At 37.1% G+C, this 72089-nt stretch overlaps 1 long non-coding RNA gene across 1 annotated transcript; it reads right to left on the bottom strand.

Annotated features, from left to right (window-relative positions):
• Positions 1-16186: 16186 nt before the first annotated feature.
• On the bottom strand, positions 16187-60722 carry LOC110804647 (uncharacterized). The gene is made up of 6 exons (XR_002537790.2): positions 60554-60722; positions 18279-18338; positions 18026-18111; positions 17014-17136; positions 16788-16897; positions 16187-16512 (listed from the first exon to the last, which is right to left on the bottom strand). It is a non-coding gene; the product is annotated as an uncharacterized lncRNA (long non-coding RNA).
• Between the last annotated feature and the right edge of the window lie 11367 nt (positions 60723-72089).

The following is a 72089-nucleotide window of genomic DNA, read 5'->3' as shown; positions in this document are numbered from 1 at the left end:
ATGGAGCCGGGTCAGTTCCGAGTAGCACCGCCAGTTGGGCTTGCTGGATCTAAGTTGACTCGGCATCCATGGCTGGTGATATCTAGGGTTTAATCGGAGGCGGAAATGGAAATGGAGATGCCATTGGTTTTTTTGATGCTGGTTGTGTAGGAAGCATGGCTTAACAAACTGAGAACCTTAGGCTTTGATGGGCAAAGGTTGCGCTTTTCAGAACCGGAAAGAGATTTTAATTTTTTTTAATTTTTTCTTAATTTTTTTTTTCTCAAAGGTGGCTCTTGTGTGATAAGGGCAACCTTTGATAAGCCACCTATAAGGATTTTCCCTCTAGTGTGTACTCAGCTTTCGCTGATTACGTGCTTGTGTTTGGTCATGGCCTGTGCCTTAATGACCCTATGATGATCAATCAATTTCATTGGCATTGTTGGGGTGTAGAAATTTGATAAGCAGGTTTGTAGAAATGACTTGCGAGAGAAGTTATCTTTCATGGGATGGGTTGAGCGAGTTTATGTTTCTCTTGCACCTTTCAAACTCTATTTATTTTCAGTAACCTAAACTATATTGTTTTATTTAGTTAATTGATTTAGTTTTACGGTATTTGGTTTGGGCCGTGATGGTTCCAACTTGTATGGAAGCCATTAACTATCTTTTATTGTTTTTAAAGTTACTTATTCCGCTGCGTAATTCTGGTAAATATCCTTAACCGTTAATACGGTGGAGGTAATACTTTAGTAGTTCCTTATTAATAAGTTGGAAGTTGGGTTTATGTTAGTAAGGAATTATTAGGGTGTTACATATTTAATTAAATGGCATGGTTTTGAGTAATTCATGAAAATAAGTGGTTGGTTTTCAAAGTAAACTATTTTCACAGCTGGCTGGAGCAATGCTTCCGACCAGTGAGTTCTAATCTATATTAGGCTCACAACTTACTCTTGACTGAACCTATAAGGTCACACCATTGGCATGTAACAGGTCACCGGATTAAATGAATCGGGAATTCATTTAATAGCTTTTTGAGAATATAGTTCTGAAAAATATAAATATACGATATGATGTTGGATCGGAATTGTATATCGTATTGTGTATATTCGTAAGCTAGGCAAAATGAATAATCGTATTGTACGACGGTTGATTGTCAAGTACTATACGATAAATAATCGCCGTAACGCATTGGATGCAAATACGAGAAGGCAACGCTGCCGGCCCGACGAGCCAAGCGCGCAAGGCCCATCAGGCGCAGCAGCGCGCCAGCGCCACAAGCAAGGCCCAAGCCCTCAGCTGGGCGCGCACGGATCACTAGCAGCAGCAGCGCACACAGCGCGGCCCAATGCCCAGCGCTCGTGTGGCTGTGCGCGTATGGGCTAGCGAGGAGAGCTGGCCGGTGGGCCTTGTGCCTTGGACGGTTGGTGTTATAACCGAAAGGTTATAACACTAATCCACAACTTATGTTTTTCCACAACTTTAACCTAATCCGTTTCTAACCTAAGTACAAAGAAAACCTAAAATCTCTTTGTGCCTCCGTTAGAAGTGTTCTTCCCAAAAAGCAAACAATCTTGAGTGACTTCTAAGCCATCGATCTCAAGATGGATCTGAACATGTCGGTGAACCAAGTAGAGGAACAACATCTGGAGTTCTTGTTCGTGTTCGTGATTCAATGAACTAGGGAAAACACGCTACAAACGTAAGTATTGCTTAATCTGTACTTTATACATGCTTTTTGGCTTTGGGGTTATTCCGCTATCATGTTATGTATTTAACTGCAAACCACTACAGTGGTATCATGAGCTACATGTTTTCAAAGTACTTATTAGCATGTTTTATATGTTTTTAATTATTGTCGAATTTTTCTGAATATTTCGTGAATTTTACGAATTTTTCTGGATTATTGGATAAGTCGTAGAAATTAATTCTGAATTTGTAATATGTCGGAAATTCGATTTTTATGACCCTAATTTGATTGGAAATGGCGTTTTAAGATCAACTCATGATAACAGAATCTCAAAAACAGGCTTCGAAGTTCGAATTTTTGGGCGTTTTTGTTAATTAATGAATTAAATCGTTAAATTTGGAAACGTTTTCAATTAATTGCTCGACCTAATGAACTCTGAATTAAATGAAATTTGTTCCTACTGTTCTTGGGTATATTATGGACTTATGGTAATTTTTTCGTCCATGAATATTATGTATGAACCCTAATTTTATTGTTACCTAATTTAATGAATTTTAGATTGGAAATTATTTTTAATAATTGGTTAGATCTGAAAATTTAATTAGGTGAGAATGGTAACATGATTTCATGTTTAAATGGCAAATTTAAAAATTCATGCATTAAAATTTTGGATGGATTTTAATTTTAAATATCACCTAAACCAAATTTGATAAAAATCTAATTTTTAAATGTTTATAACGATTTAAAGTCTTGGATTTGATTATCAAAATCATTCAAATTTTTGTTGATGTTCAATGTACGTTAAATTTGAATAATTGTTAGCCATGATTTATTAATTTCTCAAATTGGATTGTTTGAAATTTAATAAAATCACTTAAAACGTTATTTTTCGTATTTAAAACAATTAATTTTGTTAAATTTTTGAAAAATAATGTCATGCAAATAATGTTTCGTGAAATTAATTATTATTTTTTTTGATGGTTGGCTCGTATTGCACGAGCCAAAGGCACGGAACAAAGGGGGTGTGCGGCATGTGCGACTGAGCGTAGCCCGTGCATGCTGCACTCCGTAGCTTGGCGCAACGAGGCAAGGCCCTAGCGAGAGAGCTGGGCGTGCCAGCGCGCGCTGGCCGTGGCAAGCAAGCAAGGCAACAGCAGCATCTCATGCTGCGCGGCTGTGCGTTCTGCTGTGCGAGGAGAGGGGCGCTGCTCCTCGTCTTCGTGTGGCACACAATGCACAAGGCAGCGATGGGATGGGCGCAAGCCTAGCCCATGTTGCACAATTTTGCTATTTTTCTTCGTTTTTCAGTCAAGGCCTAATTTTAGGCATTGGACTTAATTTTGCATGAAGGAGCTAACGGTGGAGTTTTTGTTTATTTTGTTTTATTTAACTTGGGCTGGGCCGTTGTGAGGGGGTCGAAAAACACGACGGGGCGCCTCTAGGAAGAGTATGCGGACCGCACGACCTTTCCCCTTTGGATGTGGCAAGCATATTAAGTAAAAAGGAACTAACTGTGGGCGTTAGCCTGTTTTTACTAGTCTGTAGGAGTCGCCATTCAGTTTAAGAAAAATGACAAAATCCGGTTATCGTGATATGCCTGGAGTGCAAACATATTTGACTCACAACGGCCATAGGTTCCCTAGTGATCCTTGGTATTGAGATCCCTCAACGTACATCCAGCGGAGCAGAGATTGAGAGTTCGGGGGACGTTTACTAATACGGGGAATGCCCGATATTAGCCCACCCGAAGCGGTCCTTACTAGTTCAATTGTGAGGATGATGTGACATGCGTTGTTCTACATTACTACTTTTGATTTATTTTAATGCACGAATATTAACTAAACAATGTCAAAAGAGTGATTTAGATTGATTCAAGGTGCTTAGCAATAAACTGTTTTGTCCGAGTATTATCGATTTAGGCGTGAGCAATATAACAGATTAAAGTTAGCAGTTTTATATGGCGAGGAAAGAAATAAAATATAGATTGACGTTACAGCAAAGCGTAGGCTTTACTGCGGTTCTCGGGAACACCTACCACTTTTCGTTTGGCTTTAGAACTTTCCGATGACTGACTGACTGCGGGACGAGATTCTTCCGGAGTTTTGAGTATTCTAGGCTTAGGGATTGTGCTTAGGTTTCAGCAGCACTTCGACAGTATTTGGACTAATGCGGATGATCATGCGGGCATGGTCTTCTTAACAGAGTGTTAAATGCGATAGACACACGAATTCGAGACAGAGAAAAGCTTCGGTCAATACTCAAGCTTAGGGTTTAGGGATAGATTGCTTGTTATTTTCCGGTTTTCAGATGCCCTATTTATAGTAAAATAGGCCGGAATAAGATAAATCTTAGAAATGGGAATTTTCCAACTGAGATCTGTGCAGCACTAGAATATTCCAGCGCTTGGATCAGGAGCGCTGGATATTTCTAACGCTTTCACTTTGAGCCCCAGATTTGTTCTGGTGATAGTTGGATCAATTCTATCTTTTGTGTGATTGTGTAAGAGACAAACTGTAGCGCTGGATAACATTGAGCGCTGGAAAATAGTGACGCTTGGAATGTCAGCGCTGGTGTTTTAGTTCACTTTTCCAGCCTTATCGGTTCTTTGCGGAGTCTTACTCACATTTTCTATCTTTAGGAATATGAATTGGGATGCAACTCTTAGCCCTTATCCAACGATAAATCGTAATGTAACTTAAACACTTAGATATTTTATCTTATACGGTTACTATTCTGGGTAGCGCCACAAGAAAGGCCCAAGCCCTCGGCTGGGCACGCGAGGATCAGCAGCAGCAGCAGCAGTGCACACAGCGCGGACCAAGGCCTAGCGCCTGTGTGGCTGAGCGCGTATGGGTTTGCGAGGAGAGCTGGCTGGTCTTGGCCTTGTGCCTTGGCCGGTTGGTGTTATAACCGAAAGGTTATAACACTAATCCACAACTTATGTTTTTCCACAACTTTAACTTAATCAGTTTCTAACCTAAGTACAGAGAAAACCTAAAATCTCTTTGTGCCTCCGTTTGAAGTGTTCTTCCCAAAAAGCAAACAATCTTGAGTGACTTATAAGCTATCGATCTCAAGACAAATCTGAACGTGTAGATGAACCAAGTAGAGGAGCGGCATCTGGAGTTCTTGTTCGTCTTCGTGGTTCGTTGAACTAGGGAAAACACGCTACAAACGTAAGTATTGCTTAATCTGTACTTTATACACGCTTCCTGACTTTGGGGTTATTCCGCTATCATGTTATGTATTTAACTGTAAACCCCTACATTGTGGGGGTTAATATAGCTACGAGGTTGCATTTGATGGGTTCACTAAAGTGAACACATTCTAACCCTATTGACTAAGTTCTATTTTGAGAAGCACTTGAGGATTCACCTACGTGGTTGTAAAGACTCGCCATCTTCTATGGAAAATTGGGCGGTTTCCTAGATCTTTCATGAGAACTAAGGTAAATGCATGGCTTAAAACACGTACACTTTACGGAGCTCACATGATCTTTGTAGTAAGGTATGTGTTGTGGGGGCGGCATGGCATAAATCTTAGAGTTTCAAGGTTAGTCCACTATTTGATCAAGATCTTTAGGGTTTCAAGGTTCATCCACCCTTGGGTTTGTAAGTCATAGTTCCACTTCACTAAGAATTTTGTTTTAATTTACTTTATGTAACACCAAATGTTATGTATTAAGCTCCTCTTATGCCTAATAAATTATCTTCCTTTTCCATTGTTTCTTTTCCTATTCTCTAGTGGGGGATTGTTAGAAGTAAAGCTTGGAAAAGAGCTTCGCCCGGTAGTACCAGGCGATGTGGCCTTACCTCGCGCGAGTTCAAATTAAATGAGGTAGGTTAAATTGTCCAACCGGGCGAATATACCTGTTGTTTTGTTGTTGCACAAGCTCCCGACCGGACGGAGGCCAACGGTTGGTTTTCCTTGTCATTGTTTGCTTCCTCAAGATTCTTTTGTACCAACGTATTTATTGATCTTAATTAGCATTAATCCTTTTGTCTTTTGATGATTATGATCATAGTAAATCCCTTTTATGGATAGGGGGTTACATTCCTTTCATGTTCTTGAGTTAAAAATCTTATTACACTCTCTTAATGACATGGGTTTTTTATGGCTTATCATCTTTGGTTGTTACAAAGTGATGCTTCCCCTTCTTCTTCTTTTCTGATTTTATGATGTAATTGATGGTTATTATCCTTGTTTAAGGATATAACATAAATCTTCATTATTCATGCATTGATTCTCTTGATTAAATTGGTTATTGATCTCTTTAGATCTTTGGACATCTTTTTGGTGGTTGGTTTTTCCCAAAATCTTTTATACATACTTTCATTTTGAAAACCAACAAGAGAGGTTGATATACACTTTATTTGATTTCATGAGAGGTATCAAATTTGTCTTTGATACAAGACGATCCATACTTTTCTCTAAACCATTTTCCATTCCTTATTATTTTGGACATAAATTTATGTGGCTCCATCTCATCACCCAAAAGTGTCTTTGTGTTTTGAGAGTTGTGTAAAGCTTAAGAAATAAACCGGTGAATACAACTGTGCACCCTGGTTGCACCGAATCTCGTTTTCAAGGCAGTGGTTTAGTTACCACAGCGCAACGATTTCCTAAACACGTTCTTATTCTTATTCTAGTATTTTACCTTAAAAACCCAATAATTACAACAGGTCGGACCTTGATGTTGCGACTCACACTATCACACATCTATTACATTATACTAAAAGAGACACCAGGAATGACACATGTCATTTCCTGGTGCAAAATTTTCCCGCCAAAATCTCATTTCCTATTAAAAATATATCTACTTTATTTATTATTTAATTTTTCCTCCTTTTGTATAAACTGCTATCTATGTAAAAGAAAAATATAAGATTATAGAATATTACAATATTAGACGATTTTGGTAATATTTTAGCCAAATCGACACATAAATTATAGAAAACATATTTACTCAATATTTTAGTTAAATGAACATATTAAGCATATCAAATATTTTGGTCAAATTATCATATTCAACATAAAAAATATATAACATGTAGCAGCAAGAGAATTTCATATTAGATGAGTACGTTCAAGATTTATTAATTATTACGTTTAAGGGATAAATATTTCAGTTAAATATTTTATGAAAATGATGGTCAAAAAATAATTTTTAAATATCCTTGCGTGCACATGACTTAATCTAGTTACTCCATAAAAGAGTTGTCTGTTCTCGTATGTGACCAAACAGAGTACCAGACTGGACGATCTTATCATAAATTTTCCTAACTCGACCAAAAATTAGTACTCCATACAATATGGCCCTGTTATTTTGGACTTTTTTGCAGTTCCATTCAGTTCAGTTCAGTTCAGTTCAGCTCCATTAAGTTCAGTTCAGTTCAGTTCAGTTCAGCTCCATTAAGTTCAGTTCAGTTCAGTTCAGTTCAGCTCCATTAAGTTCAGTTCAGTTCAGTTCAGCTCCATTAAGTTCAGTTCAATTCAGTTCAAAAGAACAGATTCATCTTTCTTTGTAATTATTTTTATTCTTGATATTCCAATTAAAATTAAAATTTATTACTTATAATATATATATATATATATATATATATATATATATATATATATATATATATATATATATATATATATATATATATATACATATATATATATATATAATCATTATTATCGTTATTATTACTTAAATATTACTATTATTATATTAATATTATATGTAATTATGGTTATTAATAAATAATTATGATTATTGTAGTTATTATTTATTATTATGAGTATTGTTATAAATATTAACATTATATTTATGATTTGGTATTAATTATTAATAATTAATTATTAATTATTAGCTATTAGTTATTAGTTATTAATTATTATTACTAATAATTAATTATTAATTATTGTTTTATTATTTTATTATTTTATTATTTATTATTATTATTATTTATTATTTATTATTATTATTTATTATTTATTATTTATTATTTATTATTTATTATTTATTATTTATTATTATTATTTATTATTATTATTTATTATTTATTATTTATTATTTATTATTTATTATTTATTATTTATTATTTATTATTTATTATTTATTATTTATTATTATTATTATTATTTATTATTTATTATTTATTATTTATTATTTATTATTTATTATTTATTATTTATTATTTATTATTTATTATTTATTATTTATTATTTATTATTTATTATTTATTATTTATTATTTATTAGTTATTATTTATTATTTATTATTTATTATTTATTATTTATTATTTATTATTTATTATTTATTATTTATTATTTATTATTTATTATATTATTATTATTATTTATTATTTATTATTTATTATTTATTATTTATTATTTATTATTTATTATTTATTATTTATTATTTATTATTTATTATTTATTATTTATTATTTATTATTTATTATTTATTATTTATTATTTATTATTTATTATTTATTATTTATTATTTATTATTTATTATTATTATTTATTATTTATTATTTATTATTTATTATTTATTATTTATTATTTATTATTTATTATTTATTATTTATTATTTATTATTTATTATTTATTATTTATTATTTATTATTTATTATTTATTATTATTTATTATTTATTATTTATTATTTATTATTTATTATTTATTATTTATTATTTATTATTTATTATTTATTATTTATTATTTATTATTTATTATTTATTATTTATTATTTATTATTTATTATTTATTATTTATTATTTATTATTTATTATTTATTATTTATTATTTATTTATTATTTATTATTTATTATTTATTATTTATTATTTATTATTTATTATTTATTATTTATTATTATTATTTATTATTTATTATTTATTATTTATTATTTATTATTTATTATTTATTATTTATTATTTATTATTTATTATTTATTATTTATTATTTATTATTTATTATTTATTATTTATTATTTATTATTTATTATTTATTATTTATTATTTATTATTTATTATTTATTATTTATTATTATTATTATTATTTATTATTTATTATTTATTATTTATTATTTATTATTTATTATTTATTATTTATTATTTATTATTTATTATTTATTATTTATTCAGTTCAGTTTTGTTCAGTTCAGTTTAGTTTAGTTCAGTTCAGCTCCTTTAAGTTCAGTTCAGTTCAGTTCAGCTCCATTAAGTTCAGTCCAGTTCAGTCCAGTTCAGTTCAGCTCCATTAAGTTCAGTTCAGTTCAATTTAGTTCAATTCAGTTCAGTTCAATTCAGTTCAGCCAAATAAAGTTCAGAAGAACAGGGCCTATGACTAAAATTGATATGCTTTTCATAATAAAATATTTAGAAATAGACTTCAAACTAACCTGATTTAACTATACGAAATTAAATAACTCGATAATCAAATTATGGCTTGAACCAAACCTGGCCCAATGCGGTCCGAAGAAGTCATTACCACTTGTTGTAAAGATGAAATAGATTCCCACCAACCCCCACAAAATCACCAATCTTGTGTGATATAGAGAGGGTAGGATAACCGATAACATGAGCAACATCCGATATGGGCAATTAGATTTGATCACCGACGAAAAAGCTAATCTAGTCAAATGAGTGGTAGGAGAGGCGCGTATCTGATATGTGTAACAACACACATTCATTTACAACTGGATAAATTAGGGGAAAAAACAAGAAAAAAAGACAGAACACTAAATGACAAAACACAAAAATCAGAACAAAAAAATAAGCTAGAGAACGAGAAAAAAAAGTAGAGAGAGAATTAAAATAAATGAAGAAAGAGAGAAGGAGACGAAGGTAGAAAGGAAAAGTACCCTTTTTTTTTAAGTACCATTTTTCAAAAGTACGAGTACCATTTCTTTTAAACCAATGCCCTCAACAAAAAATATCATTTCTTTTAAAAACAACTACTATTTCTTTTAAAACAAATACCATATCTTTAAAAAAATGTACAATTTCTTCATTTTTTCGTATTCATAATCAATCTAAAAAAAATCAAAAAATTGCCAGGAAATTTTTATTGTCTTTTCCTATTTTGTTTTTTGCTCTGATATGTGTGTTGCCACACATATCAGATACTTCCTCCGTTCATTTTTATTCGCAACGTTGTCACTTTCACGCATGCCAATGCACAACTTTGATCATTAATATCTTTAATTCTCTTTAAGCAAAAATTGTAAAAGGTTAATATTTTAAAAATACACATTAAGACGAATCTAACAACATCTCAAATGACTATGTTTTATCTTATGTATGAATCACCAATAATTGTCAAAATATAATATGTGAATAGTGTAAAAATCACAAACTTTGCGAGTATTAAAAATCGGAAGAAGTATGTATTTAGACTTCTCAGTCAAATGGTACAAATTAGACTAGTACTTCCCTACTTTGTATGGGCAATTGGGCATAGAGGTAGGAGAGGCGCATATATGACATGTATGGAAACACACATGTCATGAACAACAGGACAAATTAGGGAAAAGGGTAAGAGTAATGGACAAAACACAAAAATGAAAACAAAAAAATAAGAGAGAAAAAGAGAAAAAAAAATAGAGAGAGAAGAAGACGACAGTAGAGAGAGAACGAGGCAAATCAGAGAGAGAAAATACATTCTTTTTAAAGTATCATTTCTTTAGGGAAAAAAAGTATTATTTTTTTTTAAACAACAACCATTTTTTTTAAAACAAAGTATCATTTATTTATAAAATTATAATATCTTCACTTTTACGTATTCATAATCAATCTCTAAAAAAAGCTGTTAGTACTTTTCAAATTGTTAGCAATTTTTTTGGTCATTTTGATATTTTGTCTTTTGCTCTGATATGTGGGTTACCACAGATATCAAATATGTATTTAAACTTCCTCATTGAGTAATTGTTACGGAGAAATACCAACGAGGTCTTACTATAGTCTATAAGTCTTACTATAGTGAGTAAGACTCGGTGTTATATTGGGTCGTAAATTTGAATCCGCGTTCCTCATTTACATGTTTTATTTATTTTTATGATTCATTCGCGGCAAAGAAAAAAAAAATTCTCATATAGAAAGTGCATCATTGGGGACGATACTAATGCCGCTCATCAAAGTGAAGCAAGGACGTGTTATAATTTCACAACAAAAGAAAAACTCACTTTCTAAACAACTTTTGGTTACTTTAATAAAGCTTATATTGGAAATTAAATTGTAATGTAGAAAACGAAATGCCATGATAGTGTTGGAGTATCCAATGTTCCCAAAGTTCTTTAAATAATTTTTTTTTTCTTGGCAAATACTTCATAATAAATTACTTTAAATACCAAAGAGACTAAGTTCTATAAATATTTTATTCAGCCTTTTGTTCATGACATGTTTCGAGTGTACAAGCAACAATTCTATCAAAGTTATGCATATAGCTACATAAATACTACTCCCTCCATTCCAAAATACTCAAAACGCTTTGATCGACACAGAATTTAATGCATTATAGAAATAATTGGATAAATAGAAATAATTGGATAAATTCACCTTTATGTTACATATTTGACCAACGTGACAACGTTGATTCTATATATTCTTAGGGTGGGACCATGTGCAACAACCTCGACCGCTTAGAGATGATGTTGTTTTATGATATAAGCTTCAATTTTCGCTTCGTCTTCTTTTATAGTAATTTTGTAGTACTGTTTTTTCCCGCAAATTTTTGGCTATACCCGGGTACAGCCAAAGCTGGTTGTACCCCCATCCAAAACGATGTCGTTTTGTGTTGTTTAAAATGAACATTAATATACTGGTACAAAAATGAACATTTAATATTTCGAAAATGAACATTTATTTATTTATTTGGAATGAACATTTACTATTTTGGAAATGAACATTTATTTATTTATTTGGAAATAAACTACAAAAATGAACATTTACTATTTCGGAAATGAACATTTATTTATTTATTTGGAATGAACATGTACTATTTTGGAAATGAACATTTATTTATTTATTGGGAAATAAACAATATAGGCGCTTGTAAAAACATAAAAGACCAATGAAGTGAACAATTTCATTATGAACATTAACCATATATTTATTATGAACAAACCAATAAACAAGAAAGAACAAATAATTCAACAAAAAAGAACAAACAATATAAAAAAGAACATAAAATTCCAGAAAAAAGAACAGCCAATACTAAAATTATGAACAATTTTATGATGAATTTTAAAGCCAACATGAAAGAACAAACAATATAACAAGAAAGAAAAAATACTGGTACAAAAATGAACATTTACTATTTCGGAAATGAACATTTATTTATTTATTTGGAATGAACATTTACTATTTTGGAAATGAACATTTATTTATTTATTTGGAAATAAACTACAAAAATGAACATTTACTATTTCGGAAATGAACATTTACTATTTCGGAATTGAACATTTATTTATTTATTTGGAATGAACATTTACAATTTTGAAAATGAACATTTATTTATTTATTTGGAAATAAACTACAAAAATGAACATTTACTATTTCGGAAATGAACATTTACTATTTCGGAATTGAACATTTATTTATTTATTTGGAATGAACATTTACTATTTTGAAAATGAACATTTATTTATTTATTTGGAAATAAACAATATAGGCGCTTGTAAAAACATAAAAGACCAATGAAGTGAAAAATTTCATTATGAACATTAACCATATATTTATTGTGAACAAACAAATAAACAAGAAAGAACAAATAATTCAACAAAAAAGAACAAACAATATAAAAAAGAACATAAAGTTCCAGAAAAAAGAACAAACAATACAACAATTATGAACAATTTTATGATGAATTTTAAAGCCAACATGAAAGAACAAACAATACAACAATAAGTTTGATGAATGAATTTAAAAAACAACAAGAAAGAACAAACAGTACAACAAGAAAGAACAAACAATACAAGAAGAAAGAGTAAAAGATTAATGAAGAGTTTAATTATGAACATTAACGTACCATATGATTATTATAAACAAACAAATAAACAAGAAAGAACAAACAATATAAAAAAGAACATAAAATTCAAAGAACAAACAATACAAAAAGAAAGAATAAAAGATTAATGAAGAGTTTAATTATGAACATTAACCATATGATTATTATAAACAAACAAATAAACAAGAAAGTACAAACAATATAAAAAAGAACATAAAATTCCAGAAGAAAGAACAAAATATACAACAATTATGAAAATTTGATGATGAATTTAAAAAACAACATGAAAGAACAAACAGTACAACAAGAAAGAACAAACAGTACAATAAGAATGAACAAACAGTACAATAAAAAAGAACAAACAGTCGACAAGAATGAACAAACAGTATGAGCGTGTCGTTTTTGGGGGGTACAGCCAGAGCTGGCTGTACCCGGGTACAGCAGTTAGCGATTGGTTTTTTCCCCCTCCTTGTACTTTTCCCTAATGTCCAATAAAATGATACGAAGCCTATATGTTCCTTAGAGTGAGTTTATCCCTAGTATTGAAGGGAGTCTCGAGGTGAGTCTCAAGCATAAATCTTGGAATAATGTGATAAAAGACTACACCAAGTCTTGAAGTGAGTTTGAAAATCCAAGACTCACTCAAGACTCACTTAAGACTCCACTTTTTTATTCCTCCAATCAAATCATGCCACATCATCAAACTTAATTTATCTTATTTCACCCAACTAAATTATTGATGGTTTATGTATTATTTTTTTACATTTGCCTTTAAATTTATGTTCTAGATCTTTTGAATTTAATATGTTATATTATTGTTTCTAATTTGTACGGAATATATGTCAATTTCGAAATTAACATTTTCTGTTTTTTTTCATTTTTTTTCTCGAATTATAAATTACTTTGTTTTAGAGCCGATCAACATGGGTCCGACCCGCTGGCCCGGCCTGACCCGGTCCAAAAATTACCGTTTTTGGGCAGAAGGCCCGGCCCCGCCCGATTTTTTAATAAAATTTACAGGATTTGGACAACGCAAAACAACAATTTTAGTTACAAATTTGGCCATACCCAAAATTGGCCCGAAAAGCCCGCTATTTTTAGCCCGAAATAGCGGGTTATGGGCATACAAAATTGGCCCACCCCGCCCCGACATAATGGACAAATTTTTATGTACTCGGCCCGACCCGACCCGCCTTTTGATCAGGTCTACTCTGTTTGCATATAAGAAAACATAGTTTCAATATTATTTAGAAAATGTACCAAAAAAAATATATATACACAAAATATTACTTCATCTGTTCATAAATAATCGCAACGTTTGTCACTTTCACCCATGCCAATGCACAATTTAGATCGTCAATATCTTAAATTCTCTTCAAATAAAAATTATTAAAAAGTGATATTTTGAAAATACGTATTGAGACGAATCTAACAAGATCTCACATGACTATGTTTTATTTGACATATAAATCACTAACCATCGTCAAAGTTGAACATGTGAATAGTATAAAAATATCAAACGTTGCGAATATTTATGAGAAGTATTTTAAGAGTTAGGTGAGTCTGAGGTGAGTCTCGTAATAATGTGTAAAAATATGGTGAGTTTTGTGTGAGTCTGGATAATGAAAAAGTTAGTGGAAAGCTGATGTGGCAGAGTCTGAAGATTGGAGGTGAGTCTGGGGATAAACTCACCCTTAGATTGAGAATAATTACTTGGTGTTTAAATACATTCTCCCTCCGTGCTTGTTTATTAGTCCTCTTTTCGTATTGGAATGCTTATTATATTAGTCCCTTTTAGAATCTTTCCTTATTTGTTTAACAATTATTCTCACTTTACCCTTATATTACAATTGTAAATCTCTTTTCATCTCAATTAAATGTGCAAATGGTCCCCTTATTTTCTAATTTAACAACACTAAACACTCCACCTACCTATATTTTCTTAATTTTTTCTCTCTCCTACCCACATGGATGACATTATTTAGTGACTAGCATTTTATGCACGCGATGCGTGCGGTGCGTGCAGAATTTTACAATTATTAAGCACTAAATATCTTTCGCAAAGTTCATATTTTACGATAGGGAGGTCATACCATACTCGTTGCCTTATATGACGAAAAACTTAAAATAGAAGGAAGCGATACGTGCGGGATTATATAAAAAGTTCAAATTGTATTACAACCACTAAATATAAAATTAGATAAAAATATGTTCACAAAGTTCATATCAAAAAATTAAGGTTATCAGATTGGAGGTATTGGAACTGTGCCTGTAGGACGTGTTGAGACTGGTGTGTTGAAGCCTGGTATGCTTGTTACCTTCGGTCCTACTGGACTGACTACTTTGGAAGAAGTTTCAGGAACTTTCTGGATTTCTTCTGCATTAGTTACTTCTTCCTTCTGCTGCACACTTGCACAGGCTTGAAGATAGTTCATGGGGGTGACATGGCAACTTCTTTATAGGAAATTGCCTTTGAAGCCATTGATGCAGTAAGAGTTTTCTTCGATTGAACTTGAGTTCTTGATTTCTTGGGTGGAGAAGACTCCTTCAAGCTCAAGGTAAGATTTCTTGAGTTCTTCCTTTTGCTGCCGCTGCTTCTATCCGTTTGAAATCATCCTCATTCAAGCTCATTTCTCCATAAAATGCATCATAAAAGAATCCATGTCCAGTAAGTTGTAAATGTAAGAAAGGGTGGTAGACAGATAGACAAAGGCTTGGAGATGTACATAACAAAGAAACTAAACAATATAGCATTATGGAAATACACAGGTGATAAACTCGATTGTTTATGTGCAAAATAAAATTGAAAGGGGGAGTAATATTCTAACTACACGAATATCGCATAGTGCATTTAAGAACTATGTGAAGTCAGTCTACAGACGCATAAGAAATTATAATGCACAAATCTAATCGGAAAGAGTAAGTTAAGATACTCGACGTAGTTATAACGACATAATAGATACCTTTGAACACCTATGTTTCTTCTGAGCATCTCCGCCCTAAGGATCATGATCAGGACTAATAAAATCAAGGAGATCCGATACATTGTCAAATGGACCAGGTTGAAATTAGTCATTACCTTAATAACAGACACACTGGTTTATAGATTATCAGATTATCAGACACACTGGTTTATAGATGAATCTTATTCATCAGTTGCATCAATGTAAATCTGTTGTTGGAGAAACAAAGTAGTCTCAGCCTAAGTGCAAACTCATAATTCTAGTTTACAAACTTTTAATAAACTTCGCCCGTATTACATTGGAGTTGTAAGCTCCTACAACAGTTGAAGCAATAGAAACTCACCGAAAGACACCTTAAAACATTCTTCATGATAGCCATAGTACAACCTACGCAACCTGCTCTCTGTTTCATTAGAATAAACAACTTCCCAACTGATCATCACAAACCTCAGGACACTTGCAAGTTTCATTAATAATAAAACAACCATAGCAAGCAGGCATATATACACTTCCCAACTGATCATCACAAAGACTACCAACCAGAAACAACCAAAAATAAAGGTTATCCAACATCCAAGTTAGATATGGTTACATATGAAGCACCCATAATAACCAAGGTTATCATACGTCTTCCTGACAGTCACAATATATAAAAGGAAAGATATGCCAATACAATCAAAGGGCCCAGGAAATTCATTGTGAATGAAAAAAAGAGAGCAAGCTCTAGATAATTAGTGGATGCAAGATTCCAATTTAATTTATGCAAGAAAAATACAGAACTGTAAAAATCAAAAAAAGAAAAGAAAATGAATGCTGGACCTTGCGAAAGGCATTGTTCACGGCGAGCATCAAGCTTACACTGGTTCAATTTCTCCGGCATATTCGCCTGTTACATAAAAAAACTCCATTGTCAGACCAAAATCAAACAAATTACAATATGAAATAAAAATAAAAATTTGAACCGAGAAAAAAAAAGCCGAGAAATTAAAATTGAAGCACACTAAATTATGAATTTACAGCGTTCGTGCGACACTAAGCCACAAATCTGTCCCAACATTAAAAGGAAAAAAACACCAAAGCAGCCAAAGGTTATTCCTAAGCTAAACATGACCTAGTAAAAAAAAGCAATAAAGTATAAGAAACCTGAAAATTATTCCTCACCAGATATTTGGAAAAGTTGATGCATGCATTTCTTTTATAGCCATTGGTGAGTCAGATCAAGTCAGGTATAAAATAGCTGCTTCATCTACTAATATTGTGTAATCGCTCACCTGAATTGATTTGAGAAAGGAGAGGATATGATAGTATTTTAATACAGGTTGAAGGAGAGGATTTGAGGAAGAAAAACAGGAGGGAGGAGAGAGAAGTTCAGATGTCAGAAACACACCAGAGGCAGCCGTCTCCACGATGTCAGAAACATCACCAACACCAAAGAAGTCCAGAGAGCTGTGAAGGCCCAAGGTAGCAGTTGTTTGGGCAAGGAGCCGCTGGCTCTCATTCAAGGTTCGACCTATAAATGACCAACAATCAATTTTGCATGTTCAATCAATTTGTAATAACTGACACTTCAAAATCACAGCACAAAAGAAATTAAGATCCTTATCAACCACATCGAAATCATTATTTTTTGAAAAATCGAAAATAAAAAGAAAATTATCCTTAATAAAACGTTTGGTAGACGGCCATCAATTACTACTGTCACCATACATTACGACCTACCAAACAGGCGGTTAAAGTCAGTTCAATGCCGAATAGTAAGAGTATTTCGATATTCATATCCAATCTCCCTCGGGAAGCAATCACCTACATAAAAACCAAAGCTCTCTCCATACCCTTGGACAATGATTTCAACTAATTAGACTATCACACAGATTAAACAAACTACAAATATTAGGTGTACTTTGGACCAAATCAATCAAATTTAAACCGACAAATCTTAAATTTGGAGGAAATAGACAGAAATGCTAACTCAAAATCAAATTTAAGTAAAAAAATTGAATTTATGTCTTGCTAATTAATGTAATTTAATCCAAAATCAATTGAAATCGATCAATTGAAGTATTATATGAAAATTTCAAAATCAGATTAACAAAAAAATGCATAAATTCATCTCTTAAAAGATGTATAAGGATTAAGGAGTCTCTGAAGTCAGATCCAGACAACTTTTAATACATGACAATCAGAATCAGAATCACAATCTTACACATTTTAATCAAATTCTAAAAACAACTAAGATCCCAGTTTTGAATAATAACTTGGAATCCTTAGTAAAACAACGAAAATTCAGCAATTCACATTATGAACAAACAATCACAATTCACAGAAATGCCCTGAAAATTACATCTTATCAAATATACAATATTAAACCTGAAAAAGGTAGTAGTGAAAAGGAGCAAAACCTGGGAAAGAACTTGAAAAAAAGCGACGGCTTCGACACCAGTAATCCGACCATCATGATCCAAATCAACCCAGATTACCGAAATTTCTTCATTCAATACAATACAAACTCCATCAAAATCAAACAAATTACCAAAAAGAAGAACCAACAAAACACCCAATTAAATGAGTAATTCAAATACAACAAATAGTTTTCAGTATCATAATTTTAAAAAATAAAAATAAAACAATTCAAATCAGAGGAGAGAGACCAACCTGGTAACGCAACGGCTTGGAACGCGATTTAGTGAGGGACGACGGCGAGGAAATGTAACCCTAGAAATGGGGACGCGAAGAGTGAGAAAAGTGAGAGGGTGGAGCGTCTGATATGTGATGAGAGGGAAAAGAGAGAGGGGGCTCAGTGAGCTGCCGAGCAGCGTTAATGAACAAAATTCAAGGGTGTTTTGGTCATTTAGTTTGGGGACACGAAAAGTTAATTTACCAAAAAAACCCTCAGGAGCTGGCTTATATAATAGAGATTCACATGCAATGTGTCGTTTTGGTAGATTGTTCAATATTTCATAAGGAACTAACAAACAAGAATAGAGGGAATAGAAACAGTATGCGAAAACACATTTTATTTGCAACTTTCAAAACAAACAAAAAGTGCGATTATAAATTTTTTTTAAAAAATTCGGATGAATAATATAGTATATACAGATATACTTGTATCAGTGTCACTAATTCATCATTTCATTGGGCATAGTTTGAACAAGTACTTTATCCGTCCCAGATTACTTGTTACACTTTCCTTTTTCGCCCGTCTCAGATTAGTTATTACTTTTCTAAATTAGGAATGACCCCACAATTATTATATTGTCTATATTTTTCCACTATTTTTTTTGTCTCCACATGCTACCTCAATTCAATTAAATAAATACCCCTCTAACTCCTATCACATCTAGTTTTTCTAAAATAACAATTAATAATCAAATAACCACTTATCACCTAAAACTTTGTATAAATGTAAGTGTAACAAATAATTTGGAACAAGGTCTATTATTTATAGACAAAATAGGAGAAAATAATGGTAGTGAATGGCCCATGACTACTAATTATAGAGGGTATGGATATCTTATGCAAAACTGTCTTTCATATAATTGGATTGGCTTAAACTAGACTTTCTCTAATCATTCTGCCTCTGTGACAACTACTTCCAAGTTCCAAGTTCCAAGTGTCAACATACTTTTTTTTATCTTTTTTATTTACTATGGAGTAATTAGTTTCGAATCAATAAATTGTACGGAGGACGTGTGTCAAACCAACCGCGCGCCTATCTCCTATCTCTTTTTTACGGAGTATAAATGAAGATTGAGAGCATTTTACTAATCACGTTTTTGGTGTTCCTATCTAAAAGATTAAAATACCATTCCTCACAATTTAATGTAATGAACAATTAAGAATGCAAAATTCAAATTAAACATAAATATATTCTAATTTCCTACAAGAAAGCAAAACCCGTAAATGACAATAACAAAAAAGTCAAACTAATATGCTTACTATGTCGTGTAATCTTTAAGAGGGAATTAATCACATATAAAATTTACAATCTTTCCTAAGATTATGCAATTTCTCAAATTAAAATAAAAAAAGTCAACAAAATACCCCAATCAAATTTTTCTGTCATTGCAAAAATAAAACAGTCATATAATTTTGGAAATTTGATTAGTTGCCAAAATCTTGAAGTGTTAAATAAGGAAAATTATAATTACGCAACTTTTTTTTTCCAAAAAACATTCGTACTATGAGTTAACAAAAAAAAAAAAACTAAATCAAACAAACAAAAATACTACGTTGTCCTCAAAAACTCTACCACATTTTTAATAGTGTTGATCTCGCACCAATACACATAAGTATTTTATTTGTCATTGATACTAAATACTTCTTCTAAATCCATGCACAAATAATCAAATTAAATATATAACGATATGATATTTCAATTAACTAAGCAATGAAACCAATTAGTGAAGTACTGGAACCAATTAGTTATGGACTGAAACTAATTAGTTAAGCACTGGAATTAATTAGTCATGCAACATAACCAATTAGTTAAACAATGAAATCAATTAATTAAGCAATTAATCCAATTAGTTAAGCACTGTAACCAATTAGTAAAATAATTTAACCAATAATTTAAGCAATGAAATCAATTAGTTAAGTGTGAAATTAAATTAGTTAAGCAACGAAACCAATTAATTAAGCAACAAAACCAATTAGTTAAGTAACAGAACAAATTAGTTAAGGAACAAAACCAAGTAGTTACACAATGGACATTTATTTGAAAAAAGTTCTCTCTCCCTCTCCCTCTTCTCCCTCTCTCAAACCCTAGCATCCATTAGTGAATTTCCAAGGGGCTTCCATCGATTTTATCGGTGGAAAGCCCCGATCTTTTTATTTTGTTGTTCTTTTTCTAATTTTGTTTGATTTTTAGGGTTTTAATAATACTTCCTCCTTGTGTGAGGAATTGTTTGAAGGAAATAATGCCCTTAGTCCAAGTATGCATTCAATGTTAAGTCTAATAAATGCGGTTCAATATTAATTAATTATGCAAGTTAATAATTCAGTGAGATCAAGTGAACTGTATGCCTAGCTAGAGGCCGCTTCACTTCAAGTGGAATTAATAATACTAATCCACAGCTTACTCTTGACTGTACCCGTAGGGTCACAAAAATAGTACGTGAACGAATCAAGTATTTAAGTGAATTAAATACTCCATTTATGGATATTCGGAATCGACGAATCTAGGTTCCAGTGGGAGCTGAAATCGTCAAAAGGCAAATTATGAATACTCTGGAAACGATGAAATTGCCGGAAACGGAAATATGGATCGTATCGGAAATATAAATATTATCCAAGTCGTAGATGTTGCCGGAAACGGAAACATGATATGTATCGGAAAATATTATCGAAAATGGAAATATTGCCGGAGTTGGACATATTGCCGGAATCGGAAATATTATCGGAATCGGAAATAAATTCCGGAAACGGAAATATTAAATATTTGTTCGAAACGGAAATTAATTCCGGAATCGAAAATATTAAATATTGTTCGAATCGGAAATGAATTCCGGAATCGAAAAACGAATCGGAAGCGCGACGTACGAAATAAACATCGGACGAGCTTGCTAGACGTAAGGCCCATCACGAAGCTAGGCCCGCGCAGCAGCGAGCAACAAAGCAGCAGCCCGCGCCGAGAAAAGCAGGCCCAACCAAGCGCAAGGCAAGGCCAGGCCCAGCCAAGGCAAGGTAGCAGGCTGGCAGCGTCCTCACATGGGCCGCGTGCCAACGCTGCTGGGCCGAGCCACACGCGCGCGCACATCACCCCTCGTGGGCTGCTCGTGTGTGTGTGTGTGTTGTGTTCGTGCATGCCTCGAATCCTTAGACGCTTAGGATTTTTCCGGTTAGATCGTTTTCCTAAATCCACTAGATTTAGTCGTTTAATTAAACACTAAAAACAAAGGATTAATTTAAGTTGAATTCTAATTGAATTAGTAAATGGAATCCTAGTGGATATCTAAGTCCGATAATTCCTCCATATAAATAGGGATGAATAATTACAATTTATACAACGTATTCTGAAGTATTCATATAGTTTTAAGATTAAACTAAGCTTAATAATTTGCCAAATAATTAAGTTCGAATAACATAAAACCTTAGACTATATTCTAGTTAATTGAAACTAAGGCGGATCTGTAGACACCTACTTTTGTCCCCATTCCCGAAAGGGAAGGTTCGATGATGAGAACATAAATCTCCACTTGGCAACGCATCTCCTATAAAATAACGAATCTCAATCACCCTTTTCATTTCACCCGAAATCTGCTATTTATAGAAACCTGCTATTTATGGAAACCCGCTAAAAATAGTAATTGCCGTAATGGGTAGTTGTTAAAAGTGGCAAGTCATAAAAGATAGAAACCTGTCAGAATTAGGTGTTGCACTCCAACATAAAACCTAAATGAGATAGAAATTGCAAGAGGAATCCTATTCCTAATATGATAAGAGTTACGTATTAATTAAAATCCTAACGAGCCTAGAGTTCTTAACGGGCCCAGACGCATTCCGTCATAAAGTTAATACGCACAAAAAGACTTGGATAAGTCTCAAACACTCCGGATTCTAAGAGTCCAAATCTAACAAAGAACTTGGCCCAAACATCATTTTCAACGCCTAGCCCTGGGCGCTGAAATTGCCTGGATCCCATTTTCAACGCCCAGAGCTGGGCGCCGAAATCTTTAACGCCCAGCCCTGGGCGCTGTAAATACCTGGTACGTGTTCTCTCTTAATTCTTCTTGGATTAGAGCTCTACAATTCTATCTTTCCACGAACTCTTTTCTATAAATATAGCCCCAAATTCGACGTGAAAGGGACACACAATTCATTATTCTAAGTATTGGCTCCAACCCCTAAGCCTAGGCCTCACGCTGCGAAATTGATCACGCGTTCTGTCGCAATCGATCCAAAAATCGAACAGAACGTATCCTGTCCCGTAGTTTGAGATTCGTTAAATAAAAGGAGAAATAACAAAGTCAAAGTGGTTAGTTTTCTGAGAACCGTGAAGAACCTCTCAAGGGTGCGTCGTAATGTGCCCCTTCGCATGATTTAATTGCTTTCCTCGCCCTTTTATGAACTGTTAAACTAATCAAATCTGATTGTTCTATCACGCCTAATAAAGATAATATGTTGGGAAATTGGTTTATCATTCTAGGTCCCTTAAAACAATCTAAATCAGATAACGCGATCGATCTAGTATTATATGTTGCATATTGTTAAAATCAACTCAGATTAGTTTAATAGTTAACGCATGTCCCTTCAATTATTTATGCTAAGCTAGTAAGGATATCCTGCCTCTGGAGTTATCGGAGAGCGAGTACTCCTCTCGGTAGTTACAGTCCCCCGAACCCTCAATCTCTACCTTGCGGGTGTATGTTGAGAGATCCCCACACTAGGGATCACAAGGGAACCTACGACCGTCGTGGTCAAACATAATTGCACTCCCTTTATGTCACGATAACCGGGTTTGTCAGTTTTTCTCATTTTCGTTAAAAACTGAATGGCGACTCCTATATTACTAGTCAATTGGGTGTAAACTCACAGGAAATCCAATTACACTTGATTTGACAAAAAGAAACGTCACACCCACGAGGGTCGAGGTCACGCATTAGCCTCGTGCTTTTTCGACCCCCTCACAGTGGCGACTCCACTGGGGATAGTGAAGGAAATACTCGTGCTCGTAGGTAATCAAAATAGCCGAAGGGTGAAACGATCCTACCCCGCGCTTATTTCCCCATCAAGTTGGGACGACCTGAAAATCAGCATATTAATGTGAACGGGCAGAACCGCATAACGAATCTTGGCTCCCTTAGATGTTTCATCTCGGGAGTTGGGACTAAGGATACCCATTGCCAACCGGGGGGTGCATACACTTTGAATGTTTTCCACTCGGCATTTTCGCTAGTAGTACACCCGTCCCAAACCCAATCGCTCGCCCACTAGGTCCCTCTCATTGGTGCATGCCCCCTTGGCTTACATCGTGATTGGCCTCTTGGGCGAAATTCGTTTGTTGAAGGCACTACCTCGACCGGGGCATGTGTTGGATCTGCGATAGAAGCGGTACCAAGCCGGCGCAAATACTACCCATAGAAGCCTATCATAAACTACATGACATATTATTATTTTGCCTCATGATGTAATGTTAGTTATGTGTAGCGAATTACGTGATTGTGTTGTGATTGTGTGCGACAAATAATACTAGAAAACCAACGACCTTAAAAATTGCCCAAACATTCATAAACCAATTGGCCAAAGAGTTATACCAAAATACGTGTTCCGCAAACCCGAACGATCGCCACAAAAGTAAGCGACGCTCGGGATGGCCCGTAACGAATCCCACAAACGCTGCACAATGCGTAAAGGACGTTATTAGGCAAGCACGCAAAATTAAGTCGCATATACAAAAAATATACGCGAACAGAATACGAGTACCAGTCAGGGACGCATTTTCAGCGCCCCTGGCTGGGCGCCACATATTCTCACGCCCACCGTTGGGCGCTGAAGTTGCTGCCTGGCCTTTTGGTCAGGCACAGCAGCCTCGGTGCCCGCGCATAAAAAAAACGAAGCAGTAAAAGAAAATTCGTGAAGATTGCTGCAAGGGCGTACGAAAAGGCACTCAATTCTAAGAATGACTTATAAAATAAACAACTCTTTGTGTCGTTGTTAGGCCTCCTATGACGACAATGTGCGGCACCAAAATCGAGCATGCTAATTAAATAACCTTGAATGTCATATGGGCAAAGTATTCAAAAAATAAATGTTCAAATGAAGTTTTCAAGGAAAATTAATGTTCGAATAAAAAAAATCCGAGTCTAGACTAGGCTATGCCAAAGTACAATCTAAATCCTAAGTCTTAGCTGTCTTATCCATAGAATCGGTCCTAATGCTTGGTGTCGTTCAGCAAGTTAAAAGGTTAAACCATATTGAGTCTCCCTTCCTAACATTTAAATCAATAAGCACCCATATGTAATTGTCATCCCTTGCTAAGAATCTACGGCCTCAATACTCTCTCTCACCAATAAAAATAATATATTATAGTATTTGCAAAATGGAAACAGTCACATTCTGAAAATCATTCCCCCATAGTCGCACAACCTCCAAAGTGAACCTAAGGTATCAATACCATTGGCAAAAAATTATTAATGGCCTCAAGGCTTATGATCATATTGGGTCACGACTATCATAGTTCTCTTGAGCCACTCGCTCCTTGAAATACTACTAAGTACAGACTAAAAGATTTTCCATGAATGCAACATGACCAACCATGAAAATACCCAAATCGGCATACCATAAGGCTACCATTGGGGTAAAGCAATACACACTAAGAGAGAAGCCGCACTAATGATTCTAGTCTTGCAAAAATGAAAATTCGATCTCCCCAATTAACTACCTTGCCAACATTAAGCAAAATGGCGCGTGACAAATGAACACCCAAGGGTTAAAATCTAAAGTGTCAACCAACGAAAGTTATGGTCCAATTAGCCTAAGTCTGAAAGTTACCTGGTCAAGTATTATAGGCTTACGCCACGTCATTATTTTGAGTCTAGGCCACCTCCTTGTATTCATACACGGGTTATAATCAGAAAGATTAATGAAAGTTCGAGTCTAAATCACAACTTCCAATTAAATCCCAGAAACTGGAGTCTGAAAAGAAACAAAAAAATTATTTTCGATGTAATTCTTTCGTTAAATTTCAATAAAGTGAAAACAACATTTTGAATCTACGCTATTTGCACATTTTAAGAAACGACTAAATACGCTTGCAAAGTAAGACAATTTAAAGGTCCACCCTAGGCCTACTAAAGCTAAAGGTCCACCCTAGGCCTACTAAAGTTAAAGGTCCACTATAGGCCTACCAAACGAGGCTCACTCAGTCTCGCCTCGTGACTCAAAGACCACAACCATCCACCTTTTAGCCCAAATAAAAAGGGGGAGAAATCCCAAAGCAAAAAAAAAGAGAAAAAGAAAAGGGAGAGCGAAAAGAGCAAGCCATGGAATACTTATCCCGTACCTCCCAAAGTGCGAAATTTACCAAAAGAAGAGCCAAAAGTGTACTAACAAAAGTGAGAATAGAAAACCAATAGAAAGAGTCAGAAGTCTAGACTAAGTAATGAAATACTTAGCCCGTACCTCCCAAAGCGCGAAATTTACACGAGTAAAGCAAAGGAAAAGAATTGATCAACCAATCCAAATCATGCCACAAAAACTACATAAAGTTCTACGATGTCTACCCTTTCCAATCCTTATGTTCTTAGACGCCTTCGCTATGGGGCCCCTGTTCAGCTCATTTAACCCATCCATGTTCTTATTGCCATAACCCAAGAAACTATTACCTCGACTCTTGTTCTTGGACTTGTTATCAACTGCAAACCACGTACGGCCATTGACACGTGCGTCATACCCATTATTTCCAAAGCCCAAACCTGCTCTTACACCACCATTAGCATAATGACCATATAACTTGTTTGGATACATCCTATTGATATACCCTTGAGCCGTCCCCATGCTACTCATTGGCCTTGGTTGATGTAAACTCATGACACTAGCTTGAGGCTGCAAATTGTGAGTCCTAGAAGATGTAATCCTCATGCCTGACTAATACCTATACAAATCATCCTATCTCATTCGACCCGTCTTTCAAGCCGTCTTGAGTCACGAATAAAAAAAAAAACAAATGAAAAGTACGTTCTACACTTAACGTAAAACAATTAAATTACAATAAATAATAAAAAATAAACTTTGCAAAGCGCCTTTAAGGTTCGTCTAACAAAGAAAAAAAGAAGCATTTAGCGCACCAAAAAAGATCCACCCAGAAATCATTTCCAGCGCCCAGAGCTGGGCGCCGAAATCTTTAACGCCCCAGCCTAGGCGCTGAATCTCTCTGCTTGCCAAATTTTGTCCAGAAGTGCTCGTCATTTTATCCGCACATGCACGGAAAAATAACGAACACTTGGAGGGGTACAAAACGTATTCAGATATACGTACCAAAAAACACATGAAAAGATTTTTGTGCAAATACATGTACTTAAAAAATAAAACAAAATTTTGGCTTACGGCAAAGCAGCAGATTAAAATAATAATGAACTTCACTTATCTCATCCTATTTCAAACATTACGATTCCACCTCGAACGTACTTGTTTAAAATCAGCATTCTAAGAAACCATTTACTAGGCTAAGAACTACGCAAAACTTGATTCCAAATTAAATCTATTTAAGGCGGATACGTAGGCAATCCATGATTCGGTCCAACCAATTTGCAAAAATGTTAAAACAAGAATAAAAAATAGAGTCCCTTATTGAAATTTAATTACTTGCAATCCAAGTCGAAAGAGAAATTTAAGTCAAAGGAAGAATCCAAGTCATCAAGATGCCAAAATGAGCACACATCGAAAAATAATAAGGGCACGTACCCTTGCCAGAAGGAGCACTCACACTCTTAGGCACTTAGCCAATACTCAAAAGATTGCTTTGCCTCAATTAAATGGGGGCTAGCGCGAGCGTCCATGACCTCTAAAATACTCGACTTGACCCTCCCCAAAGCAAACTAACTCACTTAAAGACCTTCTTTCACCACTAGACATAGTCGTTCGCTTAAAGACCTTCTTTCACCACTAGACACAGTTATAATCGCCAACAGGTAGTAAAGGCAGTAAGCTTGCAATAAAGAGGATTGTTCTACGGCGTCGCCCCATCGTTCCTTCGAACTCAGGGCACCCGTTCAAGGTAATTCAAATGTTTGTGAATCCCCTTTGAAAAAAAAGACATTGTCAATAGGACTTGGCACTTAACCAAGGCTCACCCTACTTAGACATATGACACGGGCATCTAAACTCGAAATCTGAAAGCATCATTAAAGGGAAGACATAACAGCAACCGGGGGCTAAAAATTGAAATGAAAGAGCTAGGGAAAGAACTAAGTATACCTTGACCTTTTGTGCAGACATACGCCAAGTAAATCTAAGTCAATTTGAAAACGGTTTATATTCCCGCAATTCTGGAAAAGATGGCCCTAAAAGCCTAAAGCATAAGCCAAACGGGCACAAGTATATCTTGACGCCTGCACCCTGGCTTCCAGCAAACCTTAGACAGCATTCCAAAAATCGTAACAGTATTTTGATTCACTCATGTAATCCTGTACGAATCCTTCTATAAGTCAACTTACTTAGGACACCTCGGTTTGTACACAGTAGGACTCGTATTTCAAATAATTTTCAAATAATTTCTTCGAACATAATAAAGTGTCGTTGGTTTAATCTAAGTATGCATTTATCTCAATGTTGCAAGTGAGTCAAAAAGATTTCTAAATATGATTATGGGTAAAGAAAGGCACCTAGATTTTGGACAAGGCACACTTCAACATGTGACTACCTTGACCATGGCAATGTCACACAATTCGACCTTTACAAGAGAAGTAGCAAATCACTACTCGAATGTACCTCGTACTAAACGGGTTTGGTTCAAACTATTCATGATCCATGTCACCATGAATGCATTAAAACGTATGCCAAGCATTATAGCACCAAGCCAATCCCATAGCTACAGTTGGAGGCTTGAGAAAAACACTCTAAAAATGCTCGAAATGACGATTTTATCGCAAATTCTCGACGCTAATGCTAAACACACGTCATAGGGGCACAATCCTAAGGTCAATCGTGTAAAACGAACCTTAGAATGGCTAAAACCCCTTCCAAATTCTAAAGCACTACTTAAGAATATATAAAAGTCACCCCACTAACAAGGGTAACTGAAAATCGCGAGTCACCAAAACTCCGATCAAACTACTGCACCTAACGCTCGCCCTATAAGCGCCCGTTACACAGTCTACGTCGTTCCAAAGCAAAAGCGAAAGAAAAATCAAGGATAAGAACTGTCAAAATATACCCAGAAATCGTTTTCAACGCCCAGAGCTGGGCGCCGATATCTTTAACGCCCGCCTGGGCGCTGATTCTTTCTGCTAGCCAAGTTTTGCCCATATATAAAAATAATAAAGAAACACCTATGAATCCTCGCATCGAACGAAGTAATAAGCCGTGCACACCCACGCAGAAGGTTCTACACTTGTTCGAGCACCTAAACGAGGTGTGAGAAAGTACTCAAATGCAAAAAATAATAATGATATCCCAACACCTGGAGGAATGTTCTAAGACACGCTGTTAGGCCACACAAGCCTACGTTGCACCATAAGTTCAACCATCCCACAGTACAAGTCTAAAAAAAAGTAAGGCACATTGCACTAATGCGGGCACGACCAAGAGTAAGAGTCAAAGACTACTTATCGCCCAAATGCAAGCCACACGACTTCTACATTAAGGATTAAAGGTAGAAAAATATTACCTACCACGGAAGGGATAGCTCGCACCTACACGAGTGGAACCCCAAAGCATCGTTCTTGAAAGAACCTACAAAAAACCGTACACCAAAAGGAAGCATCCCAACATGCATACTTGGGGGCTCCAAGCTACGAAACAACCATAGCAAAATAAAAAAATCTCGAAGCAAATGTTTGAACAATCGAAAGGGCACGATGTTTGAGCCCACTTCATGAATGGGCCTGAACCCTACCAAGCTTCTTAGCAAACTATTCAAAATCAGTCATTGCTAAAAAAAATGATTCAAGCAAACTGATTAATGGACCGCACGCAACGGCCATTCTATGAACGCTCGTTCACACATACATATCATCATTCTAAGTATCGAACATTCACGAACGCGTTCAAAAATATATATATACAACAAGAGCGATCAAAGTCTTACGCCTCAAGGCATGTTCCTCGGGCCATATAGACTCGCCCAACTATTGCAATGACTGTACACCTTAAGAGCAACAGTTCCTTAAAATAATCGCCCCAAAGCTACAAACACCGTAGTCCACCAATCGGCTACGGCTTCTCGAGAAATCATCACGATCTCCAATTCTGCGTTCCAAAAATAAAGAAAAAAACAAAAGAGAAGAGAATACGTAGAATTTCCAAGTGAAATAAGCGAACGGAAAAGAGGCAGATCTGCCCAACAATCAACTCCGACGCCAAATCCCACGCCTGACTTTGGGCGTTAAAGATGAATCCCACAATCGTTCTAAGCCAAGAAATGACGAACGAATAAGGAAATGATAAACACCGTTGGTCCACTATTAGGCTACGGTTTCTCGAGAAATAAATGTTATTCACCAATCAACGGTGATCTCAAAATTAACGGTTCGTTCCAAAAAATAGAATCTCTAGACGAAAAGAAATAAGGAAACGAACGAACAAGAGGCCAACTATGTCATCAAGAAACCTCGCCAGAAATCATTTTCAGTGCCCAGTGCTGGGCGCCGAAATCTTTAACGCCCAGGCATGGGCGCCGAAAATGATCCCAGACCCAAAAAGGGCCCCTAACTTCTATAGGGCCCTGCCGTATCCATTCGACTCGAAAATTGCCGATTTCTTTACTGAAGTCGCACCTCACGGCTTTCTTAAGAGTAGCACACCACTACAAAATCTCTCGCACTTACGAGCACGATCCCAAGCACGATCAAGGACATTACAAAATGCGTATCCCCAAGGAACCTCTTTGACAAGAAATGACCGTCAAGCACGAGTGCTTGGGGGCTCGAAAGAAAATATATATTATGCAAAGGAAAAACAATATTGCCAGACTACGCTGTACGAAGTCCCGTGTCTGGATGTCTCAAAAGATAAAACCGGTTTACGACCTCAAGACAAAGGTCGCCGTTGATACCTATACGTAGTCCCCTAATCAAGGACCCAAGTAGTGGCAAAATTGAGCCGTAAAAACTAGCTCAAAACCATGAAAGATGATGACCACGAGACAATGGTCCGTCTAAGCACGTTGTCAACCCACGTTCAGGTTGCAACTAAATCCGAGCATACCTCGAAAGAAAATAAATTCTTCAAAAAAACAAAAAAACAGGGCTCGCCCACCTTCAGCGGGCGGGGTTTGCGTCACTAGCCGCGCAGGTCCTCAGTTTTCGAAAAATAAAATCTTCAAAAAAACATGCTCGCCATCTTTAGCCGGCGGGGTCTGCGTCACTAACCGCGCAGGTCCTTAGTTGCTGCAGCAATAACTTTTTCTGGTTTTCCCTTTTTTTAAAGGATTGGTTTTCCGTTTTTCCAAAAAAGAACGATGTGAGTAGTTTTCCCTTTTTTTTAAAAAAGGATAGGTTTTCCGTTTTTCCAAAAAAAAAAAGAACGATGTGAGTAGCTTTCCCTTTTTTTAAAGGATTGGTTTTCCGTTTTGCCAAAAAAGAACGATGTGAGTAGCTTTCCCTTTTTTATTAAAGTATTGGTTTTCCGTTTTTCCAAAAAAAGAACGATGTGAGTAGTTTTCCCTTTTTTTAAAGGATTGGTTTTCCGTTTTTTCCAAAAAAGAACGATGTGAGTAGTTTTCCCTTTTTTCCAAAAATTAAAGGATTGGTTTTCCGTTTTTCCAAAAAAGAACGATGTGCTGGATTTTCCTTCGTTTTACGTCCCATAAAAACAAGGGGGTTTTCTCGTTTAGCTAACCCTGAAAATGAGAATCTTTAAAAAAAAAAATTTACCTCTTGATTGGGCTTGGCCAGGCCCAATTACACTTTATAGCTTTGATTTCGAAAACATCTGTAGCTACTTCCAATGACAAAGTGAGGGAGTTCCTACACATCTTTAGATACTTTCAATGACAAAGTGTGGGAGTTTCTATACTATCAGTTGACAAATCCCAAAGACACGTGAGGGATATGTCGACACTTCAAGTGATGACCCTTAAGTCAAATGTTATCACTCGGGGGCTCGTGAGACCCTCGGAAAACAAGTCACATACAATATGGCTTGTGTGACGCACTCCGTCTAGTACTTTGACCATCGTCTCATCCTGAGACTCAGTCAAAGTGGGGGCTAACTGTAGACACCTACTTTTGTCCCCATTCCCGAAAGGGAAGGTTCGATGATGAGAACATAAATCTCCACTTGGCAACGCATCTCCTATAAAATAACGAATCTCAATCACCCTTTTCATTTCACCTGAAACCTGCTATTTATAGAAACCTGCTATTTATGGAAACCCGCTAAAAATAGTAACTGCCGTAATGGGTAGTTGTTAAAAGTGGCAAGTCATAAAAGATAGAAACCTGTCAGAATTAGGTGTTGCACTCCAACATAAATCCTAAATGAGATAGAAATTGCAAGAGGAATCCTATTCCTAATATGATAAGAGTTACGTATTAATTAAAATCCTAACGAGCCTAGAGTTCGTAACGGGCCCAGACGCATTCCGTCATAAAGTTAATACGCGCTAAAAGCCTCGGATAAGTCTCAAACACTCCGGATTCTAAGAGTCCAAATCTGACAAAGAACCCGGCCCAAACATCATTTTCAACGCCCAGCCCTGGGCGCTGAAATTGCCTGGATCCCATTTTCAACGCCCAGAGCTGGGCGCCGAAATCTTTAACGCCCAGCCTTGGGCGCTGAAAATACCTGGTACGTGTTCTCTCCTAATTCTTCTTGGATTAGAGCTCTACAATTCTATCTTTCCACGAACTCTTTTCTATAAATATAGCCCCAAATTCGACGTGAAAGAGACACACAATTCATTATTCTGAGTATTGACTCCAACCCCTAAGCCTAAGCCTCACGCTGCGAAATTGATCACGCGTTCTGTCGAAATCGATCCAAAAATCGAACAGAACGTATCATGTCCCGTAGTTTGAGATTCGTTAAATAAAAGGAGAAATAGCAAAGTCAAAGTTGTTAGTTTTCTGAGAACCGTGACGCACCTCTCAAGGGTGCGTCGTAATGTGCCCCTTCGCATGATTTAATTGCTTTCCTCGCCCTTTTATGAACTATTAAACTAATCAAATCTGATTGTTCTATCACGCCTAATAAAGATAATATGTTGGGAAATTGGTTTATCATGTTAGGTCCCTTAAAACAATCTAAATCAGATAATCGCAATCGATCTAGTATTATATGTTGCATATTGTTAAAATCAACTCAGATTAGTTTAATAGTTAACGCATGTCCCTTCAATTATTTATGCTGAGCTAGTAAGGATATCCTGCCTCTGGAGTTATCGAAGAGCGAGTACTCCTCTCGGTAGTTACAGTCCCCCGACCCCTCAATCTCTACCTTGCGGGTGTATGTTGAGAGATCCCCACACCAGGGATCACAAGGGAACCTACGGCCGTCGTGGTCAAACATAATTGCACTCCCTTTATGTCACGATAACCGGGTTTTGTCAGTTTTTCTCATTGTCGTTAAAAACTGAATGGCGACTCCTATATTAGTAGTCAATTGGGTGTAAACTCACAGGAATTCCAATTACACTTGATTTGACAAAAAGAAACGTCACACCCACGAGGGACGAGGTCACGCATTAGCCTCGTGCTTTTTCGACCCCCTCACAGGATCTGAACGTGTTGTGGACTATCTACGGAGGGACGGCACTTGGAGTCTTAAACTTTTTCTTGTTCGGTTCGGGAGCAGCTAGGGAAGGCACGCGTCACAGGTATGTATCCTAAATTATGCTAATTGACTATGTGGCAATTAATTTGGATTCCTGGCTTTATGGTTTTTCCGCATAAAATATATGTTTTATATTTGTCATAACCTAACAATGGTATCACGAGCCGCTAATTAATTCCATAATCAATTATAGTTAACATGGTTAAGTTTTATAAATTTGCAATGAATTAAAGGGGTAATTAATTTCGTTGATTGTAATTAATTGCAAATTCGTGCGATTATTTAATTATATGTTCGCAGGATTTTCGGCAGTTTAGTCAATAATGGTCGGAATCGTATAAGTTTAGTGAATTTCGCATGTAAACGACGTTTTAAAATTTTGACTAAAATCATAGATTTGATGCCGAGCCCAGAATTCCCAAATTCGAAGCCTAACTATGACTTTTCGGAGGTTTTAGTTTTTTCGAACGCAAAATTTATAATTTTTATGATGTTAAATTAAATATTTGCGAATCTTGTATGTAAATCTTGAATCTATGATTGACCTATTGTATATGTTTAACAATTTTAAAGCCTAACCTTGTTAATTATACAACCTAATTTGTAATTGTAATTAATTTGTTGAAATTCAAAAAATTTAGAATTTGATTTGATTTTCATAATTAATAAGCAATTTAATTAGGAACCTATGATTAAAAACCACCATAAAATTTGTTAAAATAAAAAAGTTTTAAAATTTTATGACCTAGATTTGAATCCATGAAAATAAATATAATCGAAAAATAATTTGGATAATAAATTTTCGATTTTTTGCCCAAAATTTATGAAATTAATATGATTTATTAATTCGTCAATAAATTTAACTAATAAAAGTTATAATTTTTATGAAATCCATTCACGAATCTTGCACGCACGAAGCAATGGACACTAAGTGTTACCCTTAAGGGGTGTTGTATTACGCGGGCATGCGGCGACGAGCAAGGGAGCTCGTCGCCCATGCGGTATAATGCAACGAGCAAGGCCGTGGCACACGCGAGCAAGGCAGCAGCCCTGCTATGCGCTGTGTGCTACGTGCACGTGGGCGGAGGGCGAGAAGCAAGGCAGCGAGCACCTGTGGCCGCGCGCGGGGGCAACATGAGCTGGCTCGACCAGCGAGCGTTGCCCAACCCATCGAGGGATGCCTTGACACAGTGAGCAAGCGGGCTGCGTGCAAGCGTGGCTTGCTCGGCTTGCTGCATTTGCGCGTGGCTGCTCAAGTCTTGCGGTACGATCAATCGAGTGGCAGCCCATGGGGCGCTGCTGCTACGTGGACTCGACGAGGCATGGGCGCGGGTCTTGGCCCGATTGGTTCGTTTTAATTTTGATTTTTCGGTTGAAAACGATTTTAATTAAATTTAAATTCGTAATTTAATTTTTTCTCGGAATTTAATTTTGAATAATTTAATTATTATATTTATACTAATTATTTTACTAAAATTAAAACCTTGATTAAATTTAAATTAATTAATTTAATCCACTGAAAATAAATTAAAGGATTTAAATAATATTGTATATGAGCTTTAAATTTTAATTAAATTTGTAAGTTTCCGGTTGGACTAGGAAATACAATTTTATGTTTAAAATTCGTAAAGCATGTAAAATTCTTGGTTTTAGTGGAAGCTTTTTACTCATAAACTCATGAGTAGGTCTACATTCCTTTAAGAAGAAGCCAACAATATATTATATACTAACATTTGTTTTCATATATTAGAAACAAAATAGGGTCAAAGTAAATTATGTGAATAGTGAAATAAGTCAAAACGGTGAGAGTATTAAGGGACAGAGGGAGTACTCACTATAATATATCTAATTTTCTTTTATAAACATGTAGAACCAATTTAAGATATCCTCTGAATTTATTTTTAAATATTTGTCCATATGATGCAAAAAAACATTTTGTCAATATAAGAGTACATTTTTTAAAAGTTAAATTTTAAATCATGATATATAATAATTAATAAAGGTTGAATTAATAAAACATTGAAGAAAAAAATGTGCTAATTAAAAAGAATGAGAAATAGTATAAAACAAAATTACACAGTTGGTGCGAAGATTGTTGGATAATTAACAACCACTATTATTTTAGTTAAAAAAAATAAAAAAAATAGGAAACAATGTAATCCTTAGAAATTTTTTAGAATGTATGCATGCATCCTCTTAAATTTGATAGGAAAGAAATAGTTTGCTAATTTAACAACCTATCTTTAGCAAACTAAAAACTATATAAAAGTAGGTGTAGGCGGGTATTTTTCGTACTTGCGTTGCTTTCCCTTCCTACGGGGCGGTGTTAGGACCTTTGTATTTTTGTACTTTGAAGGAGTCGCCACCAAACATTGTTTAGGTTCTCGTTTGGAAAGACAAAAAAGATGACTCTATTAGGATAAGGCTTTGAATCTTCGAAACGGATGGGTGAGATCCGGGCAAGGGAACAAGATGCTTATTCCGCGAGCTTTAGAAATAATTCAAGTGCGTGACACAACATTTTCGAAAAAGTACCCTAGTTTAGACTATGTGGGTTTGAATTAAGAACAAATAGAATTTCTACTTTGTATTTTGGCCACTTTGCTTTAAAGTTAATTTAAGGGAACCTAAGATCGGTTTGTCCAAGAAATTATCTTTGTTAAGCGTGGTGTAGCCTTGTATTTTGTTGAATTTAGCATGTGCGGTGATGAAAGCGATAAGCAAGTAAAGCAACATCACAATTGAAAATAAGTACGGAATTAGTAAAGTACAAGACCCCCTAGAAATGGACTAGGAAGTAAAACCACATTTCCTAGAAGGACTAGGCAAGTAAAGTTGCATAATTGAAAGTGCGAAATTGAAATGCGGAATTGAAATTACGTAATTGAAAGGTGCGGAATTGAAAGGTGCGTAATTGAAATTGCGGAATTCGGCTACTTAAAAATAAGTGCGTCCGACACGGATTCAAAGCTAAAAAATCTCAACTTAAGGATGGATTGTTCACCCAAAGTATCCTAGATTTTGCACGTAGAACTTGAACTTGAAAGGTTTGAAACTTGAAATATTGAACTTGAAATATTGAACTTGAACTTGAAACTTTGAATTTAAACTTGAAACTTTGAACTTAAGAGTTTTGAATCTCAAAGATCGGACCTTTTAATGTTGAAAAGGCTTAATATTTGATGTGCTCTTACTTTGAAAGGATCCTAGTTTAGGGAAGTAGTCATGAGCAACCCTAAACATTGTTGGATCTTGAAATTTGAAAACTTGAACTTGTATATTGAAAAATGGAGTCTTGAATCTCAAAGACTAAACCTTTAAAAGTTAAAAAGACATCATCTCTTTGATTACTCCACATTTTGAAAATGATTCTAGTTCAAAGAAGTGATTACAAACAACTTTGAACATCCTTGAATCTTGAAAGTTTGCATTTTTGTATTTTGAAAAGTTGAGATTTTGAAGAAATGTATGATTGTTGTAAGTGACATTTTTAAGATTAAAAATGCCAACTTACTAATCATTTTTGAAAGAGAAAAAAATCAAAGAAACATGATTGATTATGGTGGGATTCGGAATTACCTATTGAGGCTTAGGCAAGAATTCCGTTTAGAGCTCCCAATTGCTTAGAACTTGAAATATTGTATGAGATTTTGAAGGTTTTTTGGATTTTGATGTGAGTGGCAATTTTTGTATTACGACGTTGTGTTTTGATTTTTTGCCTCCCCATAATGTTCAGAATTAGGGGGTTTTAATAGGAGGATTTTCTGCTAAACGCCAGCCAACGCCAGCGTCCAGCGCAGCACCAGCGCCAGGCGCTGCTGACGTGGCGCAGATGCTGCCAAAACAAGGACGCGGGCTCCGTCCTTGCTTTGTCTTGTATTAATGTACCTTCGTACTATTTGTATGAAGTTGGCACGTAGTGATTACTTGGGAATTAAGGCTTGATTTGCGTCTAAAAACAAGTCGTTTCGGGTTTTTGAATTTCGGTTTTACGGGACGAGGCCCGGCTTGCTCGGTTTTGTGGGTCGGCGCCCGAATTTGGATTGCTTAATGTCATTTAGACTGGAAAAGGCCTTGTAAAACCAATGAGATAGTCCATTGGGTGAGATTGTACTTGGATTTTGAAATTGATTTTTGGAAATTGTATTTTGTACCGAGTTTCGGAATGGGAACGGCCTCGGGGATTGGATTTTGGCTCTTGGATTTTGGACATGTCCTTAGCAATTGGGATTTCCGCACGGAGTTTCTCCAACCGCCTAATAAGGATAATGGTATCGTCATCATCCCAGTGGGGAGACACAAGGTGTCTACAGTAGGTTATTGTTTGTAATAATCATTCCAAAACAAAAAGAAAAACACAAAAGCACAGAGAGAGAAGCTTTAAGTGAATTTTTTAGAGTGGTGCATGTGAGTTGTGAGTTACAATAAGTGTTGTAAACACTTGTGTATTATTTATTTTTTCAGTAAAAGTTTTGCAACGTATTTAGAGATTATAACACTTGTCGGATAATCAATTTATTGTGTTATTTTAAATATTATTGTTATTCATACTAATATGATTCATTAGGAAAGTTGCATAATTTCCTAACAGTTTTGATCTCAGGTTATGGGGGGCATTAAACACACTGTCAAGTGTCAACCAAGGTTGATCTTTTATCTTGTCTTTATACACAACAAGTGTACTTTCCTACAACAAGTTTGTTTTAAAGAGGGTAGATATTTATCTACCCCCTATATGCTTAATGGATCTGCCTTGCATATAAGTTAGATAGTGACCCAAACTCCCAAGTATAAACTAAGAAAAATTATTCGTAATAATAAGTGAAGATTTATGTTGGGAAATGATCATAATAATAGGTGAATGAAGATGTACGGTGAATTGGATAACAGGGCAACTTCTGTGTGGGTGTTAGTTTTTATTTATAAATGTTGGCAGTGAGAGGTTTATATATATGTAGCAACTCTGCTATTCTATAAGATCCACATATGACCCGTCTATTTCAACAATTTAATGCACAGAACCATCACTTAATTTTAATGTAAGATACATGCAAAATTAAGAAAAATAAAAGGTATATTCGAAACTGTTAAGTATCGGAAACTATGTACGGGGAGCTTGTCATTTAGGGGCTCGGATAATAGGACGGCTATGTAGATATGTTTTATGAATTGTTTTATGTTGAAACATGAATATCATTAAAGTCTCCTAATCTCCTATCCTATTGTTTTACATTTACTTATTTGTCCTATCATACCTAATAGCATACTGTGAGGGGGTCGAAAAAGCACGAGGCTAATGCGTGACCTCGTCCCTCGTGGGTGTGACGATTCTTTTCATTCAATCAAGTGTAATTGGATTTCCTGTGAGTTTACACCCAATTGACTAGTAATATAGGAGTCGCCATTCAGTTTTTAACGACAATGAGAAAAACTGACAAAACCCGGTTATCGTGACATAAAGGGAGTGCAATTATGTTTGACCACGACGGCCGTAGGTTCCCTTGTGATACCTGGTGTGGGGATCTCTCAACATACACCCGCAAGGTAGAGATTGAGGGTTCGGGGGACTGTAACTACCGAGAGGAGTACTCGCTCGTTGATAACTCCAGAAGTAGGATATCCTTACTAGCTCAGCATAAATAATTGAAGGGACATGCGTTAACTATTAAACTAATCTGAGTTGATTTTAGCAATATGCAACATATAATACTAGATCGATCGCGATTATTTGATTTAAATAGCATTAAGGGACCTAGCATGATAATCCAATTTCCCAAAAATATTATATTTGTTAGGCGTGATAGAACAATCAGATTTAGTTAGTTTAACAGTTCATAAAAAGGGCGAGGAAAGCAATTAAACCATGGAAAAGGGACACATTACGACGCACCCTTGAGAGGTGCGTCACGGTTCTCAGAAAACTAACCACTTTGACTTTGCTATTTCTCCTTTTATTTAACGAATCTCAAATTATGGGACAGAATACGTTCTGTTCGATTTATGGATCGATTGCGACAGAACGCGGGATCAATTTCGCAGCGTGAGGCTTATGAAGGAAATAATGCCCTTGGTCCAAGTATGCATTCTATGTTAAGTTTAATAAGTGCGGTTCAGTATTAATTAAAAAGTTAATAATTCAGTGAGATCAAGTGAGCTGAATGCCTAGCTAGAGGCCGCTTCAGTTCAAGTGGAATTAATGATATTAATCCACAGCTTACTCTTGACTGAACCCGTAGGGTCACACAAATAGTACGTAAACGGATCAAGTATTTAATGGCATTAAATACTCCATCTATGGATATTCGGAATCGACGGATCTTGGTTTCAGTGGGAGCTGAGATCGTCACAGGCAAAAGATGAATGCTCCGGAAACGATGATATTGCCTGAAACGGAAATATGGATCGTATCGGAAATATAAATATTATCCAAGTCGTAGATGTTGCCGGAAACGGAAACATGGTACGTATCGGAAAATATTATCGGAAATGGAAATATTGCCGGAATCGGAAATATTGCCGGAAACGGAAATATTGTCAGAATCGGAAATATTATCGGAATCGGAAAATAATTCCGGAAACGGAAATATTAAATATTTGTTCGAAACGGAAATTAATTTCGGAATCGGAAATATTAAATATTGTTCGTATCGGAAATGAATTCCGGAATCGGGAAATTAATCGGAAGTATATCGTACGAATTAGCATCGGACGAGGCCTGCCAGACGAAGGCCCAGCACGAAGCCGGGCCATCGCCCAGCAAGCCAGCGCGCCACAACGCACCAGCCAAGGCTGCGCCAGGCCCACCGCAAGGCAGGCCCAGCGCGCGCCAACGCTGCGGCAGCGTGTGGGCCTCGTGGCAATGGGGCTGCGAGCTCGCGGGCTGCGCGCGCGCGCGCATGGCGCCCCTCGTGGGCTGCTGTGCGTGCGTGTGTGTTTGTGTGCTATACGAATCCTAAAGCAATCAGGTTTCAACTAATGATTAAATTCCTAAAACTAAAAGGATGAATTAATTCTATTAGGATTCTAGTTTAATTAATTCGTATCCTAATAGGATTACGATTCCCTTTCCATACCTCTATAAATAAAGGCCTAGGGTCATTATTTTGTAGAGAGTATTCAAGTATTCAAAGTGATTTTTGAGAGCAAAAATTCAGTCACACAATTGCCTATACTAACCGAAAATTCTAAGTACCTTAAGGGCGATCCTAGTTGGTCAAGCTTAAGGCGGATCCGGACGTGCTGTGGACTATCTACGGAGGGACTACACTTGGAGTCCTAAAGACTTGTTCTTGTTCGGTTCGGCGCAGCTAGGGAAGGCACGCAACAAAGTGTATGCATCTAAACTATGCTAAATGATTATGTGTAAATAATATGCTTTCCTGGCTTTATGGTTTTTCCGCATGATTTATGAATTGTCATATGTATCATAACCTTACAGTGGTATCAGAGCCTCTTATTATATTCATAATCTAAATTGCATGAACATGGTTAAATATTACAAATTTGCAAGAATTAAAAGGGGTGATTAATTTTCGTAATTGTTAATTAATTGCAAATTGCGTTTATTTAATTATACGTACGCAGTTTTTCGGCAGTTTCTTCGTTACTCATCCAAATCGAGTGATTTTTGTGTCAATTCCGAATGTAAAAGGCATTCTAAAATTTTGACAAAAATAGTAATTTTCGGCCGAACCCAGAATTCTCAAATTCGAAGCCTAACTATGACTTTTCGGAGGTTTTAGTTTTTCGAATGCAAAATTTCGTAAATTTAAGATGTTAAATTAAATATTTGCGATTCTTGTTGATAAATCTTGAATTTTTGATTGACCTACTGTATATGTTTAACAAGTTTGAATGCCTAGCCTTGTTAATTATGCAATCTAATTTGTAATTATGATTAATTTGTTGAAAATTGGAATAATTTAGAATTAATTTGATTTTCATAATTAGTTATAATTTAATTAGATACCTTTGATTAAAAACCACCATAAAAATTGTAAATTTATGTTAAATTTTAAATTTTTATGACCTAGACTTGAATCCATGTTAATCGGAAATCAATTGAATAATAAATTTTCGATTTTTCGCCCTAAAATTATGAAATTAATATTATTTATTAATTTTTCATTAATTTTGAATAAAAATTTTAAATTTTTATGCGATTCGCTCATATAACTTGCACGCACAAAGCAATGGACGCTACGTGTTACCCTTAAGGGGTGTTGTATAGTGCGGGCATGTGACGACGAGCAAGGGAGCTCGTCGCCCATGCGTTACGAATGCAATGAGCAAGGCCATGGTGCACGAGCACAAGGCAGCAGCCCTGCCTTGTGTCGTGGGCTGTGTGCAATGGGCGAATGGGCGAGGGCGAGAGCAAGGCACGAGCAGTCGCGTGAGGGCAGCAAGCGAGCTGCGCCACAGCGCGCACTGCCTCGCGCAAGCGTGCGGAGCCTCGCGCAAGCGTGCGGAGCCTCGCGCGCAGCTAGCGTAAGCTCGCGTGCCACGAGTGCTACGCCCAGCATCGATCGCTCGCGCGCAGCGAGCGCTATTGTGCGTGCGACAAGCGCTACGCCCAGCGATGGCATGCAGCGTGCTTGTTGCGACGTGCGACGAGCGCTGCGCCCAGCGATGGCGTGCAGCGTGCTTGTTGCGACGTGCGACGAGCGCTGCGCCCAGCGATGGCAAGCAGCTTGCTTGTTGCGACGTGCGACGAGCGCTGCGCCCAGCGATGGGCTGCGGCAGCATGCTTGTTGCGTCGAGCGCTGGCGCGCGCAGCGAGCACCAGCTCGCGTGATCCCTTGCGATGGTGAGCAGCAGCATTGCGACACAGCGCATGGGCTGCGCGCACATGGCCAGTGATGGCTGTGTGCGTGTGGCCCATGGGCGTGCGTTGCGTGGGGTTGTTGCGTTGCGATTAGATCGTTTTGAAATTTTAATTTGAAATTTTCAGTTTACGTAATTTTAATTAATTTTAAAATTAATAATATAAATTAATTTCTTGGACTTTAATTTTGAATAATGTAATTATAATTATTTTACTAAAATTAAAATCATGAATTAATTTAAATATGACTGAAATTAAATTAAATTTATGGATTCAATTATAAATTTATATGAGCTTTAAATTTTAATTAAATTTGTATGTTTCCGGTTAGACTAGAAATACATTTTTATGTTTAAAATTAGTAAAGCATATGAATTTATTGGTTTAACTGGGAGCCCTTTTTAGTCATAAACTCTTGATTAGGTCTGCAAATCCTTAAGGTTAAAACAACTTGATTAGAATTAATAAGGACTGAATAATTTGTACATTATTGCTGCCCTTGATTAATTGCTGCAAATGTTTACGTGATGCAGAATGTGTTTTACTAACCAGCTATGTGGGCCATTCATGATAATGAATGGGTGAATGGTATATATTGTATATGTACTGTTTTGCAGGTTATGAAGTGACTAGTTTGGCCCAAATAGGATGGAAAATATGGTCTGCGTACCATTAATTTGAATGTAATTGGTCTAAAGTACCAAAGTTGTTTTTCAATTCAAATATGGTCTGCGTACCATCAAATAGTTGTAATTAGTTTTAATTATAGCTTATCCTATTTGAAGAAAATGGTGCCTCCCACGGAGATTTTCAAGACGGACTTTGAAGTTAAAGCTTCAAGATGAAGTCGGGCCATACTAGATCACGTTTATCTTATGCATGTTTTAAGTTATTTATTGCTTTTAAATATGTCTTAAAATGCATGAGATCAAAAGCTTGATTATGTTGCATGATTAAGGATTTTAGTTCACTTAAAATCTAACCAACATAGTAAGAGCCTTAAGCTCCAAACTTAAAAAATTGAGTTAAAAGGTGCCATGCCAAAATATACACTTGCTTGGATATCCTTTACATCAATCTAGTAATAGTTTTCGCTCAGCGAGGTGTTACTTATTGGTCCTAAAGGGGCAAGGTACACAAATAATTGTGAGTACATGTTAGTTTTGGTGAAACTCAACGATATAAGTAAGGAGTCCTTACTTATATGTACGATATAAGTAAGCAAGCAAAATCGATAGGTTTACCTAATAAGTTCTTAGACGTACCTATCAACCAAGAATAGTTTCTAGACTATTAGCAAAAGGCTTTTGCTTACCTAAGATGTTTTAGGATTAAGTCGACAAACTGTGCTTAGTTCTTCAATGATTTTAGGATCTTGGAATCATTTTATTCACACCTGCAGGAACACGTAACTTGAATAAAATGCTTAATGAACATTGAATTATGCATGTATGCTAGAATTTAAGTTTATTAAGAGAAACTGTGAATGGTTATTTATTTGTTTATTCTTTTCAATTGTAGTTTTAAATATGGCAAACAACAATCAAAACATCATCATGGGTTCTGAGCTTATGGTCAAGCTGAACCTGGCAAATTTTCTTGAATGGGAAGCTAAGCTAGTTGAAATAGTCAAACTCAATGGACTTGAGTATGTACTATCACATCCCATGCCAAGCTACTATGCCAGAGACATGACCCCTGAGAGATTTTACGCCTGGGATGCGGATCTCAAAAAGGTTATGAGTCTCATGCTGAACAATATCCCTGATGATTGGGCTAGAAGGTTTGTAGCCTATGAACCTTTTACGCTCATCAAGAATCTGAGGGATATCTGTCGTGGAAGCACGGAGGACAGGGACCTGAACGTCCATGAGTTGATTGAATCAATGTCTGGTCTAAAGGTTAGTTCTCCCAACAGGTGTTATAAGATGGAAGTCCAAGAAACACATGTTCAGCTCCTTCGCACTAAACAGAGGGTAGGCGTCCCACTGAGGTTCCATGTGGATCTTATGCGTTCATACTTTGATCGCCTAAGTCTACTAGGAACACCAATAAGCGAAAGGATGGCAGTCTCTATCTTGCTCAATTCACTACACAGTGGGTTTGGTCGCTTCAAGCAACTATACCTAAGTGAACCTAGAGAAGAAACAGTTGCAGAATTTGTTCACCTTGTCAGAAAGGCTGAAATAATACTGGACTGTGAAGCCAAAGATTTACTCAAGGCTAGAAGGAGACCGTTCAAGAAAAGTGGAAAGTACAAGGGCGATGCTAAATCAAAGCAGGACAAGTCCACATCAAGCTGTCTTTATTGTGATGGAATAGGCCATTACAAAAGAGAATGTCCAAAGCTAAAGGAAGATCAGAAGAACGGAACAGTCGTTCCATCTTCAGGTATTTTCGTTATAGACTGTATACTTGCTAATTCAACTTCTTGGGTATTAGATACAGGTTGTGGCTCACACTTATGTTCCAATCCATAGGGACTAAGAAGAAGTAGAAAGTTAAGCAAGGGAGAAGTCGACCTACGAGTGGGAAATGGAGCACGGATTGCTGCATTAGCTGTAGGAACTTATTATTTGTCGTTGCCCTCCGGGCTAGTTTTGGAACTGGAAGAGTGTTTCCATGTTCCAAGTCTTACTAAAAACATCATTTCAGTTTCTTGCTTAGATGCTAAGGGATTTTCCTTTTTAATAAAAGACAATAGTTGTTCGTTTTATTTTAAAGAGTTATTTTATGGATCTGCTAGATTAGTCAATGGACTTTATTTATTAGATCACGACAAACAAGTATATAACATAAATACCAAAAAGGCCAAAAAGGATGATTCAGATCTCACCTATCTGTGGCATTGTCGATTAGGCCATATAAACTTGAAACGCTTAGAAAGACTTCAAAAGGAAGGAATTCTAGAACCATTTGACTTAGAGGATTATGGTAAATGCGAATCATGTTTACTTGGCAAAATGACAAAGCAACCGTTCTCTAAAGTTGGAGAAAGAGCAAATGAACTAATGGGTTTAATCCATACAGATGTATGTAGACCAATGAGTACAAATGCTAGAGGTGGTTTCAGCTACTTTATCACTTTCACTGATGACTTCAGTAGATATGGTTATGTCTACCTAATGAAGCATAAGTCTGAGTCCTTTGACAAATTCAAGGAATTTCAGAGTGAAGTAGAGAAACAATTAGGCAAGAAGATTAAGGCACTGCGGTCTGATAGAGGCGGTGAATATCTGAGCTATGAATTTGATGACCATCTGAAAGAATGTGGAATTCTATCAGAATTGACTCCTCCTGGAACACCACAATGGAACGGTGTGTCGGAACGGAGGAACAGAACCTTGCTAGACATGGTCAGGTCAATGATGGGTCAGGCCAAACTTCCATTAGAATTTTGGGGACATGCACTAAATACAGCTGCACTCACTATAAATAGAGCTCCGTCTAAAGCTGTCGAAAAGACTCCATATGAATTATGGTTTGGAAAGCCTCCAAATGTGTCTTTTCTTAAGATTTGGGGATGTGAAGTAGACGTCAAACGATTAATTTCAGACAAACTTCATCCAAAATCTGACAAATGTATCCTTGTGGGCTATCTAAAGGAAACAAAGGGGTATTACTTCTACAATACATCTGAGAACAAGGTGTTTGTTGCTCGAGATGGTGTCTTTTTGGAGAAAGATCACATTTCCAAAATGACAAGTGGGAGAAAAGTAGACCTCGAAGAAATTCGAGTCGAACAACAAACTCTAGAGAATGCTCAAGATGACATTCAGGATGAAACTCAGAGATCTTTAGAAGAATCTGGTGAGAGTCATGGTCAATCTAGAAATGTTACCCCGCGTAGATCGCAAAGATATAGATCTCAACCGGAAAGGTACTTAGGTATTTTGACGAACGAGAGCTATGACGTTCTATTACTTGAAAGTGATGAACCTGCGACTTACAAACAAGCTATGACGAGCCCTAGCTCCAAGCAATGGCAAGAAGCCATGCAATCTGAATTAGACTCCATATCGAAAACCAAGTATGGGATTTGGTCGATTTGCCAGATGGCTACCAAGCCATTGGAAGCAAATGGGTTTTCAAACTGAAAAAGGACAAGGATGGGAAACTTGAAGTTTTCAAAGCTAGATTGGTTACAAAAGGTTACAAACAAGTCCACGGTGTGGATTACGATGAAACCTTTTCACCAGTTGCAATGCTAAAGTCTATTTGGATAATGTTAGCAATCGCTGCATATTACGATTACGAAATATGGCAGATGGATGTCAAAACTGCTTTCTTAAACGGATTTTTAACAGAAACTGTGTTTATGACACAGCCTGAAGGTTTTGAGGATCCAAAGAATGATAAAAAGGTATGCAAGCTAAAGAAGTCAATCTACGGATTGAAGCAGGCATCAAGGAGCTGGAATATACGTTTTGATGAAGCAGTCAGTGACTTTGGTTTCATCAAGAACGCAGATGAATCTTGTGTATACAAGAAGGTCAGTGGGAGCAAAATTGCTTTCCTAGTATTATATGTCGACGACATATTACTTATCGGAAATGACATTCCTATGTTGAACTCTGTCAAGATTTGGCTTGGGAAACGTTTTTCGATGAAAGATCTAGGAGAAGCACAGTACATATTGGGCATCAAGATTTACAGAGATAGATCTAAAAGGATGATTGGACTTAGTCAAAGCACTTATATCAATAAGGTGCTTGATAGGTTCAAGATGGCGGACTCCAAGCGAGGCTACCTACCCATGTCTCATGGAATAACTCTAAGCAAGACTCAGTGCCCAAAAACACTTGATGAGCGTAGACGAATGAATGGGATTCCATATGCATCATTGATTGGTTCAATAATGTATGCTATGATATGTACACGCCCGGATGTTGCGTACGCACTCAGTGCTACGAGCAGATACCAGTCAGACCCAGGAGAGGCGCATTGGACTGCTGCCAAGAATATTCTGAAGTACCTGAAAAGGCACAAAGATGACTTCCTGGTCTATGGTGGAGATGATGAATTAATTGTTAAAGGCTATACAGACGCAAGTTTCCAAACCGACAAAGATGATTTCAGATCACAGTCTGGGTTTGTCTTCTGCCTCAACGGAGGTGCAGTAAGCTAGAAAAGTGCTAAGCAAAGCACCATTGCGGATTCTACAACTGAAGCGGAGTACATTGCTGCACATTAAGCAGCAAAGGAAGCTATATGGCTAAGGAAGTTCATAGGTAAACTTGGTGTAGTCCCCTCCATTAAAGGACCAATAGCCCTGTATTGTGATAATAACGGAGCTATTGCACAGGCAAAGGAGCCTAGACACCACCAGAGAGTCAAGCATGTACTTCGTAGATTTCACCTTCTACGAGAGTTCGTTGAAAGAAAAGAAGTCGAGATAAACAAGATTGGAACTGATGACAACATATCAGATCCATTAACTAAACCTCTGCCGCAGGCGAAGCACAACTCGCACACTGCAGCTATGGGAATCAATCATATTGGAGAATGGCTTTGATATCCTTGTTTAATGTTTTAAAGTTTTAGAGTTTAAATCTTTGTAAAACATTATTGGTTAATCATTCACAACAAATGAAAAGAATTCATTTTTCCATTTAATTTGTGGTTTATTAAATGATGAGTCCCTTCAATTTGACGATATATTCAAGATAGACTGTCAGGACCAGTCCTGTGACTAAGAAATGTCTATCAAGTGAACTTGAATGTCAAAGATTGAAAATGTTCCCTAGTCGGAGTTTTCTATAAAATTGGACGCATAGAAAACGTTAGACGATTAGAATGCAAGATGACTAGTAGTTCTGTTTCTTGAACTATGTGGACATGGCAATGTCATAATCATTTGCATAGATACTTACTTTGGGAAGACTAGTATCGGACAAGACCTATGAAACTTTACTGTAAGAGATGAAAATCTGTCATAAGTAAATTTCATTAAAATTATTAGACACTAAATCCTCAATACATGAGTGATTTGAGATTACTTGTTTGAGAACTGGTTGCTTTGACGTTGACCAACCGTCGCACCGTAAAAGGAGGCTATAAAGGCAACGCTCAGGTAATCACCTATCAAATGAAGTCTAATCTCAAGATCGCAAGATTGGGATTGTCCTCCCATAAATCGGGATGAGATACTTAAAAGTTGTACAAGGCCACTCGGAGAGCTAGAAACTGTGAAATGCATGGCCGTGCTCGGATGAATCATAGGCTATGATTATCTGTTTATTTGATCAGTTGAACTCTGAAACCGAGGAACACCTCTGGACATAATAAGGATGACAACTCTTACCTTATGTTCAAGAGCAAGCATCGAGCGACAAAGGAATTAGGAAATGCACACTTGTCCCTAAGGACAAGTGGGAGACTGAAGGAAATAATGCCCTTGGTCCAAGTATGCATTCTATGTTAAGTCTAATAAGTGCGGTTCAGTATTAATTAACAAGTTAATAATTCAGTGAGATCAAGTGAGCTGAATGCCTAGCTAGAGGCCGCTTCAGTTCAAGTGGAATTAATGATATTAATCCACAACTTACTCTTGACTGAACCCGTAGGGTCACACAAATAATACGTAAACGGATCAAGTATTTAATGGCATTAAATACTCCATCTATGGATATTCGGAATCGACGGATCTTGGTTTCAGTGGGAGCAAAAGATGAATGCTCCGGAAACGATGATATTGCCGGAAACGGAAATATGGATCGTATCGGAATTATAAATATTATCCAAGTCGTAGATGTTGCCGGAAACGGAAACATGGTACGTATCGGAAAATATTATCGGAAATGGAAATATTGCCGGAATCGGAAATATTGCCGGAAACGGAAATATTGTCAGAATCGGAAATATTATCGGAATCGGAAAATAATTCCGGAAACGGAAATATTAAATATTTGTTCGAAACGGAAATTAATTCCGGAATCGGAAGTATTAAATATTATTCGTATCGGAAATGAATTCCGGAATCGGAAAATTAATCGGAAGCGTATCGTACGAATTAGCATCGGACGAGGCCTGCCAGACGAAGGCCCAGCACGAAGCCGGGCCATCGCCCAGCAAGCCAGCGCGCCACAACGCACCAGCCAAGGCTTCGCCAGGCCCAGCGCGCGACAACGCTGCGGCAGCGTGTGGGCCTCGTGCCAATGGGGCTGCGAGCTCGCGGGCTGCGCGCGCGCGCATGGCGCCCCTCGTGGGCTGCTGTGCGTGCGTGTGTGTTTGTGTGCTATACGAATTCTAAAGCAATCAGGTTTCAACTAATGATTAAATTCCTAAAACTAAAAGGATGAATTAATTCTATTAGGATTCTAGTTTAATTAATTCGTATCCTAATAGGATTACGATTCCCTTTCCATACCTCTATAAATAAAGGCCTAGGGTCATTATTTTGTAGAGAGTATTCAAGTATTCAAAGTGATTTTTGAGAGCAAAAATTCAGTCACACAATTGCCTATACTAACCGAAAATTCTAAGTACCTTAAGGGCGATCCTAGTTGGTCAAGCTTAAGGCGGATCCGGACGTGCTGTGGACTATCTACGGAGGGACGACACTTGGAGTCCTAAAGACTTGTTCTTGTTCGGTTCGGGCGCAGCTAGGGAAGGCACGCAACAAAGTGTATGCATCTAAACTATGCTAAATGATTATGTGTAAATAATATGCTTTCCTCGCTTTATGGTTTTTCCGCATGATTTATGAATTGTCATATGTATCATAACCTTACAGCTTAGGCTTAGGGGTTGGAGTCAATACTCAGAATAATAATTGTGTGTTGTTGTGTTCTCTTCACGTCGGTTTTAGGGGTCTATTTATAGGAAAGAGTGGCGTAGAAAGATAGTTTTTCAGGAATTTGAATACGAAACGGATTAGGAAAAGAATCCGTCCCAGGTATTTTTGGCGCCCAGCTCTGGGCGTCAAAGATTTCGGCGCCCAGGGCTGGGCGTTGAAAATAGGGTCTGGCAGAATTCTTTGTCAGATTGGACTCTAGAGTACGGAGTTCATTAAGAGACTTAATCCGAGTTATTTGGTGCGTATCAATTTACGACGGAATGCGTCTGGGCCCTTTACGAACTCTAGGTTCGTTATGAGTTTAATTAATACGTTAACTCTTTTATCGAACTGCGATAGGAATATAATTCCTTTTACAATTTCTATCTATTTTAGGATTTATGTTGGAGTGCAACACCTAATTCTGACAGGTTTCTATCTTTTTATTCTTACTACTTTTAACAACTACCCATTACGGCAGTTACTATTTTTAGCAGGTTTCCATAAATGGCAGGTTTCTATAAATAGCAGGTTTCGGGTGAAATGAAAACGGGAATTGAGATTCGTTATTTTATAGGAGATGCGTTGTCAAGTGGAGATTTACATTCTCATCATCGAACCTTCCCTTTCGGGAATGGGGACAAAAGTAGGTGTCTACAGTTAGCCCCCACTTTGACTGAGTCTCGGGATGAGACGATGTTCAAAGTACTGGACGGAGTGCGTCACACAAGCCATGGTGTATGTGACCTGTTTTGCGAGGGTCTCACGAGCCCCCGAGTGATAACATTTGACTTAAGGGTCATCACTTGAAGTGTCGACATATCCCTCACGTGTCATTGGGATTTGTCAACGGATAGTATATAAACTTCCTCACTTTGTCATTGGAAGGATCTAAAGGTGCGTAGAAACTCCCTCACTTTGTCATTGGGAGTAGCTACAGATATTTTCGAAATCAAAGCTATAAGGTGTAATTGGGCCTGGCCAAGCCCAATCACGAGGTAAAAAATGTTTTTAAAGATTCTCATTTTCAGGGCTAGCTAAACGAGAAAACCCCCTTGTTTTTATGGGACGTAAAACGAAGGAAAATCCAGCACATCGTTCTTTTTTGGAAAAAACGGAAAACCATTCTTTTAAATTTTGGAAAAAGGGAAAGCTACTCACATCGTTCTTTTTTGGAAAAACGGAAAACCAAAAGCTACTCACATCGTTCTTTTTTTTGGAAAAACGGAAAACCAAAAAGCTACTCACATCGTTCTTTTTTGGGAAAAACGGAAAACCAAAAGCTACTCACATCGTTCTTTTTTGGAAAAACGGAAAACCAAAAGCTACTCACATCGTTCTTTTTGGGAAAACGGAAAACCAGAAAAAGTTATCGCTGCAGCGACTAAGGACCTGCGCGGTTAGTGGTGCATACCCCGCCGGCTAAAGATGGCGAGCCTGTCCGCTAAGGGTGAACACCCCGTCCGATAGAAGTGGACGAATCTGTTTTGAAGTTTGTTTGTTTTTTTTGAAAATAAGCACCTACGCGGTTTGTGACGTAGACCCCGCCGGCTGAAGATGGCGAGTTCTGTCCGCTGAGGGTGGACGTCCCTGAATTCGTTTTTCTATTTGGAATTCGCGCGGTTCGTGGCGCGATCTTGCCTGATTGAGGTGGGCAAGTCCCTATTTCATTTGTTCTTGTGATTTCTTTGAGAATTTCTTTTCTTATTCATTCTCGCAGGAGCGAATTTTTTCGAGGGATGCTCGAATTTAGTTGCAACCTGAATGTGGGTTGACAACGTGCTTAAACGGACCATTGTCTTGTGGTCATCTTCCTTCATGGTTTTGAGCTAGTCCTTACGGCTCAATTATGCCACTACCTGGGTCCTTGATTAGGGGACTATGTATAAGTATCAACGGCGACCTTTGTCTTGAGATCGTAATCCGGTTTTATCTTTTGAGGTTATCCAAACACGGGACTTCGTACAGTGTAGTCTGGGAATATTGTTTTAACTTTGCACACTTTCTTTTGAAATATATATTTTCTTTCGAGCCACCAAGCACTCGTGCTCGGCGGTAAGTTCTTGTCAAAGAGGTTCTTTGGGGATACGCATTTTGTAATGTCCTTGATTGTGTTTGGGATCGTGCTCGTAAGTGCGAGCGATCTTCGTAGTGGTGTGCTACTCTTGACAAAGTCGTGAGGTGCGACTTTCAGTAAGGAAATCGGCAATTTTCGAGTCGAATGGATGCGGCAGGGGCCATTAGAAGTTAGGGCCTTTTTTGAGCCTGGGTTCATTTTCGGCGCCCAGGCCTGGGTGTTGAAATAATTCACGCCCAGGTGGGGCGTTGAAAGTGTTGTTTGGGCTGGTCTTTTGATGACACAGTTGGCCTCTTGTTCTTTCGTTTTTCTCTCTCTTTTTTTTCTTCTTTTGAACGCGTTCGTAAATGTTCGATACTTAGAATGATGATATGAATGTGCGAATGGGCGTTCATAGAATGGCCGTTGTGTGCGGTCCATTAATCAGTTTGCTTGAATCATTTTTTTTTGAGCAATGACTGATTTTGAATAGTTTGCTTAGAAGCTTGAGAGGGTTCAGGCCCATTTACGAGGTGGGCTCAAACATCGTGCCCTTTTGATTGTTCAAACATTTGCTTCGAGATTTTTATTTTGCTATGGTTGTTTCGTAGCTTGGAGCCCCCAAGTATGCATGTTGGGATGCTTCCTTTTGGCGTACGATTTTTGTAGGTTCTTTCGAGAAAGATGCCTTAGGGTTCCACTCGTGTAGGTGCGAGCTATCCCTTTCGTGGTAGGTAATATTTTGCTACCTTTAATCCTTAATGTAGAAGTCGTGTGGCTTGCATTTTTAATTTTGGCGATAAGTAGTCTTTGCCTCTTTTACACATGCTCTTTGGTCGTGCCTACATTAGTGCAATATGCCTTACTCTTCTTTTAGGCTTGTACCGTGGGACGGTTGAACTTATGGTGCGACGTAGGCTTGTGTGGCCTAACGGCGTGTCTTAGAACATTCCTCCAGCTGTTGGGATATTATTATTTTTTGCATTGGAGTACTTCATCATGCCTCGTTCAGGTGTTCGAACAAGTGTAGCATCTTCTGCGTGGGTTTGCACGGCTTATTACTTCGTTCGATGCGAGGATTCATAGGTGTTTCTTTCTCATTTTTATATCTAGGCAAAACTTGGCTAGCAGAAAGAGTCAGCGCCCAGGCCGGGGCGTTAAAGATATCGGCGCCCAGCTCTGGGCGTTGAAAATGATTTCTGGGTATATTTTAACAGTTCTTATCCTTGATTTTTTTCTTTCGCTTTTGCTTTGGAACGAGGTAGACTGTGTAACGGGCGCTCTGCAGGGCGAGCGTTACGTGCAGTGGTTTGATCGGAGTTTTGGTGACTCGCGATTTTCAGTTACCTTTGATAGTGGGGTGACTTTATATATTCTAAGCAGAGCTTTAGAATTTGGGAGGGGTTGTAGCCATTCTAAGGTTCGTTTTACACGATTAAAGCTTAGGATTGTGCCCTTATGACGTATGTATAGCATTAGCATCGAGAATTTGCGATAAAATCGTCATTTCGAGCATTTTTAGAGTGTTTTTCTCAAGCCCCCAATTGTAGCTACGGGATTGGCTTGGTGCTATAATGCTTTGCATACGTTTTGTGCATTCATGGTGACATGGATCATGAATAGTTTGAACCAGACTCGTTTAGTTCGAGGTACGTTCGAGCAGTGATCTGCTACTTCTCTTGTAAATGTCGTATTGTGCGACATTGCCATGGTCAAGGTAATCACATGTTGAAGTGTGCCTTGACCAAAAGTTAGGTGCCTTTCTTTACCCATAATCATATTTAGAAATCTTTTTGACTCACTTGCAACATCGGGATAAACGCATACTAAGCTTAAACCAACGACACTTTATTATGTTCGAAGAAGTCTTTGAAAATTATTTGAAAATTATTTAAAATCCGAATCCTACTGTGTACAATCCGAGGTGTCCTAAGTAAGTTGACTTATAGAAGGGTTCGTACAGGATTACATAAGTGAATAAAAATACTGTTACGATTTTTGGAATGCTGTCTAAGGACTTGCTGGAAGCCAGGGTGCAGGCGTCAAGATATACTTGTGCCCGTTTGGCTTATGCTTTAGGCTTTTAGGGCCGTCTTTTCCATAATTGCGGGAATATAAACCGTTTTCAAATTGACTTAGATTTACTTGGTGTATGTCTGCACAAAAGGTCAAAGTATATTTAGTTCTTTCCCTAGCTCTTTCATTTCAATTTTTAGCCCCCAGTTGCTATTATGTCTTCCCATTAATGATGCTTTTAGATTTCGATTTTAGATGCCCGTGTCATATTCCTGAGTAGGGTGAGCCTTGGTTAAGTGCCAAGTCCTATTGACAATGTCTGTTTTTTTTTTCAAAGGGGATTAGCAAGCATTTGAATTACCATGAACGGGTGCCCTGAGTTCGAAGGAACGATGGGGTGGTGCCGTAGAACAATCCTCTTTATTGCAAGCTTACTGCCTTTACTACTTGTCGGCGACTATGACTGTGTCTAGGGGTGAAAGAAGGTCTTTAAGCGAACGACTATGTCTAGTGGTGAAAGAAGGTCTTTAAGTGAGTTAGTTCGCTTTAGGGAGGGTCAAGTCGGGTATTTTAGAGGTCATGGAAACTTGCGCTAGCCCCCATTCAATTGAGGCAAAGCGGTCTTTTGAGTCTTGGCTAAGTGCCTAGGAGTGTGAGTGCTCCTTCTTGCAAGGGTACGTGCCCTTTATTATTTTTCGATGTGTGCTCATTTTGGCATCTTGACGACTTGGATTCTTTCTTTGACTTAAATTTTTCTTTCGACTTGGATTGCATGTAATTAAATTTCAATAAGGGACTCTATTTCTTATTCTTGTTAATTTATAGGCTTTAACATTTTTGCAAATTGGTTGGACCGAATCATGGATCGCCTACGTATCCGCCTTAAGTAGATTTAATTTGGAATCAGGTCTTGCGTAGTTCTTAGCCTAGAAATGGTTTCTTAGAATGCCGATTCTAAACAAGTACGTTCTGAGGTGGAAACATATTTGAAACGGTAAAATAAGTGAAGTTTATTATTTTAATCTGCTGCTTTGCCGTAAGCCAAAAATTTGTTTTATATTTTTTTGAGTACATGTATTTCTTGGTGGTACGTATATCTGAATACGTGTTGTACCCCTCCAAGTGTTCGTTATTGTTCCGTGTGTGTGCGGATAAAATGACGAGCACTTCTGGACAAATTTTAGCAAGCAGAGAGAATCAGCGCCCAGGCTGGGGCGCTAAAGATTTCGGCGCCCAGCTATGGGCGCTGAAAATTATTTCTGGGCGGATCTTTTTTTGGTGCGCTAAATGCTTCTTTTTCTTTTTAGACTAACTTTAGAGGCGCTTTGCAAAGTTTCTTTTTTACATTTTTTTTATATATTTTTTTTTATTCTTACATTGAGCGTAGAATGTACTTTTCATTTGTCTCCTTTTTTTTGTGACTCAAGACGGCTTGAAAGATGGGTTGAATGAGATTGGATAAGTTGTATGGGTATTGGTCAAGCATAAGGATTACATCTTCTAGGACTCACAATTTGCAACCTCAAGCTAGTGTCACGAGTTTATATCAACCAAGGCCAATGAGTAGCATGGGGACGGCTCAAGGGTATATCAACAGGATGTATCCACACAAGTTATATGGTCATTATGCTAATGGTGGTGTAAGAACAGGTATGACGCACGTGTCAATGGCCGTACGTGGTTTGCAGTTGACAACAAGTTCAAGAACAAGAGTCGAGGTAATGGTTTCTTGGGTTATGGCGGTGAGAACATGGATGGATTAAATGAGCTGAACAGGGACCCCAGAGCGAAGGCGTCTAAGAGCATAAAGATTGGAAAGGGTAGACATCGTAGAACTTTATGATTTGGATTGGTTGACTCAATTCTTTTCCTTCGTTTACTTGGGTAGGCTTCGCACTTTGGGGAGGTACGGGCTAAGTATGCCATGGCTCGCTCTTTTCGCTCTCCCTTTTCTTTTTCTCTTTTTTCTCTTTTTTGCTTGGGATTTCTCCCGCTTTTTATTTGGGCTAAAAGGTAGATGGTTGTGGTCTTTGAGTCACGAGGCGAGACTGAGTGAGCCTCGTTTGGTAGGCCTATAGTGGACCTTTAATTTTAGTAGGCCTCGGGTGGACCTTTAATTTTAGTAGGCCTAGGGTGGACCTTTAAATTGTCTTACTTTGCAAGCGTATTTAGTCGTTTCTTAAAATGTGCAAATATCGTAGATTCAAAATGTTGTTTTACCTTATTGAATTTTAACGAAAGAATTACATCGAAAATAATTTTTTGCTTCTTTTCAGATTCCAGTTTCTGGGATTTGGAAGTTGTGATTTAGACTCAAACTTTCATTAATCTTTCTGATTATAACCCGTGCGTGAATACAAGGAGGTGGCCTAGACTCAAAATAATGACATGGCGTAAGCCTATAATACTTGACCAAGCGACTCTCAGACTTAGGCAAATTGGACCATAACTTTCGTTGGTTGACACTTTAGATTTTAACCCTTGGGTGTTCATTTGTCATGCGCCATTTTGCTTAATGTTGGCAAGGTAGTTAGTTGGGGAGATCGAATTTCCACTTTTACAAGACTAGAATCATTAGTGCGGCTTCCCTCTTAGTGTATATTGCCTTACCCCAATGGTAGCCTTATGGTATGCCGATTTGGGTATTTTCATGGTTGGTCATGTTGCATTCATGGAAAATCTTTTAGTTCGTACTTAGGAGTATTTAAAGGTGCGAGTGGCTCGAGAGGACTATGATAGTCGTGACCCAATGTGATCATAAGCCTTGAGGCCATTAATTTTTTTGCCAATGGTATTGACACCTTAGGTTCACTTTGGGGTTGTGCGACTATGGGGAATGATTTTCAGAATGTGACCGTTTTCATTTTGCAAATACTATAATATATTCTTTTTATTGGTGAGAGAGAGTATTGAGGCCGTGGATTCTTAGCAAGGGATGACAATTACATATGGGTGCTTATTGATTTAAATGTTAGGAAGGGAGACTCAATATGGTTTAACCTTTTTTGCAGAACGACACCAAGCATTAGGACCGATTCTATGGAAAAGACGACTAGGACTTAGGATTTGGATTGTACTTTGGCATAGCCTAGTCTAGACTCGGATTTTATTTTTTTTATTCGAACATTATTTTTCCTTGAAAACTTTATTATTTTTCGAATTCTTTGCCTATGTGACATTCAAGGTTTAATTAACATGCTCGGTTTTGGTGCCGAACATTGTCGTCGTAGGAGGCCTAACAACGACACAAAGAGTTATTTTTTTTTATATAAGTCGCTTTTGGAATCGAGTGCTTTTTCATACGCCCTCGTAGCAATTTTTTTCACGAAAAGTTTTTTTTTTTGCTACGCATTTTCTTCATGCTTGGGCACCGAGGCTGCTGCGCCTGACCAGAAGGCCAAGCAGCAACTTCAGCGCCCAGCTTAGGGCGTGAGAAATTTTGACGCCCAGCCAGGGGCGTTGAAAATGCGTCCCTGGCAGGTTCTCGTTTTCTGTTTGCGTCTACTTTTGTTTATGCGATTTCGATTTTGCGTGCTTGCCTAATAACGTCCTTTACGCGTTGTGCAGCGTTTGTGGGATTCGTTACAGGCCATCCCGAGTGTCGCTTATTTTTGTGGCGATCGTTCGGGTTTGCGGAACACTTGTTTCGGTATAACTCTTTGGCAAATTGGTTTATGAATGTTTGGGCAATTTTTAAGGTCGTTGGTTTTTTCTAGGATAGTTTGTCACACACAATCATATATTTCGCTACACATAACTAACATTCCATCATGAGGCAATAATAATAAGTCATGTAGTTTATGATAGGCTTCTATGGGTAGTTATTTGCGCCTGGCTTGGTACCTCTTCTATCGTAGATCCAACACATGGCCCGGTCGAGGTAGTGTCTTCAGCAGACAAATTTTGCTCAAGAGGCCAACCCGCAAGTGCAAGCCAAGGGGGCATGCAGGCGAGAGGGACCTAATGAGCGAGCGATTGGGTTTGGGACGGGTGTACTACTAGCGAAAGTGCCGAGTGGACAACATTCGAAGCGTATGCACTCCCCGGTTGGCGATGGGTATCCTTAGTCCCAACTCCCAAGATGAAACACCAAGGGAGCCAAGATTCGTTATGCGGTTCTGTGCGTTCACATTAATATGCTGATTTTCAGGTCGTCCCAACTTGATTGGGAAATAAACGCGGGGTAGGATCGTTTCACCCTTCGGCTATTTTGATTACCTACAAGCACGAGTATTTCCTTCACTATCCCCAGTGGAGTCGCCACTGTGAGGCGGTCGAAAAAGCACGAGGCTAATGCGTGACCTTGTCCCTCGTGGGTGTGACGATTCTTTTCATTCAATCAAGTGTAATTGAATTTCCTGTGAGTTTACACCCAATTGACTAGTAATATAGGAGTCGCCATTCAGTTTTTAACGACAATGAGAAAAACTGACAAAACCCGGTTATCGTGACATAAAGGGAGTGCAATTATGTTTGACAACGACGGCCGTAGGTTCCCTTGTGATCCCTGGTGTGGGGATCTCTCAACATACACCCGCAAGGTAGAGATTGAGGGTTCGGGGGACTGTAACTACCGAGAGGAGTACTCGCTCGTCGATAACTCCAGAGGCAGGATATCTTTACTAGCTCAGCATAAATAATTGAAGGGACATGCGTTAACTATTAAACTAATCTGAGTTGATTTTAACAATATGCAACATATAATACTAGATCGAGCGCGATTATCTGATTTAAATTGTATTAAGGGACCTAGCATGATAATCCAATTTCCCAAAAATGTTATCTTTATTAGGCGTGATAGAACTATCAGATTTAATTAGTTTAACAGTTCATAAAAGGGCGAGGAAAGCAATTAAACCATGGAAAAGGGACACATTACGACGCACCCTTGAGAGGTGCGTCACGGTTCTCAGAAAACTAACCACTTTGACTTTGCTATTTCTCCTTTTATTTAACGAATCTCAAATTACGGGACAGGGTACGATCTGTTTGATTTATGGATCGATTGCGACAAAACGCGTGATCAATTTCGCAGCGTAAGGCTTAGGCTTAGGGGTTGGAGTTAATACTCAGAATAATAATTGTGTGTTGTTGTGTTCTCTTCACGTCGGTTTTAGGGGTCTATTTATAGGAAAGAGTGGCGTAGAAAGATAGTTTTTCAGGAATTTGAATACGAAACGGATTAGGAAAAGAATCCGTCCCAGGTATTTTCGGCGCCCAGCTCTGGGCGTCAAAGATTTCGGCGCCCAGGGCTGGGCGTTGAAAATAGGGTCTGGCAGAATTCTTTGTCAGATTGGACTCTAGAGTACGGAGTTCATTAAGAGACTTAATCCGAGTTATTTGGTGCGTATCAATTTACGACGGAATGCGTCTGGGCCCTTTACGAACTATAGGTTCGTTATGAGTTTAATTAATACGTTAACTCTTTTATCGAACTGCGATAGGAATAGAATTCCTTTTACAATTTCTATCTCTTTTAGTATTTATGTTGGAGTGCAACCCCTAATTCTGACAGGTTTCTATCTTTTTATTCTTACTACTTTTAACAACTACCCATTACGGCAGTTACTATTTTTAGCAGGTTTCCAGAAATGACAGGTTTCTATAAATAGTAGGTTTCGGGTGAAATGAAAACCGGAATTGAGATTCGTTATTTTATAGGAGATGCGTTGTCAAGTGGAGATTTACGTTCTCATCATCAAACCTTCCCTTTCGGGAATGGGGACAAAAGTAGGTGTCTACACATACATGTATAGAAGATTGGTGACTTGACATGTGTTCTGGCAATTAATAATTTGTCAAACATGTATTTTTACAAGACTTTATATATAATTTTAAGTAGGCTTTCGTAAATTTGTGTTTTTGTAGAGGATAAATTAAAAGAAAGTAAATTAATGCTGAAACATAGTATTCTCAAACAACACATGTGACTGATTTAGTGATATGAGTGTCTCACAAAGATAAGAGATTTAAACATTTTATAAGGCTCGTGAGATTCTTTTTGTTTTTTTTGGTTTTTGATAACAATATAAGGCTAAGGAGTTAATCAATTAATGTTGAAACATATACTTTAATAATAAAAAAAATAAAAACATAAAAATTCATAATTGCCGCATTAAAGAAGCAGTAACAAAAGTTGAACATCAATAACAATCAATATTACTGTTATTGATAAGTTTGTCAACATAACGCATATATAATAAAAGATGTTATATTATACGTTAACGCATAATCATGTTGACCGCATAACACATTAAAGAAGCAGTTACATAAATCGGACATCAATAAGTATATCAACATACATCAATAAGTAAATTACGAACCCAATTCATGTATATATCTGATATATGAACACCCGTCATGCCAAAAAAAATTCATGTAAATTAAAAACATGATGATAGCAATTCAGCGTAAACCATGAATCTAAATCCAATATTTGAAATATAAAGTAGTATCATAAGTACCCAATGATATCAACATAAAACTACCATTAATTTGTAAAAAATAATACCATGCAAATTTCAAAAAAATACCGCAAGATCGCAATATATATTTCTCAAACGATAACTAGCAACTCAAACACATATATTGATCACCGCAAGATCATATAATAATAATAAAAAAAAAAAAAATCATGAAAACCAATTCCTTCAATTTCCGACATCATTGACGCAAGAACGTAGCGCCACATTATATACCTCCAAATCTCCAATATCCAATTAATGTAAAATTGGAGTGCAATTTCAATTAACTGATAGCATGTCAATAAACTTCAATATACGAAAACAAAGTAATTATGGTCAAATCTCAAACATAATACTTACATTGAATAACGGTAGTTCCTCTATTTTTCTTTTCGCTTAATCCGGATGGGTGATGGTATGTTCCTTTGCTTTTCGTTTTCAATGCTATCATCGAACCGTTAGCAATGGTTTTGATAACGTGTTATGAAAATAGGGAGAAAGAGAGAGAGGAAGGGAGAAACAAGCGGTTATTAATCTTATTCCCATCAATATAATATGTACATATACATGTATTATATAGGATAAGGATGTCAGGGGTATAATGGACATCCACAATACAATATATTTATAACAGTCATGTACTTTTAAGGTGAAACCTCATTCAACTTAAAAGTTTATTTTTTATCTTGATAACGCGGGTGAGACTCAGGTCCGTATTTAACAATAAACGTAAACGAAGCTATCCAGTTGTTGTAATAACTGCTCAAGGACTCATGAGGCCCAGTCAGCACACATCTGACAGGGAAACTATGTCTGGAGCTTGCTTCATGAGCAGACTGTTTGCTGTAAAAGTAGGCCCATTTAGTGGTCCAATTCCGTAATTGTGTATTTGTGCAGTAGGCCCATTTAGTGGTCCAATTACCCAGCCCATATTCTAGGTCAAGTCACTTCTACAATTAGTTGGACTACAAAAGGTCTAGTGATAATGGTAAAATTGTAAAATTGTAAAATTGTAAAATTGATTCACTTATCCCATGTGAACTTATAAAATCATACCCTCATATTATTAGCATTATATAATCAATGTTGTTAGAAATTAACTGTAAAAGTACTTATAATCTCATACTCCGTAATTAGTTAGAAACACAAAGTATGTGTGTTGTGATCTTTGACCGCACAATTATTTTGAAAGTTACGAATTTCTCTTTATGTAATACTACTTCTGTTTCATAATGATCTTTACAATTAATATTTGCACAAATATTAAAATAAATGTGATAACGTATATAAAAAGGTATGTGGTTATAAAAAAAAACATTGTAAACGACGGGTGGATGTAATAAAAAAATGAATAAAGTAGAAAAAAATGAGTTAAAATATATAAATTATATGGTTAAGAGGGGTAAGATGGTACATTTTTCAAGTCCAAAAATAAAATAAATCACAATCTTAAATATATTATAAAACGGATTAAAATGAAAAATGTAAACATCATTTTAAAAAGAATGTACTGTATTTATTTAAGAGATACACTTGTCTTTTCCGGCCGTATTTATTTAAGAGATACACTTGCCATTTGTAGTAACTCATCAACCCCACCCTCTAATTAAATAATCTATCTACACCCCCACCCCATCCCTCACCTCCTAAAATGACATGGTCCCCACTTGTTTACTTATTAAAATATCTACTCAACCTCAGTTGTTTTATTACTTTATTTCATTCAATTTTTTTTCTTAAGTTCTTAATACCGTGTCCGGCCAAATGTACACTTAAATAAATACGGAGGGAGTAATTAAATTGGGTTATAAGATAAGCCCTAAGTAGAGCTGTCAAAAATTGACCCGACCCGAAAAACCGACCTGTTTTTTTAAGGACCCGGACCCGACCCGAGACCCGAAATTTGTTAAAATAGAAAACCCGTAACTCGACCGTATCCAACCCGTTAAAACCGAAGACCGATTTCGACCCGTTAATGCATGACCCGTACCCGAACCTGACACCCGACCGAAATATAACCGATAACAAAACTAAGTCATCTTACCCGACCGAAAAATGACCCGAACCCGATTCAACACCCGACCCGATGTCAACCGGAAACCAATTATAACCCGATAAAACTTGAATTTACGCGACCTGTTGACAACCCGATTTGCCATTGACCTAACTAAATAATAACTTAAATCAAGTTAATATATTTTTTTAATAATTACCTAATCTAGAACAAGTGAAAAGCTTTAAACCAAATTTAACCAAATTTATAAAAGTTAATTACTCCTGATAACTATCGTACCCGGTCTTAACCCGTGTCCGATAGTAAACCCGACCTGAATATTAACTGACCGGTAATTTTTCGATCCTAACTTGACCCGACTCGTTAAGACCCGAACCCGTAATTTTACCCGACTAGAAAAAGACCCGACCCGAACCGAACCCGACTTATACCGAAATGGAAAAATAACCCGACATGACCCTACAAATTTTCAACCTGACCGAACCTGACCTGCACCCGGTGATAAAATGACCCGACACGACCCGACCAGATCATGACCCGTGACCCGAGATGACCAGACCCGGACCCGACTCGAATGACCGTTTTAACAGCTCTAGCCCTAAGGGGCCTTTTGCGCGATGTCTCGATTCAATTATTTTCGCATCATAATAAATTTGTAAAACTTCCAAACGGATGAATATGAAAAGTTTTTCGTATCATTTCAGGTTTTATTTTGGAGTACATGATCTTTATATCTTGAAAATGTGGAACCACTTTATTTGTTTTGTTTCATAAATTGATAGATCGAAGAATTCGTTTTGTAGACAACTAATATTATTATATCCTTATTATAGTTATATATTGTCCCTATCACAAAGAAGCAAAAAGAACAATAATTGTGTTATTCACTTATTCTATGTTAAAAAAAAATCAATAAAATTAGTAAATTACGAAAATTTTATGAAAGGTTAAGTCAGTTTCAAATCCAGTCTTATTAGCTGTATGTTTTTGGGCTGGTGTTCCTTTTGGTAGTGGATTATTCGTTGTCGTTCCTCAAACATTGTTGTTCACGAGTTTTGCTTTAGAAGTGGTGCAACCCATATTGGGATCTGGGGCTGGCTTATAGTTACACCTATCAAATAGGTCGGGTTTAATCGGGTTGTCAAATTATTTTCAAATTCCTGTTTGATAGAGATAGAATTCTCTTAGTTCTCTTAGGATATTTGATGCATATTAAGCTTCTAGTCATATTCGTTTACCTAATTCAATTATAACTCATATTGTAATCCCTATCAGTCGTTCTCTCTCCCTCCTCTCCCTCTCTCAAACCCTAGCCTCCATTAGTGAATTTCGAAGGGGCTTCCGTCGATTTTTATCGGTGGAAAGCCCCGATCTTTTTATTTTGTTGTTCTTTCTTTATTTTTGTTTGTTTTTTAGGGTTTTAATAATACATCCTCCTTGTGCGAGGAACTGTTCTCCCTCGAAAGACATGGTTTTTCTTCTCCTTTTAGGGAGAATTTTTCATAGGTTAGAGGATCCTAAATATCTGGTGTACGAGGGAAAATATTATTTAATTTCGCAGGAGAAATTGATTCAGCGATGAAGATTTGTGCGGTGTCGCAACAGATGTTATTTCTACGTCTACAATCAATTGAATCTGATTTAATTCAATGTCAACATTACAATAGATCAAAAGACCCCCTCGTTGAAGGCTGTATCAAACAACGATGTGTTAGAGGGTATACAAGATGTTCGATGCGCGATGACCGTAGTTTTGCAGAAAACGAGTTTATTTGATTCGATTTGTTATGCATTTGATAGATTCATATCTCTATTGTAGATGTCGTATGACTTTTTATTAATGAATTAATTTTCGTTTAAAAAAAATAGTGGTGGATTTTGTTATTGTACAACACCAGGTTGTTCTTTGATTGTGATTCAACTCCTCTCTAGCGTGATTTGTAATGGCTATGAATACCAACAACTAGCACTCACTAATCGCTGCATCAACTTCAGGCTGCGGATATTCTCATATGCCGCCCGCCGACAATTTATGGTATTTTGATACAGGAGATACATCTCATATGATATCTTATTCAGGAAATCTCCATTCACTATCTAAATATCATACTTTTAAGTCGATTCTTGTTGGTAATGGCCAAACGATTCATGTCACCCCTTTTGGGCACTCTCATACCCCCTCCTTACCCTCCCCTATCCCTAAATAATGTCTTGTCGCACCCAATTTAATCAAAACCCTTGTGTCATTCCGTCAATTTACTACTGATATTCAAGTATTTATTGAGTTTCATCCTATTGGATTTTATGTGAAAGACCTTAAGACAAGGATGGTTATTATGAGATGTGACAACCAGGGAGGAGACTTATACCCCATCACCAATTCCCCACCTACTCAACGATCTTTCACCTCTACATATGCCGCCATTATCACTAGCACTTGACATGACCGCTTCGGTCACCCAGGACCTCATACTCTAAACATATTGAGAAGTAATAATGTTATTTCTTGTGCTACGCATACCAACACTCGTGTCTGCAACTCTTGTCAATTAGGAAAACATTCTCGTTTGCTGTTCCAAAATTCAATAAGTACTATATCATCTTCTTTTGATATAATTCATGCTGACGTGTGGACCTCCCCTATTCCAAAAGGTCATAAATATTACTTAGTACTTCTGGATGATTTTAGTCACTTTGTATGGACAATCCCGCTTCAATAGAAATCCAAAACTTTTCAATCCTTCTTGAATTTTAGAAAATACTTCCTTACTGAATTTGAACGCCATGTTAAATCGTTCCAATGTGACCATGGGATGGAATTTGACAATGATCCGTTTAAATTATTTTGTGTCAAGAATGGTATGATTTTCCGATTTTCATGTCCACACACCTCTTCACAAAATGGTAAGGCCGAATGCATGATTAATAATATTAATAACATGTCTCATACTCCCTTTTTTTATGTTTCCCTTCCACCATCTTATTGGGTAGATTCAATAGAAATGACAACTTATTTAATAATTATATTGCCTACAAAGACACTTAATAACACTACTCCTGCAGAGGTTTTGTTTCAAAAAATCTCATCTTATGACCATATTATAATATTTGGGTGTCTATGTTTTCCTAATCTCTCGGCTACGGGCCCCTCATAAATTAGCTCCTCGTTCAACCTCATGAGTTTTCTTGGGTTACCCATCAAATCATAGAGGTTACAAGTTCTTAGACCTATCTTCGATGAAAATTATTATTTCCTGACAAGTCACATTTGATGAGAATACGTTCCCATTTAGGAATTTAAATCAATTTCGGAGTGCTAACTACTCTTTCTTAAAGTCCATGGAGCCCAGACCTATTTTTCCCCTCTCTTGGCTGGAACAGGCCATTGTAGGCCCAAACATGCAGCACGGCCCATCAGTTAATCCTCCTGTGCAGCCTGCTTTGTTAGTCAGAAGTGGGCCTGAGGAATCCGCCACTTCTGACCCACGGTCTAGTCACTTGTAGCCTCCCCTAGGCCCAATTAGAAATTCAGCCCACTCTAATTCACCTAATTAATTTCCCACACACGTGACGAATAACACAAACATTACTACTCCCTCTCACGTGGCCTAATACATGTCAACTCCATCCAATGTAGCCCCCAAGCCCATTACCCCTATTCCCTTTAATTTAACAGATCAAAACCCAATACGACCACAATTGCACTACACCCCTCCTCCTTTGCGTGGGATTCCCCCTCTTCACCCCACACGTCGACCACCTCCTTCCTCGCGAGTCACCCGTAGGCAACACGGGATTTTTAAACCAAATCATATGTACGACCTCACCATGAAACCAGTAGGTCCCACCCTCACTCGCACCCCTATTCCAAAAAATCACAAACTAGTTTGACTTACCAAAATTGGAATGCAGCGATGCAAGATGAATATGGCGCTTTATTAAATACATGGACATGGGATTTGGTACCTAAACCTATAGGGGTGAATATTGTGAATTGTATGTGGATTTTTTCTCACAAGGAAAATGATAAACGTGACCTTCAAAGGCACAAAGATCGTCTTGTTTGTGATAGTATGTCGCAGGTGAAGGGTATTGCTTGTGATGAGATCTTTAGTCCGATTGTTAAACCGACAACTATTTGCACAGTTTTGGGCTTAGTTATGGCTAGACAGCGGTATATTCACCAACTGGATGTGAAAAATGATTTCCTACATGGTGACCTACAAGAGACAGTTTATATGATACACCAACCACCGGGATTTGTAGACAGACGAATTCCCAATTATGTGTGTTTACTATGTATGGAACTTTATGGTCTTAAAAAGGCTCCTCGTGCGTTGTATCAAATGTTTGATACTTATCTTTTGCAGATGGGTTTTGTTGTTGCTAAGAGTGACACATTATTATTTACCTTCAGACAGGGTAATGATATGGTATAACTACTACTCTATGTTGATGATATTATTTTATGTACTTTTTCAGATGATATACGTTACAGATTCATCTCACATTTGAAGACGGAACTTCCTATGACTGATTTAGGGCCCTTGAATTATTTTCTTGGGATTTCAGTCACTCGTACTCCTTCTTTTATGCTTTTTATCTCAACAGAAGTATGCACATGAAATTCTAGAGCGTGCACGAATGGGGACTTATAAGCCTGCAACTACTCCCGTAGATACTAATGCAAAGATTAGTGCAGATTCAGGTCCTCCTGTGCAGGATTCTACTCAGTACCGCAGTTTGGCAGGTGCTTTTCCGTACCTTACTTTTACTCTTCCTAACATTGCCTATGCGGTTTAGCAAGTTTGCCTTTTTATGCATGATCCTCGGAACCTCATTTTAATGCATTAAAGCACATTCTTCGCTATATTCAGGGTACCATAGATCATGGATTAAACTTATATCCTTTTACTACTAGTACGCGCTTGATTACTTGCACTGATGCATATTGGGGTGGGTGTCCTGACACTCGTCGTTCGACTTCAGGTTATTGTTGTTTTTTAGGAGACAACCTTATTTCTTGGTCTGCCAAGCGTCAACCTACTCTTTCTAGATCAAGTGCGGAGGCAGCATATAGAAGCGTCATGTCGTTGCAGAAGCTTGTTGGCTCTGTAATCTCCTTCTAGAGTTGCATTGCCGTCTTCGACAGGCCCCCATTGTCTATTGTGATAATGTCAAAGCTATTTATTTCTCAAGCAACCCCGTACAACATCAAAGCACCAAGCACGTGGAAATGGATATCCACTTCGTTCGTAAGAAAGTTTTTAGGTTATGATACATATAAAACATATATACTTCATGCGGAAAAACCATAAAGCCAGGAATCCAAATTAATTGCCACATAACAATTAGCATAATTTAGGATGCATACATTTGTAGCGTGCCCTCCCTAGCTGCTCTCTAACCGAATAAGAACAAGTTTAGGACTCCAAGTGTAGTCCCTCCGTAGATAGTCCACAGAACGTTCGGATCCGCCTTAGATTTAATTAACTAGAATTCAACCTAAGGTTTTAAGTTATTCGAATATAATTTGTGGCAAATTATTAACTTTAGTTTTAACCTTAAAACTATATGAATACTTGAATTGATTGATTATAAATTTTGAATTCCATCACCTATTTATAGGATAGGATTATCGGAACTAGAAACCTACTAGGATTCTATTAATCTAATCTTATTAGAATTAGATATCAATTAAAACTATTAAGTTAATGTTTAATTCAACAACTAATTAACTCTAGTAGTTTTAGGAAATTAATCTTTAATCTAATCCTAATCGCTTAAGGATTCGATGCATGCACGAACTCAACGCACAACCCACGAGGGGCGCTGGGCGCGCTCGCGCACGGTGAGGGCTCGGCCCAACAACTGCTCGCAGCCCACGAAGGGCGCGCGCTCTGCTGGCCTCGCTGGGCCTGGCCTTGCGCTTTGCTTGGCTGGGCCTTGCGGTGCTGGCGGGCTGCCTTGCTGCCTTGCGCGCATGGGCTTTGCTAGGCGCAGGCCTGGCATCGTGCTGGGCCTTGCGTCTAGCAAGCTCGTCCGATGTTTATTTCGTACGACGCGCTTCTGATTAATTTATCGATTCCCGAATTCCTTTCCTATTCGAACAATATTTAATATTTTCGATTCCGGAATTAATTTTTCGTTTTCGAACAAATATTTAATATTTCCGATTCCGGAATTATTTTCCGATTCCGATAATATTTCCGATTCCGGCAATATTTCCGTTTCCGGCAATATTTCCGATTCCGGCAATATTTCCATTTCCAATAATATTTTCCGATACGTACCATGTTTCCATTTCCGGCAACATCTACGACTTGGATAATATTTATTTTTCCGATACGATCCATATTTCCGTTTCCGGCAACATCATCGTTTCCGGAGTATTCGTAATTTGCCTTTTGATGATTTCAGTTCCCACTGGAACCGAGATCCGTCGATTCCGAATATCCATAAATGGATTATTTAATTCACTTAAATACTTGATCTGTTCACGTACTATTTGTGTGACCCTACGGGTTCAGTCAAGAGTAAGTTGTGGATTAATATTATTAATTCCACTTGAACTGAAGCGTCCTCTATCTAGGCATACAGTTCACTTGATCTCACTGAATTATTAACTTGTTTAATTAATACTGAACCGCATTTATTAGACTTAGCATTGAATGCATACTTGGACCAAGGGCATTATTTCCTTCAGTCTCCCACTTGTCCTTAGGGACAAGTGTGCATTTCCTAATTCCTTTGTCGCTTGATTCTTTCTCATGAACATAAGGTAAGAGTTGTCATCCTTATTATGTCAAGAGGTATTTCTCGGTTTCAAAGTTCAACTGATCAAATAAACAGATAATCATAACCTATGATTCATCTAAGCACGGCCATGCATTTTTCAGTTTCTAGCTCTCCTAGTGGCCTTGTACAACTTTCAGCATCTCATCCCGATTTATGGGAGGACAATCCCAATCTTACGATCTTGAGATTAGACTTGGTTTGATAGGTGACTACCCGAGCGTTGCCGTTATAGCCTCCTTTTACGATGCGACGGTTGACAACGTCAAAGTAACCAGTTCTCAAACAAGTAATCTCAAATCACTCAGGTATTGAGGATTAGTGTCTAATAATTTTAATGAAATTTACTTATGACAGATTTTCATCTCTTACAGTAAAGTTTCTTAGGTCTGTCCGATACTAGTCTTCCCAAAGTAAGTATCTATGCAAATGATTGCGACATTGCCATGTCCACATAGTTCAAGAAACAGAACTACTAGTCATCTTGCATTCTAGTCGTCTAGCGTTTTCTATGCGTCCATCTTTATATAAAACTCCGACCAGGGACCATTTTCAACTTTTGACGTTCAAGTTCACTTGATAGACATTTCTTAGTCACAGGACTGGTCCTGACAGTCTATCTTGAATATTTCGTCAAATTGAAGGGACTCATCATTTTAATAAACCACAAATATTAAATGGAAAAATGAATTCTATTCATTTATATCAATGGTTAATCAATAACGTTTTACAAAATATTAAGCTCTAAAACTTTAAAACATTAAATAAGGACATCAAAGCCATTCTCCAACATGTTTGATTCCCATAGCTGCAGTGTGCGAGTTGTGCTTCGCTTGCGGCAGAGGTTTAGTCAATGGATCTGAGATGTTGTCATTAGTTCCAATCTTGCTTATTTCTACTTCTTTTCTTTCAACGAACTCTCGTAGAAGGTGAAATCTACGAAGTACATGCTTGACTCTCTGGTGGTGTCTAGGCTCCTTTTCCTATGCAATAGCTCCGTTATTATCACAATATAGAGCTATTGGTCCTTTCATGGAGGGGACTACACCAAGTTAACCTATGAACTTCCTTAGCCAAATAGCTTCCTTTGCTGCTTCATGTGCAGCAATGTACTCCGCTTCAGTTGTAGAATCCGCAATGGTGCTTTGCTTAGCACTTTTCCAGCTTACTGCTCCTCCGTTGAGGCAGAAGACAAACCCAGACTGTGATCTGAAATCATCTTTGTGGTTTGGAAACTTGCGTCCGTATAGCCTTTAACAATTAATTCATCATCTCCACCATAGACCAGGAAATCATCTTTGTGCCTTTTCAGGTACTTCAGAATATTCTTGGCAGCAGTCCAATGTGCCTCTCCTGGGTCTGACTGGTATCTGCTCGTAGCACTGAGTGCGTACGCAACATCCGGGCGTGTACATATCATAGCATACATTATTGAACCAATCAGTGATGCATATGGAATCCCACTCATTCGTTTACGCTCATCTAGTGTTTTTTGGCACTGAGTCTTGCTTAGAGTCATTCCATGAGACATGGGTAGGTAGCCTCGCTTGGAGTCTGCCATATTGAACCTTTCAAGCACCTTATTGATATAAGTGCTTTGACTAAGTCCAATCATCCTTTTAGATCTATCTCTGTAAATCTTAATGCCTAGTATGTACTGTGCTTCTCCTAGATCCTTCATCGAAAAACATTTCCCAAGCCAAATCTTGACAGAGTTCAACATAGGAATATCATTTGCGATAAGTAATATGTCGTCGACATATAATACTAGAAAAGCAATTTTGCTCCCACGGACCTTCTTGTATACACAAGATTCGTCTGCGTTCTTGATGAAGCCAAAGTCACTGACTGCTTCATCAAAACGTAAATTCCAGCTCCTTGATGCTTGCTTTAATCCGTAAATGGATTTCTTAAGCTTGCATACCTTTTTAGCATTCTTTGGATCCTCAAAACCCTCAGGCTGTGTCATAAACACAGTTTCTGTTAAAACGCCGTTTAAGAAAGCGGTTTTGACATCCATCTGCCATATTTCGTAATCGTAATATGCAGCGATTGCTAACATTATCCGAATAGACTTTAGCATTGCAACTGGTGAAAAGGTTTCACCGTAATCCACACCGTGGACTTGCCTGTAACCTTTTGCAACCAATCTAGCTTTGAAAACTTCTAGTTTCCCATCCTTGTCCTTTTTCACTTTGAAAACCCATTTGCTTCCTATGGCTTGGTAGCCATCTGGAAAATCGACCAAATCCCAAACTTGGTTTTCAGACATGGAGTCTAATTTAGATTGCATGGCTTCTTGCCATTGCTTGGAGCTAGGGCCCGTCATAGCTTGTTTGTAAGTCACAGGTTCATCACTTTCAAGTAATAGAACTTCATAACTCTCGTTCGTCAAAATACCTAAGTACCTTTCCGGTTGAGATCTATATCTCTGCGATCTACGCGGGGTTACATTTCTAGATGGTTCTTGATTCTCACCAGATACTTCTAAAGATCTTTGAGTTTCATCCTGAATGTCATCTTGAGCATTCTTTAGAGTTTGTTGTTCGACTCGAATTTCTTCGAGGTCTACTTTTCTCTGAAGGAAATGTCCTTCACCCAAGGTGCATTATGTCTAATACCAAGGTTCAGATTAATTGCGAACAATTAATTCAGTGAGATCAAGTGATCGGAACAGCTAGCTGGAGCAATGCATCCGATCAGTGAGTTCTAATGGATATTGAACTCACAACTTACTCTTGACTGAACCTACAAGGTCACACCAATGACACGTAACAGATCACCGGATTAAATGAATCGGAAATTCATTTAATAGCTTTCCGGGAATTAGTTGGAAATGTATTATATGATACGACCTTTGTCGGAATCGTATATCGTATCGCGAATATTCGTAAGCTGGGCGACACGAATAAATCGTATCGTACGACGGTGATTCGTCGTATACGAAACGATAAATAATATATTGGAAATATATTAAATCGCGAATACGAAGGGCATCAGAGTTGCCGGCCCGTCGAGCCAAGCACGTAAGCGTGCAAGGCCCAACGAGCCAACAAGCTCGCGAGCCAAGGCAAGCGAGGCAAGCCC

Source organism: Spinacia oleracea, chromosome 6 (genome assembly GCF_020520425.1).
Source record: "Spinacia oleracea cultivar Varoflay chromosome 6, BTI_SOV_V1, whole genome shotgun sequence".
NCBI classification, from domain to species: domain Eukaryota; kingdom Viridiplantae; phylum Streptophyta; class Magnoliopsida; order Caryophyllales; family Amaranthaceae; genus Spinacia; species Spinacia oleracea.
The sequence above is the reverse complement of the archived record's forward strand: the minus strand, read 5'-3'. Positions and strand labels throughout refer to the sequence as shown.